This window comes from Peromyscus maniculatus, chromosome 11, assembly GCF_049852395.1.
Source record: "Peromyscus maniculatus bairdii isolate BWxNUB_F1_BW_parent chromosome 11, HU_Pman_BW_mat_3.1, whole genome shotgun sequence".
NCBI lineage: Eukaryota > Metazoa > Chordata > Mammalia > Rodentia > Cricetidae > Peromyscus > Peromyscus maniculatus.
The window spans coordinates 97,915,815-97,987,903 of NC_134862.1; the positions used below are offsets into that span (position 1 = coordinate 97,915,815).

General features: G+C 43.1%; 1 long non-coding RNA gene and 1 pseudogene across 2 annotated transcripts; both read right to left on the reverse strand.

Annotated features, from left to right (window-relative positions):
* Nucleotides 1-28,913: 28,913 nt before the first annotated feature.
* On the reverse strand, nt 28,914-51,054 carry LOC143267737 (uncharacterized). Of its 2 annotated transcripts, none has more exons than XR_013043168.1 (2): nt 50,959-51,054; nt 28,914-29,202 (listed from the first exon to the last, which is right to left on the reverse strand). It is a non-coding gene; the product is annotated as an uncharacterized LOC143267737 (long non-coding RNA). The 2 variants fall into 2 exon arrangements; XR_013043169.1 differs by lacking the exon at nt 28,914-29,202 and adding an exon at nt 36,577-37,120 and having other exon boundaries at nt 50,959-51,046.
* On the reverse strand, nt 49,764-50,476 carry LOC102912828 (N-acylneuraminate-9-phosphatase pseudogene; annotated as a pseudogene).
* Nucleotides 51,055-72,089: the final 21,035 nt, after the last annotated feature.

The following is a 72,089-nucleotide window of genomic DNA, read 5'->3' on the forward strand; positions in this document are numbered from 1 at the left end:
GTCTTTCTGTAAAATAGATACATAGCTTACTTTTTCCAAATGCTACATAGTAGAATATTTCAATATTTTAAAGTATTATCTCTCCTCTCCCTTTTCTTTCTTCCTTTCTTGGGGTAGTTTTACTATATAAACCAGGTCGCCTCCAACTTGTACTCTCCCTGCCTCTTCCTACCAAGTGCCGGGATTCTGGGCACACAGACCCCGTCAGCAGCGTCAGCAGCACTTCACATTCAGGGCTGATGATGTAGCTCAGGGGGAGAAATGTGCTCAGAATTCTCAAGACCCTGGGTCTTGCTTTACTCACTGCACTTTTTTTTTTTAAATTATGAAATGAATTCACTCTCAGAGGACATCTAAACAGCATTAAAATACACTTCTTATGCCCCAAGTAATTTAACCATTCCATTATTGATGGACAGTTAAGAATACTTCCATATTTCTGCCAATACAAAAGATTCCCGTAGCAGACATCTTTGTATGCATAGTTTAGAATACCTGAGAGGCTTGTGTTAATGTTCTAATAGAGTCAGACTATATCTTGAATATTTTCTGCTCGTTTGTCCCTCAGATGTTTTGGTTCCATTATACATCTTATTGTCTATGAATCTGTCTACAGCAGCAAGGCATACATAACTTTTTCTCTGTCTTCCATCGTTGATCACAAGATGAGATTTAGAATCAATCATGGTAAGCATATTTTTAGCTCCTACTACCCAGAGACGGACACTGGCATGCAAAACAGCTCCTCTCCTCCAACCTGGAGGACTGGAGAAAACAAATGCACAGGAAAGCGCCCCAGGAGCCCTGAGATAAGCAGGGTGGAGCCCTTCCCTGTGAGAACCACGGGATTGCTCTCCCAGAGCTAAGGAAGGCTCCCCCACTTCTCCTCTCCCTGCTTCCAGCCCTGTCTCTGTCCTTTTGTTCCTTATACATCAGCTGTGTCAGACTACGTAAGCTCCACTGTCAGGTGCTCCAGGTCCAGCACAAGACCACACTCACAAACGCTGCCTTCACCACGGTCTCTCTGGGATGCAGGACACTGATTTGTGACCCAGTCAACACTGCTTAAATGTTTCTTCCGATAATCTTCGGTCTCTGTTCCTCTCACCATCGGATGGATCTTGAGGATGGATCTCATTCTATATTCTTCTTCAGATCCTTGCTGCCTGTCAATCTTGGGTCTGTTTTTCTTCCCGATTTGTTTTCTGTATACCATTGTCTCATTTTCCAAAGAAATAAATTAACTTCTTTTTCTAGTGAAAATCCTTATATTTGCTTCTCCAGCCCCCACAGTGACACAAACTTATCAGATTATCTCAATCTGACCAACATAAGATTATTCTATCTAAGTCTAGTAACAGATTTATAAGGTAGAAACTCCCATTACTCTCAATTATTGTAAAGAGAATTGAAGGCACAGAGATGTTAAGTGACTTGTCTCTGATCACAGAGTAAATGAGTTCTAAATTTAGACAATCTATGATTAGCCTGTTGTTGGAGTTGGTGGATATGTGGGAAATGCTACTGCTCACCAGGCCTGACTCTGTCTTCTGTCTTTGTTAGACTTGACGTCTCCTCAGCTCTCTTTCAGTCAAAAGTAACAGAAGAAAATCAAATCAAACTGGATAAGAACAAGAAATTCAAGGACTCAGGAGCCCAAAGACTGGCCTAGGACAGGGCAGATGTCAATCACAGCTTAATTTCAGGTTCCAAGAGTTCCACCAGAACCCCAACTTACTCAAAAAGCCATCTATGAGGCATAGACTTCCTTCTCAGACTATGCAGGATGGCCCAAAGACTACAGTGGCTCAAGTCTGGTTGCAAAAAAGAGGGTATAGTTTCAGAGAGCTCTTATCAGAGTTTTCTTAGTCACTTTTTTTTTTTTTGCTATCAACTTTTGGCAGAGTGACAGAGCAATCAATTGCAAAGGAAATTCAGCGTTGCTATGGAAGAAGAAGAAGATCTGTGGTGGCTCCTATCACTGCTCTCACCAGCGTTTCCACCATGCAAAAGCCCTGGTGTGGTGCTTACACCCTCACACTTCCCAACGGCTCACTTTCATTCCCCAACAATGTAAGACTTTGACAAGGGACTCTGTTTTTCTCCCACATTTCTGCTGCTTTGATGGTTTACATAGGTGATTGTGCCGTCTAGTTTTATGCCAACTTGACACAAGCTAGGATCACCAGAGAGGAGGGAGCCTCCGCTGAGAAAATGCCTCCAAAAGACTGGGCTGTAGGCAAGCCTCCAGGGCCTTTGCATCAGCTCCTGCCTCCAGGTCCTGCCCTGCTTGAATCCCTGCCCTCACTGCTTTTGATGATGAACTGTTATATGGAACAGTGAGTGAAATAAACCCTTTCCTCCCCAAGTTGCCTTTGGTCATGGTGTTCCACCATAGCAATAGTAACCCTGACTAAGACAGTGAGCACTTAACAGCATGGTTTTATAGCCCCTTGACCTCTTGGATGCCAATGATCCTTCATTGGTGAAGGTAGCTTCACCAAATGCAGACTGTTAAGGATGTGAACACAAGCCTTTCCTACCAGATCAGGGCCTTCTTGAGATAGGGATTAGATATGTCCCTCCTCACATAGTATTGACTGCAAAGCAGCTTCAAAATAAATACACACTTGTTGGAAAACATGCTGACTCCGTAGACCTTTCAGCACAACCTGTCACCCTCGGATTGCAACAGAGAAAAAAAAAAACAGTTGAGTGGAAACTGACACAGTAAACTAGTTCTCCTGATCCAGGAGGGTCTCAACTGAAAGTGGTGGGATCCGTTTGTTAGTGAGATTCAAGCGAAGGGAGGGTAGGGAAGACAGACTGAAGAAACGGCAGTCACGAAATCGGAGTTGTGGTGAACTTGAATGTGAGACTTATTCAGGGTAACAGGTGCAAGGAAAGAAGACGGCTGATAGAAATGTCACAGTTTAATGTCCAAAGAGAATGTCAGAGCAGACAGCGGTGAAGTTCACAGCCACAGTGGCCGGTAACAAGGAAGCAAATTCAAATGGATGGTGAAGGTCACGAGGTGGAATAGAGTTTAGTCGGCAAAGACCCAGCTTTGGAAGTCAGATAGACTTGGGTTCTCATTGAGCTTCCTTAGTAAACAGGTTTGTAAACAGCAAACTGAAAAAAAAATCAATTTATCACTTAAAATAAATTTTAAGTGGGGATAATATTTATTGGCAAGGTTCTTTAAAGGCTGACACTGGGCTATGAGTCCAGTAAAAGGCAATTCATTATCACTATTACTGTAAATTAAAGGGCTAGGAGACCAGAGTCCTCAAGGTACAGTGACGTCTCCTTAGAGGATGATGGATGAAGCCAGGCTAGAGAGAAAAACTGAGCTAGAAGCCAAAGTCCTCACTAATCACAGAGACGTGACCTAGAACAGAGGGACAGGGAACCAACCCACCTCCAGGCAGAGTCTCGAGGTTGAGAAAACTTGTAAATCCCTTTTCTTTGATGGACAGTCCACAAACCCATTTGTCGGTATTAAGTAGACTTCTGCACAGGAAACCCCTTTTCATATTTAAATATTTCTTTACCCTCTGCACAAGTAAGCACACTACTCATTTTCCTATGAAATTACAGATTTTAGTCAGATTTTGCTATCAAAACCACTAATACCGAATGGGTGAGCGGCACAGTGACAGCCAACAGGCACAGTGACAGTCACCTGGCACTCGGCGCTCTCTTGGTCTTAAAATTGAGGAAAGTGACTCCAAGAGGTTAGACAATCCATCTTGGTGAGACAACCAGGGAGATGTAGATTCAGAATCCCAAACCGTGCCTGTCTTTGTCTTCTCTCTCTCTCTCTCTCTCTCTCTCTCTCTCTCTCTCTCTCTCTCTCTCTCTCTCTCTCTCTCTCTCTTATTAGCACCATGTTTCTTGCAACTGACATATTAATGATTTTTTGGAAACAAAAGCATATTGCTGTATTAAAAATTGCAGTGTCAAGAACATATACGTTTCACAACCATATTGCTAGACTAGAAAGAGTAATGGTAAGGTGTTTATACCAGGTGACAATCTTCTCACTATGATGAAATAATTCAGGAAAATGTGCTAGGATCTATTTCCAATCACTTTCTTTCCAAGCTGGTATAGAGTGAGAGAGATAAGTCAGAGAATCTATAACAGGATTTAACAATTAGAATCCAATCAAACCCCATCGAGGAGACAGAAAACTATGGCTTCAGGGCTTCCAGGTACTTCTGTGCATCCTTAAGGAACAGAGTTAGATTAACATGGATCTTTTTTTTTTTTTTAGTAAATTTATTTTACAACATCATTAACATCATTTAGTTCAACATAATAGCCACAGATTCCCCTGTTCTCCCACTCTCGCCCCCCTCCCCCTCCCCACCTCACCCCCCATTCCCACCTCCTCCAGATCAAGGTCTCCCCCGAGGACTGGGATTGACCTGGTAGACTCAGTCCAGCCAGGTCCAGTCCCCCTCTCCCAGACCAAGCCAAGCGTCCCTGCATAGGTCCCAGGATTCAAACAGCCAACTCATGCAACGAGCCCAGGACCCGGCACCAACACACAGCTGCCTCCCAAACATATCAAGCCAAATGACTGTCTCACCCGTTCAGGGGGCCTGATGCAGTTGGGGGCCCCTCAGTCTTTGGTTCATAGATCCTGTGCTTCCATTCATTTGGTTATTTGTCCCTGTGCTTTATCCAACCTTGGCTTCAACAATTCTCGCTCATATAAACCCTCTTCTTTCTCACTAATTAGATTCCCAGTGCTCCACCAGGGGCCCAGTTGTGGATGTCTGCATCCAGATTCCTCAGAGCTTCCATGGATGGGGTTTATGGCACAACTAACAGGGTGTCTGGCCATCTCATCACCAGAGTAGGTCAGTTCCTGCCGTCTCTCGACCATTGCCAGCAGTCTTTTGTGGGGGTATCTTTGTGGATCTCCGTGGGCCTCCCTAGCTCTCTGCTTCCTCCCCTTCTCATGTGGTCTTCATTTACCATGGTCTCCTATTCCTTGTTCTCCCTCTCTTTTCTTGATCCAGCTAGGATCTCCCACTCTCTTTCCCTCGACCGTCGCCCTTCATTGTTCTCACTCATGACCAGGCTGTTCATGTAGATCTCATCCATTTCTCCGTGTCTTTTTTGGGGTCTCGTTTTCCAGGTAGCCTCACTGGTGATGTGAGTAGCAGTCCAGTCATCCTTGTTCCACATCTAGCATCTTCCTATGAGTGAGTACATACCATATTTGCCTTTCTGAGTCTGGGTCACCTCACTCAGGATGATTTTTTCTAGATCGATCTATTTGTCTGCAAACCGTATGATGTCATTGTTTTTCTCTGCTGAGTAGTATTCCATTGTGTATATGTGCCACAATTTATTTATCCATTCTTCAGTTGAAGGGCATCTAGGTTGTTTCCAGGTTTTGGCTATTACAAACAATGCTGATATGAACATAGCTGAGCAAGTGCTCTTGTGGTATGATTGAGCATTTCTTGGGTATATGCAAAAAAGAAAGCATCTTCAACAAATGGTGCTGGCATAACTGGATATCAACATGTAGAAGGCTGCAAATAGATCCATATCTGTCACCGTGCACAAAACTTAAGTCCAAGTGGATCAAAGACCTCAACATAAATCCAGCTACTCTGAACCTGCTAGAAGAGAAAGTAGGAAGTAGTCTTGAACGCATTGGCATAGGAGATCACTTCCTAAATATAACACCAGTAGCGCAGACACTGAGACAAACAATCAATCAATGGGACCTCTTGAAACTGAGAAGCTTTTGTAGAGCAAAGGATACGGTCAACAAGGCAAAGCGACAGCCTACAGAATGGGAAAAGATCTTCACCAACCATACAGGTGACAGAGGACTGATATCCAGAATATATAAGGAACTCAAGAAATTAAACATCAAAACGACCAACAGTCCAATTGAGAAATGGGCTTTAGAACTAAACAGAGAATTCTCAACAGAGGAAACCCAAATGGCTGAAAGACATTTAAGGAATTGCTCAACATCCCTAATCATCAGGGAAATGCAAATCAAAACAACTCTGAGATACCACCTTACGCCTGTCAGAGTGGCTAAGATCAAAAACACTGAAGACACTTTATGCTGGAGAGGTTGTGGAACTAGGGGAACTCTCCTCCACTGCTGGTGGGAATGCAAGCTTGTACAACCACTTTGGAAATCAACATGGATCTTTTAAAACCAGGCGCCGGGCGGTGGTGGCCCATGCCTTTAATCCCAGCACTCGGGAGGCAGAGCCAGGCAGATCTCTGTGAGTTCAAGGCCAGCCTGGACTACCAAGTGAGTCCCAGGAAAGGCGCAAAGCTACACAGAGAAACCCTGTCTCGAAAAACCAAAAAAACAAAACAAAACAAAAAAAAAACCAAATAAAAAAAAAAAACAAACAAACAAACAAAAAAAAAACCAGGCACTTCATACACGTCTTCCCACCCAGCCCCACAGTACTGGGGGTCATGATTTCTAACCTACCTTCTTGTCCTACAGCAGTGGTTCTTAGTCTTCCTAATGCTGTGACCTTTAACACAGTTCCTCATGCTGTGGTGACCCCCAACCACAAAATTGTTCTCATTGCTACTTCACAAAGGTAATTTTGCTATTGTTATGCATCGTAATGTAAATAAATGTCTGTGTTTCTGATGATCTTAGGTAACTAACCCCTGTGGAAAAAGATCCAAAGGGGTCATGACCCACAGGTTGAGAACCTCTGTCCTATAGCTTCCTCTGACCCAGACACCAGTATGCGATATGCACTTTGTCTCAGTCAGGGCTTTTATGGCTGTGAAGAGACACCAGGACCATGGCGACTCTTATAATTTAATTGAGGGTGGTTTGCTTACAGTTTCAGAGGCCAGTCCATTATGATGATGAAGGGGAGCATGGCGGCGTGTAGGCAGATGTGGTGCTGGTAGTTAAGAGAGCTACATCTTGCAGGCAACAGGAAGTCAGCTGACTGTCACACTGAGGAAAGCTAAATGAAAAAAAAAAACAAACCTCAAAGCCCTCCCCCACAGTGACACACTTCCTCCAACAAGGCCGAACCTAATAGTGTCACTCCCTTTGGGGGCCGTTTTCTTTCAAACCCCCACACACTTCAACCTGCCTTGCTGCGGCAGTGTGGTCACCAATACCGCCAGGGCCCTTCCCAGCATGCAGCACTCTGGAGCTTTGAACGTGACTTTGAATGTGGAATTTGGAATGGAGTGTCTGCACAAAATACCCCAGGGATCACAATTTTAGGTTTGCTTATTCCCAAGAAGTCAAATCCTAGTGGTTTTAAGTATAGTTAAAGTTAAGATTCATTATGGAGAAATGGACCAATTCTAGTCAATCAAAAATGCTACTTTCTACACTCAAATTAATAGTGACACAAATTCTTTTGAGACCTATAATTCATTGTCAGAATTGAAGTTCATATAAAGGACTTCAAAGTTAGTTCTAATACTAATACATTATCAGTGTTATTTTTATGGTTGTTCCTGAGGTCAGTTGTACCCACTGAAGGGCTCTCTGTCATCTACTGTGTCATCTTGAAGGTGCAGTGATATGAATTCGTTGAATCTCTTAGGTTTTCTCTCACTCCTGGCTTTGGATGCATCATGAATCCAGGGGATTGGCCACACAGGGGGATGATAATGGCTTTTACATTGATAATTTCTTTGGTGTAAAGATAGAAGTTGTCATAAAGTACTGAAAAATGATGTGAACTTGAAACCTGTTTTTGTCTAACATTTAATCCCTTTAGCGATTAAAGGGAAGTAAGATATTTTCTAGTCATTATTTTGTCACCACAGCAATACTTGCACTTTCACTACCTGGGAATTGAGTAAAACATTTTCTGGCTTGAATTTGCTGCTTTGGGTTATACAGCAGACTCAGGAGGTGTCAGGAATGGACAGCAGGGAAAGGAGATGAAAAGTGAGGCTGACATTTCGGAGACAAGGGCAGGCGTTTAGAGGCAACAGATTGAAGGCTGGGGTGGAGAGAAAATCACTGAGAACGCAGCCAGCCAGTACTCTACTCTAGTTTTAGATGTTAGTTTGAACCAATGCAATTATGTGAATCTTTTTAAAGATCTTTATTGTTTAAATAATTTTTAAAAATCCAGTCTAATCTCACCTATTTAGAAAGAATGACAAAGTTACAAGTAACATTTGAAATATTCTTGGTTTTCTTCTGCATCTCCTGGACATCCTTTGCACACAGTATGTTTTCCAGAGATGTCATGAAAATCTTTCTCAACTCCTCCCAAGCTTATATTACATGAGTTTTCATTTCCTGTTAGGAGGCAGCATCTATGCCCTATCCTTTTGAAACTGCCATCACCCAGTATAAACACAGCTCTAGGTGACAGCCAAGAACAGAGACAGTTTTCTCTTGCCTCTTTCTTAGGACACTTGCTCTTGATACCCAGACTTTGCTTCATGAGAAAGCCCAGGTTGCATTCACAGACCTTCCATGCATGGTATTGGTTGGCAGGCCATTGAGGTCCTGACTAACATGAAGAGTTAGCTGTCAGATATATGGGGGAAGGACACTCATGAGATGATACCAATAGCTAAAGCCATCTCGCTGGAACTTCATGGCCATTCAAAGACCGAGACCTGCTTAGCCATGCCAAGTCAATGCCCAAGAATTGGAGAGAAAACAAATGGTTGTTGCAGTTTGATGCTGCCGTGTTTGGAGTGACTTATGCAAAATTTTACAAGTAGACCCAGTCATGTGAAGACTATGAAAATAAAAGTGAGTACTTCCGTTGTAGAAAAGGCATCCATTATTGATATTAAATGGAATAATACTACACATTATGTCAAAATAAGAAACACTTAAAAATGAAGGCTGTGGCCTTCATTTTTCCATTAGCTTTTTAAAAAAAGATTTAAAAGTTCTTTGATTATTTTGTGTATGCCGCTGCAGCCCCTGCATACAGTGCCCTTGGAGGCCAGACGTGTCATATCCCCCTGGGACTAGAGTTACAGATGGCTGTGTGCCACCCTGTGGGTGCTGGGGATGAACCTAGGTCTTCCACATGAGCACCAAGTGCTGTGCTCTTTCTTAGCCATCACCCTCCAGCTCCCCACTCCCATTAGCTCCTTTTATGTAAATAAATGGGACTGGGGAACCATCTGTTTCCACCATCACGGCCCCACTGGAGGACTTTCCTGTGTATTTTTTCCCTGGAGCTGGGTTCAAAAAGGACAGCATACTCCCTGGGTTCTCTGTGATAGTCTGTCCATGTCTGCGTGTTGCTGGAGCTGACACTAATGAAGCTTCCTTACTTCATACTCCAGAGGATCACAGTTTGGACAGTGTATTGCATAGTCATTATGGTCCAAGGTAACTGACCAAGCACATAGTCACATGGCTCATTATTCCTGAATATCCTCATTGAAACAGCAGTAAAGAATTGCCTCTTGATGATGAGTCTAGTGAGATCCTACACAAGTCATGTCTCTAAGGAGAGGCGTGGTGATTAATGTTGACCATCAGCTTGACTGGATCGAGACTCATATAGGAGGCAACCTCTGGACATGTCTGTGAGGGAATTTCTAGATGAGGTTAACTGAGGTAGGGAGACCCCCCCCCCCAATGTGGTGGCGCCACCCACAGGCTGTAGTCCAGGAATGAACAGAGAGATCTGGTAGTTGAGCACAATCGTTGCTTTCTTTCTGCTTCCTGACGACAGACGAAATGCTGCCTCCAGTTCCCACCACTGTGCCTTCCCACCACGATGAACTGTACATGTCCTCAGAGTTGGAACAGTCATAAGCCCTTCCCTTCTTAAGTGGCTCTGTTGGGTATTTTTGTCACGGCACTGAGAAAAGTAATATACTAGGCTTCAACACATCCTGGTCAGGGAGCCCGAGAGCTTTCAGGTTCCACAACTGACCATCACCATGAATGAGTAAGTTTATAGAGATTTCGAATCCATCCTGGAGTTATAGTCTAAAGAAGCACGAGTGGACACTAATCAAAGTGAGCCACCAACGGGGAGGAGATTCTTCTGTTCTGGAAACAGGATGCAACACAGTTTCCTTCAGTGAGACATTGTAACTCATCCCAGGCGAGGCTGCAAGGAAATAAGGAGAAAATGTCTGCATCACTAAACCCAGATTGGGTTTTGCTTGCTTCAGAAATGGGAAATAAAAAGTCCAAATGCATGACAGCTTGTGGGGTGCCAGGATCAGTCCTGTGAGCTTAGACAGTTGTGTGCCACAGCGAAATGAGCAGGCATCTCAGAAGTGTGCAGACGAATGCCCTGTGCTCCGGAAGGGGTCCAGATGGCTCTTTGTGCTACTTTAAAAAGCATCCAGGGAAAGAATTTTACTTTTGTCTTCCTCTTGGTGATGTGTTCCAAGCTCTTCAAAATTTTACAACCAGGAAAGTTCTGTTTAGACACACATCATTCTTCTTTTTCTTCTTCTTCTTTTTTTTTTTAAGAAGCAATTTCATATACATTGTCTCTAACATTGGGAAGATAAAGAGAGCTGAAATTTTTAGTCAGAGTACACATTGGAAATGTATAATAACTCCAGCTACTTTTAGATTTCATGAGACTGCAATCTCCCACTTTCATAACCTCTTTTTTGCATTTTGGAAAAAATTTCATTCTGACACTTTCTGCTTCCTTTTGGCAAAATACCCAGAGGACTTTGCCTAGGCATTTACCATTTTTATTTATTTCTTGTGTATGAGTATTTTTGCCTGTATATATGTCTGTATACCACATGTGTGCAGGGCATGCAGAAATTAGAAGAGGAACTGGAGTTTCAGACAGTTGTGAGCCATCGTGGAGGTGCTGGGAATAGAACCCAGGTCCTCTGGAAAAGCAATCAAACTACTGATGCATCTCTCCAGGCCCTGCTTAGGCTTTCAGCAAGCATTTTAACTCATTATTCGGGTTCTTGTTTAGTTATTTGTTGTGTGTAAGCGTATGCATGTGACAGGGCATGCATGCGCTATGGCACATGTGTGGAAGTCAGAGGACAGCCTGAAGAAGTTGGTTCTCTTCCTATACCATGGGGCTCCAGAGGGGGAATTAGGTTGTCAGGAAGGCCTGGCAACCAAGTGCTCTTCCCCACGGAGTCCTCTCGCCAGCCCCCACTATTTGAATTGAATACAACTGCCCACTGTAACAGGTACTCGAATTCATCTCAGATTTTTCTTACGTTTCATGTGAACATATTCACCAACAAAGTATTATGGTCAGGGAAGAGCTCACATTCACGAGCGATCACATAAAATAAGACCTACTGAAATATCCTCATCTTTTTTCACTGCTTCCAAAACTATGTCCTTTGGTTCAAATACACATTTTGATGGTTTTTACAAAATGATTTTGCATCCTCATTTTTCTATAAATGTGCTAAAAGTCCTAAACTATGCTTCAAAGCTATCTAAACCCTAGGCACACACAGCTCAACCGTGCACATATCTGAGGAGTTGGTTTGTGCACAAGGAACACAAAATGAGAGATGCCAGGTATTACAGAAAGAAAGGGGAACGCAGCACGTTCCCTCTATCTGTCTTTTTCTGAGAATAGAACATTAGGGCCTAGAGAGATGACTCAGTGGTTAAGAGAGCTCCCTGATCTTACAGAGGACCCCGGTTCTGTTTCCAGCCGCTACACAACAGGCCAACGACCTCCTGAAACTCCACTTCCAGGGGATCTGGTCTCCATGAGTTTCCACACTCCAGTGATGCACCTTAGCTCATGCAAGCAAATACACAACATAAATAAAATAAAAAAATGAACAAATGTTTTAAAAATTAACAAAGCCAATTAGTATAGAATCTTCACTAGTAAATGCTGGTCCACATTTTCCAGGATCTATAAACATCAAATACAGAATCAGAAGGATTTTAGTCAAAAGTGATCTTAGAGGATCAATTTCTTACCTTTAGCTCCTTGCTCATTTTCTCTAATTCCAGAATCAAATACATTGTACTTTTTCTAACGTAGTTCGTAGGCTAATGTTACACTAATCTGCTCATAGTTTTTTGTGTTAGTGGAGAGTAATAAATGCTACAGCAACGGATTCATGGAGCAGGAACAGTCTACAGCCCACTGCTGACAGCTACGGCGATTTATTTCTTATTGTTAAACATTACTGTGGAAATCTGTCAACCAGCTTGAAGGTCAACTTTAAAAGTGTTAATAAATATGAAACCCAGACCTCATGCTGGAGAATAGTTGAGAATCATAAAAAAACATTCATTTCCTTAGCTGAGATAATGAGACACTTAGGGAGGCCTAATCATCTCACCTGGTTTTCCTTTCCGCCTTCAAGTTCAAGACTTCTTTCTCTCTGTGGGAATCATAAAGCTTTATAAGGACTTTAGCTTCAGACTACATAATAGGATTAAACAGGTATGAAATGTGTTTGGTTGAACAGTGTGCACTGAGCCTGTACCGTGAATAGGGGCCTTCTGTATGCACCTGGAAGCATTTGCTTAGGTGAGAAGAGGAAGAAAGGGGAGAACTATCCAGAAAACAGGAGACCAGAGCTTGTCCCAAGGCACAGATTGAAGTTCAACAGAGCCAAGGAGCAGGGGAAATTCTTCCCGTTCTAACGAGTCATCTCCAGGGCCCAGGTCTTCCTTTTGCCTTGCTTTTTGTTCTGGCTTGTTTCAATTCCGCCTGACTTCAAAGGCGTCTCCATTTCCTGCCTGCCTGCCATCACTCCCTCTTTCTCAGCCTTTGTAGAAGACCAGACTCCCGACCAGACACACAGAGATAACATGAAGCTACAATAAAAACACTCATCAAACACAATACACGCGGGACCTAACAGGGTGATTCAATGTGGTTTCAGTTTCAGAGTTTTGTAAGGCATTTCACATTAAAAAAAAAAAAAAATCAGATGAGGATTATTGCTTTCTAGGCTTTGTCTCCCAAATCTTGGGTTTTGAAACATATCAGCATAGATCCATCTTTCTTTTAAGAAAAAGAATTTAAGATTTATTTGTCTTTATTTTATAAGTGTGACTGTTTGGCTTACATGTAGGTATGTGAACTACATGTGTGAAGTGTCTGCAGAGGCCACTAGAGGGCATCAGATTCCCCTGGAACTAGAGTTACAGATGGCTGTGAGCTGCCAAGTAGGTGCAGGGAACCTAAGCTGGGTTCTCTGCCAGAGCAGCCAGTGCTCTTACTCACTGAGCCATCTCTCCATCATCCACCTTGTAAAGGAAGGCGACCTGCCCGTTATACAACTATAATTGATTGATTTTTTTATATGAACATGAAATGTTTTATACAATCACACCTCGGGAAAGTGCTTCTAAGTGCCAACCACCAGTGACTCCATCAGTCTATATAATGTGGTTGAGCACAGGATAGCGTGGACTACAGGTGGTTATGGCCCATTTCATCTTCTTATCTTCACCGTGGAACGTCCCAGCACGTGGACTGCTGTGGGGGCTGTTCTGGTGGCCTGGCCTTGCAAGAACAGGAGGAGGAAGGAGGGCTTTCTATATTAGAATAGGGTTCGCAGTTGTGGAGAGCTCACAGACTTCCTTTTGGCTCCTGCTAGTTCAGTACAAATCTACACTTTTACAGAAAAGAATGTCCCTTCAATGTCATGGTGGGAAGTGAGGCTTCAGGGACAATTGTGCTGTGAAGTTTGAATTGCGGTTGACACGAAAGACGGAGTTTTGAGATCAAATGTTAGAGTTGAGAAGTTCATGGAGGCCATCTAGTCCTGCTTACTAACTCCCTTGGGCCTTCTAGCTGAGGGTCAGGGCTCATCTCACAGCTCATTCCAAGATCTTACAGAAAGTGTGGGCCCGTGCTGCCAACATGTGCACACACAGCAGGAAACTTACATTCAAACAGTGTATCTGAACCCACACTGTTGTCATCAATACATCATTCATTCATTGACTCAGCAAACATTTACTGAGTGTCTGTTTTGTGTATTAGGTAGTGGCTAGGTTTCTGGAAGACATTTTAGACCCCTGGCTTTATAGGATTTATATTCTATTCATATTGCTAGATTTCCCTCTGGTACAAATTTAATGTTTTGAAAATAATTAACTGTTTAAACATGTCGCTCTTGCCAACTGTGAACCATAAACATAAGAGCGATGTCATCCATCGTTCTGTACTGGCTCCTGAATGAAGCCGAAGAACCATCTGCTCCCTCTAATGTGCCTTGTCACACTTGTTAGTCACCGTCCTGTGGGAGTCAAGCATGCCAAGACTGGTGTGGTGATGACTGGTGACACAGACATGGGGTCACTGTGAGGAATAAACAGAGGGGACTGAGAGCTCAGTTGGTACAATGTGTGCCTGGCAAGCTCCAGGACCTGAGTTCAAAACCAGAACCCATGTTTTGTTTTTTGTTTTTTCTTTTCTTTTTCTTTTCTTTTTTTTAATGCCAGGTATGGTGGTATGTGGTTGTAATCCTGGCCCTGAGGAGGTGGATGATCCCCAGGACCTGGCTGGTCAGTCTGGTTGAATCAGTGAGACCTTGCCTCAGAAAAGAAGGTTCATAGCACCTGAGAAACCACAGCTAAAATTGTCTTCTGCCTCAACATGCATGTATACACATACTCACCTTTTCTCTTGTGCACGTGTACACACACACACACACACACACACACACACACACACACACAGTAAGATGCTCTTAATCTTTGGCCAACTAAATTAGTGTGTCCCCAACCCTATTGGGTTGTGAAATCCCTTTCAATATTAACTGGCATATTTGAAATTAAATACAATTCAAGATAATGGATTGAATCAACTATGTTTTAAAAAATCCATGCTTTCTCCTTTGATAGAAGAAAGCTACTTAAAAAATGTTTCCTCACCTTCTGTATTAATTCTACTCCAATTCTGTAGGCTTTACCCATACCAAACATGCTTTAACAATTTTTTTTAACTATCCAGAGAACCCCCATGAAGGACATAAAAACCACCTTGGAATTGATTGACCTGACATGCCTTAATAGTCAATTAACTCCTCAGGTGCAGTTAATTGATTCTCAAACATGCCCCTGCCTGTTGGCTTGAGAGCTCAGGTTCTCTAAGTCTGAAGAGAAATTTGGGTGTTTTAGGAACACGAGTGTATCTGTGGAGCCCGCATCCCTTCCAGCTGATGAAGCAAAATGCCCTCTGCCCCATCTTCCTACCATTTCTCCCCGCTTTTCAGGCTTTACTGTATTAGAATGATGATATGTCAGTGATTTCTCTGATGGCTATACTCAATGTCACCAAGTCCCCAACAAGGAACAGTGTAAGGTTTATTGCAGCCGTTCAAAGGGCTCATCCCATCTTGGCTGGGAAGCAAGGCATGGAGGCAGGAAAGAGCGGCTGATTACATATTGACGGTCAGAGTGAGCAGGAACTGTGGCGGGGCTAGAGAGCTCAAGGTTGCCTCCGTGTGACCCACTTCCTCTAGCAAAGTTGCCCCCTAAAAGTTGCACATTTCCAGATAGCTCCACCAACTGGGGAGCAACCGTTCACACACCTAAGCCTGTGGGAACACCCCATTAAAACCACAGCCAATGACCTGTTGGAACAAGGTCATCGCAATCACGACGTTTAACTAAATTGCATTTGCTGAAGGGCATCTCATTGATAGTTTTTCTTCCTCATTTATTATAATCAAGCTGTGAGATCTGATATTAGAATACAATTCTAAATAATTAATTACCTGCCACTGAGTAACAAAAGGGACTGGGGTCCACATTCTGATAACCTTTTCTTCACCCATGATTTGGTATAAAGTCTCTTTTCCCCTTTTAACCTGCAATATGGCTTTGATTTTATAATATGATATTTTATACTTATAATTATCATATTATATTATATAGCATATTGAAGAGCTTAAATCAATGTAATAGTAGATGAACACCTTCATTCAGCTTCATTTTTATTAACCTGTGAAGGGTCTTGGTTAGATGAACACCTTTATTCAGCTTCATTTTTATTAATCTGTGAAGGGTCTTGGTTAGATGAACACCTTTATTCAACTTTATTTTTATTAACCTGTGAAGGGTCTTGGTTAGCTGACGCTGTTTTTTATATTTAACATAAAACTTGTAGAGTATAAATTGCCTCCCAAACTAGAAACCCACAGCAAACACAAACACCTGACTTTGCTTCTGTTTTGAAGAACATCCCAAGAAGCCTATGGTTCAAAAGTCTAGTTCTGAATAGGAAGAAACCCAAACATTAGTCCAGGGAGAAGGGAAACCATGTAACCAGGTATTCGAACCCTCTAATATGGACACATACAGAGCTCAAAATCATGCCATTTAAGTTTTGCGTTTGAAGACCGATTGGCAGGCGTCATGTCGGCAGCCAGCCCCACTACTGTGAAGTCCAGCCCACAGCATCTCCAGCTCTAAGCCTAAGGCTAAACTCACACAGAGGCTTTCTCACATCAAGGCTGATTGATGGAGGATATAAAGTTGGGTTTTGATATCTGTGACAGGTTTCACTGTCTTAATTTTCTTTCTTCTTGCTATGATATGGTGACAAATGTGTTAACAGAACCTGGATTCACCAGGGAGACTAAGCTCCAGGAGTATCTATGACGGGTGCTAGGTTGGGTTGAGGTGGCCATGGTAGTTGTGGGTGTCACACAGTCTTGTGGCTGGAGTTGTGACTAGAAAGGCAAAGCCAGGCTGAGCACCACCACTGGCAGCTTCCTCCTTCCGGATTGCAGATGTCATGCAACCAGACGCCCTGTGACCTCATGACTTGTCCTCCCCTCCTGTGAGCCAAGACTCCTTCATCCTTCTTTAAGTTGCTTTTCTCATCATGCTTTTTGTTTGTTTGTTTTAATCACAGCAACAGGGAAAGAAACCAAGGCATCCGTGCAGCCTGCTTTTTGATCAATGACTACACTTACCTGGTGTGGTTAATTAGGACTTTTCTTTTTTACTTGGCCTCAAGATTTGAAACAATGCAGCCATCAAGTCTCCTGTCGTCACAGCAGCCTCCTCTTTATCCACACGCTCTGCTAAAGCATGGCTCCTGCCTCCAGCTGGGATGATTTCTCTTTCATCTACAGTCACATAGCTCAGTGGACACTGTCCTGTAAGTGAACCCTTTACGCTCCGTGGAAGAAATAAAGTGGTAAGGGCGGTGTGTACATTTAGACAATATGTGATGAGGTGAATATCCACAGAGGGCTAAAAATCTCTAACACTGGACCCTGAGGAGCTGTTAGCTATGAGGGCTGATATTGGATATATGGGGAACCCTGAGTAAGCAGTGATGTGATCCATTATAAAATCATTTCCAGAAAAAACGACACCTTTGTGTGGTTCTATATAAATATACCATTCGAACTGGAAGAGACACCCGTGTGTGTGCCTGCTTCTGCCTATGTGCCAGTTTGTCTTCACCTACAGAGAATGCAGCATGTCACATCTGCCTACGACTCCTCAACATTCCTCTAATGGCCCAGCTTCCCTCAACCCATCATTCCTCAGCTCCTGAGCTCAGACCACACCCCATTGCACACAGATTTACCATGAAGTATCAGACGCTAACACCTACCTAAGAGTTCACACGTGGTGATTTTTGTCTGCCACCGCAGCAGGAAGTTAAAACTTAGCATTTAAAGCCATATATATAAATTCAGAAATGTGTTCTACATTTTCTGGAAAGTTTGTATCCTTCACTGAGTGGCCACCTTTAACTTATGAAACACATGCTCATAGCAAATCCAAGGATTCTGGCTGATACAGCACGAATTGTTAGAAGGTCTTATTAATAAAAACAAACCTGAAGCCAGGTATTGGGATGAATGCTGAAAGATCAGAGAAGCAGAACAAGCCATAGCTAACCTCACCTGGCCAACTTCTCAGCTGATCCTGTTTCCTCAGACTGAAAGCCTCTGTGTTCTCCCTCATCCAGAATGAGTCTCCACTGAACTGCTGCTAAAAGCCTAAAAGCTTAACCAGGCTCTATCTAGTTCCTGGTCCTCACGCCTTATATACCTTTCTGCTCCCTGCCATCACTTCCTAGGATTAAAGGCGTGAGTCATCATGCCTGGCTGTTTCCAGTGTGGCTTTGAACTCACAGAGATCCAGACGGATCTCTGCCTTCGGAAGGCTAGGGTTAAGGATGTGTGTGCTACCATTTTCTGGCCTCTATATCTAGTGGCTGTTCTGTTCTCTGACCCCAGATAAGTTTATTAGGGTGCACAATATTTCGAGGAACACAATATCACCACAGGGTGAGGACACTCTATCCTTAGGTGCATACACAGAACCTCCCATGGGGTCATTAATCCTCTTTTCAGAAAGGCTTCTCCCAACTCCTTCATTCCTACTACACACTTGGCATGCCATGCAAACCCCGCTTTGCATCGTTTCTGACAGTGGGATATATTAAAGTCGGACATATAGTTACTGTTCTCTTGTTATAGCCTGTTGTTTTGTTGTTGTTGTTGTTACAGCCTAGCTTTATTGCTTTCAAGTGTTTATTGGCTGGTTTTTTTCTCTCTTTTTCTCCCTCTCTCCCTTCCAAATCTCACATAACTCTTAGTCTGGACTTGAATTTAAATGTATCTGAGGATGACTTTGAACTTAGGGTTATCTTACTCCTGCTCCCAAATGCTGAGATTACAGATGCCCAATGCCACTTCTAGTTTATGCAGCGCTGTGGAGTGAACCCAGCGTGTTGGGTACTCTGCCAGCTGAGCTCTATCTCCCGTCGGTCCCTCTTTATTCCCATGTAACAAATACCGTTTGGATGTCCGTACCAACAGCTAAGTAGCTGACACTGCACGCATTCAAACTAGGGCTGGAGAAAACTAAGCAAGAAGCTGAGTGAATCAACTGAGCTCATGGATTATCTCTAAAAGTGTGGGGTTCATACTAAGTGTTGTAATGCAGTGAAAGGTTGGTACTCACCAGCCACAGTGGGAAGAGGTTTATCTCTCGAGTAACACTGGGGCCAGTCCAATAAAGGAATGCACGTGTGAATTTTCACTCATCTAACAGCTGAGGAGCCAAGACTTAAATAATGCTTTGCAGCCTGCCCACAGTCAACAGGTAGGACTCTGAGGAACTGGATTCAACACCCGCTGCGGCTGGCTCCAGGTGGCTCCAGCTGGCTCCAGCTGGCTCCAGCTGGCTCCAGCTGGCTCCAGCATCTACTCTGGATTAACACACACTGTGGCTCCAGCATCTATTGCTGACCTATATGCAGCTCTGCTGATGCTGAAAACATTAAGAGAAAAACCCTACACGTTCCAGGGGACTTTAACAAAGAGGCTCAAGAAAGTGATTGGTTCAGACATTCTCCCTCGAAGTTTGTACCTCAGCCCATCTCCACGCTCTACGCCAGGGTCCTCACAGTGTATCTGCTCCCCTGGGCTTTGTGCAATTTCTTCCTGAGCAATGACTCTCAGAAAAGCACTTTCCCCAAGAACCTTAAGACTTGCAGACAAAGGATGATGTTAACAAAAGTGGAAAGGAAAGTCGTTTGTATTACATTTCACGATAATTGCCTGATTGGCTCCATCCAATAGCTTGCCTAAAACCTCTTCTCTCCCCATCTCATTTCTCTCATAAAGATGATATTCCTCCCACTAGACTGTCAAAGTATTCTATAAAAAGTAATGTTTTGGAAACTCTTACATTGGGAGGTAGCACTGAATAGAATAAATGAAAGATACACTCTGAACCCAGTCGATTAGTGACCGTTAGGGGCTCTTATCCAGGAACAAAATTTGGATAGGGTCACTGGCTTTTAAAGTACTTTTTGAAAATGGAAAATAAATCAGGAGACACTAATATGGAAAAAATACCCTCAGGGAAAATGTAAGTGGCAAAATGGGTACATCTGTGTGGTTATAGCCAAAGCTAGAACTAAATGGGAATTTGAAGGTCCTTTTCATTAATATGTTTGAAATGTTTTATATTTATTTGCATGTTCGTGTGTATACATATACACAGGTGTGCACGTGCAGGTAAGAGGTCGACCTTCAGGAGCCAGTTCTCTCCACCTACCATGTGGGTGCCAGGGACTGAACTCAAGTTATCAGGCTGGGTGGCAGATGTCCTCACCTGCAGAGCCCTGTCTCTGGCCCTCATTAAGGTATTTTAAAAACCGATTTTACTTTTTCTGATCTTAGTGGATAATATAAAATCAGTGTCCTACAACAGTTGTAAAGGTATTTATTTTCTTGCTTGCCATATTATACATTCTGTGAGTGTCCTGCATGTCTGTGACTTGTGTGGAGGGTTAAAATGCTGCTTATGAATGAGACCAGGGGGAAAGTCAGAAATACTCAGTCTAATTTTCAGTGGAAATTAAGATATAATAAAATATAGAAGCTGGAAAATTATATATATATATATATATATAATATTTGTGCTGTATGCATGTACATATATGTATTTAGGAATGAAAGAGCACTCCCTCATAAACAATACTACAAAGTATCCCCACGACTTGACCAGCAGTGAGATAACATCACCAGAAACTACCTTGAGGAACAACAGCATAATAAACAATTACTCTTCAGGAAAATATTTACCGGTGCCAATAAATTGAATTTACTCCTTTACTTGATATTTTGATGTGCTATGTCTATATAGGAAACTTTCATTAAACATACCTTGAGATTAACATCCTTGTGTGTGAGATGGAATAGAAGCTATTCGATAATCCAGGTAGGGGCTGGAGAAATGACTTGGGGCTAATAGTTCTTGAAGCTCTTGCAGAGGACCAGAATTCAGTCCCAAACACCCACATCTAGGAGTTCAAAACTGACTGTAATTTCAACTGCAGGGGATCTGGTGCCCCCTTCTGGCCTCCATAGGTACTGCACTCATACAGTATATATAAACACACGCAGGCACACATACACATTCATTTTTAAAAATATCTCAAAAATATATCTAAATAAGCTGGGTGGTGGTGGCTCACACTTTTAATCCCAGCACTTGGAAGGCAGAGGAAGGCAGATCTCTGTGTGTTCAAGGCTAGCCTGGTGTATAGAGCAAGTTCCAGTATAGCTCAAAAGCTACACAGAGAAACCTTGTCTTGAAAAAAAACCTATCTATCTATCTATCTATCTATCTATCTATCTATCTATCTGTCTGTCTGTCTGTCTGTCTGTCTGTCTGTCTGTCTGTCTATCCATCCATCCATCCATCCATCTACCTATCTATCTATCTTAATAATAACAATAACAATAATATACTAGACCTTTTATGTTCAAATAAATTTTTCATATAATATTCTGGTTCATAGAATGAATCCACTATGCTGATCTAATTGCCATCCTGTGTTGATAGATGTGTTTCTGTTTGCATTTTTAAACCAAGTGGCTCTCATACTGTGGTGTTACTCCTCCTTATAGACTCATTTGCTGCTCTTTGAGGGAATATCTACAGGACTGGAAGTGTTGAAATCTAGGATCCACACACTTCAGAAATTTAAAAAAATGCCACAGAATTCCTCTCCAAAGCAGCTGCAACATTTATTACCAGCGATTTGGGATAGGTCTTCCGCTATCTCAGGGCAGTGGTATAACCCTTTCCTAATTAGTTTGCTTATGAAAGTGGTATCCTGTTTTCAATTCCATTTCCTCCATGACAAGTGAGGTTGGCTGCCTTCTCCTGTCTCAAGAAAATGTTGAGTGAGTGTGTGTGTGTGTGTGTGTGTGTGTGTGTGTGTCTATGCATGCATATCCATGCATGATAGCACATGCATACAGATGTCAGAGGACAGTCTGACAGTTAGTTGTCTCCTATTTTTTCAAATTTTCAGTTTTCTAATTGAAATGTTGCCCTTTGCTCATCCATTTTGCTCTACACGGCTTTCCCTCTACACAGCTGGCTTCTCTCCAGGTCTGGGATGTAGTCCTTTCTTCATTCACCTGGTTATTCTCATCTCTGTTGAGGTCGTTGTTAATTTTTCCATGTGAACTTTTAAGTCTTTAACTATTTTTAACTTATCTTTGTTTTATGTGCAGGAGGGTTTGGCCTGCATGTCTGCATGTGCACCACGTGCATGCATGGCGCCCTCAGAGGCCAGAGGTGTTGGAACCCCTAGAAGAAGAGTTGCAGGTGGTTGTGAGTGGCTGCATGGGTGCTGGAAACTAAACCCAGGTCCTCTGCAAGAGCAGCATGTGCTCTTCACCACTGAGCCCTCTCTCCAGCCACTGAATTTTTGAATTCTTATCATTCATTGTTACCTATTTGAGTAAGAGAGGTTAAGGAGTTGTGATCCTCTGTTTTGTTTTGTTTTTGTTTTTCGAGACAGGGTTTCTCTGTGTAGTTCTGATGCTTGTCCTAGATCTCTGTAAACCAGGCTGGCCTTGAACTCACAGAGATCTGCCTGGAGGAGTCACTTTTGTTGCCTTTGTTTGTCACACTCTCTGTGACTCTGCTGTGGCCTGCATACCTGTCAGTTTGCCTCTCTCTTACAGTTTTACAGGGAGCAGCCTACTCCTTTTATTTATTTTTAATTAAGCGCAGAAAGAGACAGTTTCATTATGTCATTTTCACACACATTTGCTCTCCTGCTTTGTTCTTGCCCCTCTCCCATGCTCCTAGCTCACTATGGCTGGTATGGTGGCCTTATTCAGCCAAAATAGTTCTTCCTTCTGCTTTCCTCTCTTGTTCATTCTACCACACTTTCTTTCAACCCACACTCATACTTAATATCTCTTCTTGCCTTCTCAAAATCCCTTTCTACCTGTATGACGTGTGGGGACGGACACACACACACACACACACACACACACACACACACACACATCTGGATCTCTCATAGGAAGGGAAACATGGTATTTGCCTTTCAGAGTCTGATTTATTTTAACTAACACGATGGTCTCCTTGTTTATCAATTTTCCAGGCAGTGTCTTCTTGAGGCATCAATCCCTGCCTAGTATCGCACAGGAAGAAGAGAATAAAGTGCTGTAACCGCACTGAGCAGAACAAGATGTAAAAATGCCTTCAAACCAGCTAAAGCCCACGGATACACCACCCCAGCCACAAGGCAGAAAATGGCAGAAACAATGTAGAGTGCATTACGATTGAAAAATGTTTAAAGTATATGTAATATACATATGCATATATGAGAACACATGCATGTACAATATAGAAACACTGAAGAACGTAAGAGGAAGGAAGGGGCCGGGGCAAAGGGAAAATAGAAGAAAAGCAGGGCTAAGTAAGAGGAACAAGAGTGGAGAAGAACATTATGAAGGTCAATAAAAAAAGAAACATACGTTAAAGAAAGAGATTGCCCAATTTAAAAACACATAAGCAATAATATGAATATAAGAAATCAAAACAAAACCTAACAGCTCTACTAAAAGTAGAGTAAAAAGATCTGAGGGGCCTGGGGTGAAGCTCAGTGTGTCAAGTGTTTGCCATGCTTCCGTACCTGAGGGCCACAATTCCGATGTCCAGAGCTGTGTAAACGCCAGGCACTTGTAGTGGCCTGTTTGCAACTCCACCACTTAGAAGGCAGGGACATGCGTTCTGTGGAGCAATCTGGCTAGCAAGACTATCCCAACCAGTGAGCTCTGGGTTTGACTGAGAGACCCTGCCTCAGTGAATAAGGTAAAGAGTAATGGAGGAAGACACTTGTTGTCAACCTTAGGTCTCCACACTCAGACCTACACACCTGTGAAAGGCTAGAAGGCCAGAGGGGCCATATGAAGGCTTAGACAACATGGTGATGGTGTGGACATCTGGAATGACCTGAAGCCTGCAGCTACCAGACATACGGAGACCATGAGTCAGCTAAAGATGCCGGGACCGCAGACACCCAGGGAATCATGACTAAGCAGAAAATACAGCTACGATCTAATCTGCTATGTGACCCTTTTTGGCAAAATGACACTTTTGTATGTTTTTCTATAAATATACCCTCCAGCCAGGGGTCAATGCCTTCACCTGGGATGCCTTTCCTCTGTGCTGTGTTTCTGTGAAATCCTGTATTTAACGTTGTTTCACTGTCAATGGTCTCTTGAGTGTGTCATTATGAAGGTCTTATCTCTCACACAAGTATGAGATAGACCCAGTTAAGACCTGTATCGGCAGTGGACACATGCTGCATGCAGTACTGGAACTGTGAGCAGCCCCAGAAAATTCGTTTTAAAGAGAAGCCTGTACTCTGCAGGTGAGATTTTGGCTGGACAGGAGGATCTTGGGTTGCTCTTAGACTAAGGCATCGTCACCTTGTTCTCAAAAATTGGGAGAGAATGGTGTGTTGCCCAGCCAGTGAAGCAGACATAGGGGATGGTACCAGCCAGCTCTCTCACCCGTTTTCTCCTGTCTCCTCCCTTTTTGGTCCAGCAGCGTTGCCAGGGTAATTGACCCAGAGGAGACCTTATCATAGGGTGGGGCAACTTTTGCTACAGCTAGATTGTAAGATAAATGAAGACTAGAAAGTCTTTACTGTGGAAAGGCTGCCTTGGGTAACTGAAGAAGCCAGGGAGACAGCAGTGAAGACAGAAGTAAAACATCTGTGGTCAGAGGTTGATGATGCCTGAAGCTGGGCTGCCTATCTCAAAGCTGCCTGCCTGCCTGCCTTCCTTCCTTTCTTCCTTCCTTCCTTCCTTCCTTCCTTCCTTCCTTCCTTCCTTCCTTCCTTCCTTCCTTCCTTCCTTCCCCCCTCCCTCCCTCCCTTCCTCCTTTCCTCCCTCCCTCCCTTCCTCCTTTCCTTCCTTCCTTCCTTCCTTCCTTCCTTCCTTCCTTCCTTCCTTCCTTCCTTCCTTCCCCCCTCCCTCCCTCCCTCCCTCCCTTCCTCCTTTCCTTCCTTCCTTCCTTCCTTCCTTCCTTCCTTCCTTCCTTCCCTCCCTCCCTTTTTCCCTCCCTGCCTACTTGCCCGTCTCTCTTCTTTCTCTTCCTTCTTTCCTTCCTATACCACCCATTTTTCTGAAAATCGTATTATGTCATTTTTTATGACTGAATAAAATTCCATTGTGTATCTATGTACTACATTTTCTTTAACTGTTCATCTGTCAGTGGACATCTCGACTGATTCTACTTCCTGCCATTTTGACTAGAGCAGCAATAGGCAAATCCATTGTAATCTGGGCTTTGATGGGACGTGCAGAGCCATACCACAGCACTGTAGGAGATCTCATCCAAACTGATGTGTTGGGCTTGGGTCCTAAGGAGAAAGTCCTGGATCAGTGATTTGATCCAGCAGAGGAGAGGATAAGGACGGAGAGGGCATCAAAAAGGTTGCTGTGAGGAAGCTCACAAGCGGATACCTGAGAGGCAGCCTCCTGTGGTTGGCACAGGATGAGGAGACAAGCTTAACTTGAACACTATTCAAGATCAGAGGTTCTAGCCACCTGCTCAGCCCTCATGTCTGGCACCACCATCTGTTCAGAGCCAAACTCACAGTGGGACATGGGGTTGGGACAGTACTGTGTGTGTACCTGTCTGTTTATGTGACCACAGAGAAATTAGAGGCAGAAGGCAAGATCTTGAATACTAGTCACCACACAAAGCAAACTTCTGCCAAAAGCTCTGGACAGAGCGAAATCTTGAGAGGGATGGAGGATGATGGCTCCAGTCACCCCTCAGGAGGAGGCTGGGTCCTCACATCAGATGGGCACTGAAGAGCAGCACTGGAGCCACAGATCCCCACACAGCAGGCAGGACTGACCCCCCTACACAGGGAGGCTCAGCCTTCCCTCAGAGGCTGTGTGCAGGGAGGAGTCCAGAGATTCAGCAGGGAAGTGGACTGAAGGCGAGGTTTGGAATTTCTGGAGTTTGAGGCTCAAGCCACTGTACAATCACTTAGAGATTTGATGGTTCTTATTATGCCTACATGCATTCAATTGGTGTGTTCTATCTGGGATTTTTGCATATTCCAGTCCTTCTATACTAAGTATGTTTTCATTATGGAAATGAACAATAAACCATGCATGGTGGTGTACAGAGGCAGGAGGATCTGTGAGTTCAAGGTCAGCCTGGGCTATATTGCAAGTTCTAGTCCAGTGAGAGCCACACAGTGAGACCCAATTTCAAAGCAAAAGAAGGAATAAATAAATACATACATACAATAAACAATGTCCACCCAAGTAACTCACACTAAATGGCAGTTGTAAAGGATGGGGGGGGGACACAACAAACTAAGAGGACCTAAATTAGAAAAAAAACCCAAATCAAATAATTGTTATCTTTTGAGCTTTAGAGAAAGGCCAAAGGTCTCATCCTCTTTCCACATCTAAGCCCTTACCCTGTCCATATCACATGCCTTACCCTGTCCACATCACATGTCTTACCCTGTCCACATCACATGCCTTACCCTGTCCACATCACATGCCTTACCCTGTCCACATCACATGTCTTACCCTGTCCACATCACATGCCTTACCCTGTCCACATCACATGCCTTACCCTGTCCACATCACATGCCTTACCCTGTCCACATCACATGCCTTACCCTGTCCACATCACATGCCTTACCCTGTCCACATCACATGCCTTACCCTGTCCACATCACATGCCTTACCCTGTCCACATCACATACCTTACCCTGTCCACATCACAAGCCTTACCCTGTCCACATCACATGCCTTACCCTGTCCACATCACATGCCTTACCCTGTCCACATCACATGCCTTACCCTGTCCATATCACATGCCTTACCCTGTCCACATCACATGCCTTACCCTGTCCACATCATATACCTTACCCTGTCCACATCACATGCCTTACCCTGTCCACATCACATGCCTTACCATGTCCACATCACATGCCTTACCCTGTCCACATCACATGCCTTACCCTGTCCACATCACATGCCTTACCATGTCCACATCACATGCCTTACCCTGTCCACATCACATGCCTTACCCTGTCCACATCACATACCTTACCCTGTCCACATCACATGCCTTACCCTGTCCACATCACATGCCTTACCCTGTCCACATCATATACCTTACCCTGTCCACATCACATGCCTTACCCTGTCCACATCATATACCTTACCCTGTCCACATCACATGCCTTACCCTGTCCACATCACATGCCTTACCCTGTCCACATCACATGCCTTACCCTGTCCACCTTTTTTGCTCCAAATCAGTGTGTCACGAGAGTGGCTAGCAACATCAGATGGGGGAGGACAGTTTGGGTTTCTCACATTAAGTTGCAATGAGAGATTTGTGTTTGGACTTCTTCACACAGTTTTACCACCTTCTCTTATGCTGCAAACTTGAGTCACATCAAAACCTGATTATCTTTTAGAACTGGGCAAGGAGCTGGACTCACTGGAAGCCTGGACGAAACCACTGCAGGAGGATGGAGGCTTCCTGCTGTTGAAGCCTAGTGTGCATATGGATGCTGCATGTGTATTAGTCCCTCCTGAGTCTGAAAAGGCTGCCTTCACTGTTTGTGTATTGTAAATGCTTGTTCATTTTCTGGTGACTTGAAGCAACAAAAGACGTTGATAGAGACATGTTTTTATTTTTGTTTTTTTTTTAAAATACATTTACAAAACCTAATCTCTGGAAAATTAAACTGGATACTCCCTTTTGTGTCTTTTTTGTTGCATATTACACATGCATATTTCTTATTTGAAATGAAAAGAGAAAGATTTTCTACAATATCCAAAGTACTAGGTTTTAATGGTTGATTTGATTGAATTTCCTTTAGGAAAGCAACGTTGTCCTTGCTGGAAATTAACAAATAGATGAATCCATTAAAAAAATCTTGCATTAAGTGGGGGGAAATCATTTCTCTATTGTAAAGCAGCAGACAGAAGTCACTGTGCCCTCAGCCATGTTTGCCAACAGCAGAGAGAATTCAACACATTCTCCCTGCTGTTCGAGTTATTGTCAGTCAGAGCTTGTAATCTTCCATATCTGTTGAGACACTACCATCCCCCTGCGGAGGAATAACTCTGTCTATAGGAGTCTGAGAGATCCGGAGTGGAAGGATGAAAACTTGGGGAGTTTTATAGAGATGATGCCTGCACAGATGCATTCTGAGGGAAAACTCATTTGATTCTTCAGAAATACATCCTGTTCCTTCTTGACTGTTTTGCGCCAGTGGGTGACTCGTAGCAGAAGACAAACTAGTAGGTGGATAAGAAAAGCCAGAGCAGGACAAATCCATGCATTAATGTATCACTTTGATCTGGCTTTTCAAATGTTTTACCATTCCATCGGCTCATTCCTCTAGATAATTGGAAAACGCGCTTCCACTGGCTTCCAGCCCGGGGCCTGTTCCCTTTCAAGGAAGCTGTCTCAGGAACACACCTGTGCTCTAGCAAGTTGTGTTCTTCCCTGGAACAAAGGGGAGGCAGAAAGACATTCTGAAACATGCCAATCTGCTTGGAACACCGTCTATCGGCAGAACTCCTCATGTTAGATCGTTTTACTCACAGTACCTGCTGATGCCTTCTGGCCTTTAGAGAACAGGACTCTCTGAAACGTTAGTGGGGGAAATAATGGTGGTAGCAGCTTCTGACTCCATCTCAAAAATATAGAACTGTCATCAATATGTTTTGTCATCATCTTAGTTAAGGTTTCTCTTGCTGTGAAGAGACACCATGACCATGGCAACTCTTGGAAAGAAAACATTTAATTGAGGGTGGCTCACTTACAGTTTCAGAGATTCATTCATTATCATCATGATGGGAAGCATGGTGGTGTTCAGGCAGATGTGGTGCTGGAGCTGAGAGTGCTACATTTTAACCAGAAGGCAACAGACTGTCACACTGAAGGAAGCTTGAGCAAAAGAGACCTCAAAGCCCGCCCACACAGTGACACACTTCCTCCAACAAGGCCACACCTCCTAGTAGTGCCACTCCCTTTGGGAGCTGTCTTCTTCCACACCACCACATCATCAAGGACAAGCAGATCTTCAGGGAGAAGGGTAAATACAGGAAACTGCTTTCATACTTATCTGAGAAACAGGACCAAAACAACCAGAGATTTGCAAAACATTTTTTTATGGAGGGCTGAACTTTTAGGTTTGGGTATGAAGAGCACATGAAGTAAAGTCAGTGCCAAGAAACAAGACAAGCGATCTAGTACAGGGATGGTGAAGACGTGAGGGTCCTGAGGATTCCCTCTGTTTACAGCTGACGTCATGGGTGCTGATAAAGGACAAGCGTGCTGGGCCAGAGTGAAGGCCAATCTGTGTTAGCAACAGCAGGAGCCACTGTTTGGACTTGGTCTGTAGGTTTCTCACAGTGAGGCCAAGAAAGTCAAAATAACACCTGCGTGGGAGGAGAGGAATTTGTGAGCGCTGGTCCAGGAATCTTTCAGAAAGAGTGGCAAGGATGCTTTGATTGGCTCTTGAGTGAGAAATAATCTTTACTGTGCCCAATAAAAGACTAGCTTGCTCTTGGTTGTTGAGCAGTCTGTCTATTTTCTAAAGATGTGTGTGTAAACAACCATGGAGGGATACACTATGCCTACCTTCCATGGTGGCTTCTTGTGTGAACAAACTCAAAACAATAGTTTAAAACAGAAATAGTGAGTGGCTTAGAGAAAAATAGAAGTGTTAACATCCATAGAGAATATCTCCTAGCAGAAGCGTTCATTTGGGAGGTTCTAGTCTTAGCCAGTGAGACCTGACTTTAACTACAATAGATAATCAACTATTCAATTATTCACTCAATCAGTGAATAAGTACTCAGGCATTTAGTCAATGAATCCAACAGTAATTTAAACATTTGCAGAATGCCTGCCCCATTACTCTGTGTTAAGGAACCGCAGAGACATGATGAATAAAGATGAGCATTTGCACACATGCATGCATGTATGTCTTAAGAGTTTCCAAACTAGAAAAATAAATAGTAATTAGAAGGATAATACAAGTCATAATGTCCAGCAGAAACAATACTGCACACTCCTCATAATTCTGTCTTCCTGGAATAAACACATCACAGCTATGATTTCCACCTTCTTTGGTCTTTGTGGCCATGCCACCCCAGGTATGGGCAGAAACAATGGAAGCCCCTGTCACAGAACCTCATTCTCCATTGTCCCCTGCTATGGATTCCATGGGAGACAACCAGAGCTCCATGAGGCTTTCATAAGCTAGAAGCAGATCTTCTTTCTCTCTCCTATATGAGAGAAGGAGCTGACTCACTCTGTAACACGCTAAACACAGGGAGAGAGATTTCCCATGAGCCTGAATAACATCCAGGTATGAATTCCAGCTTCTTCAGCTTCTGTGTATGGTTTTGTTTCTGTCAGGTCTGGGATTAGAGCCTAGAGGCAGGGTCATGTTGGCCTTTCTGGTCACTAAAGAGTATTAGATGCAATGGAGGACTCTAGACCAAGGAGGAGCCTTTTACTATTTGTTTAGTTTTGTGAAGTGAGAAATACTTAAATATAATCCAAATAAAGGAAATAAATAATGGAGAAGCAGAGAATAGAGTTACAGGAAGACAGGTCATAGCAGAGCAGAGAGAAAGTCTAAAGGACCTCACAAGCAGGTGGGGACAGGAAGCCTCAAAAACCAACTGCAAGAATAATGTCCCCAGCAAAGGCTGAAGCCCTGGGGCCAGAGGAAGAGCAGAAACTCCCCACAAAGAGACTTCCTACAGTTTTATCTCACAAACTGACGGATGCATATGATCTGCCTGTTGGTCCATCATTTCTGTTTCCAGTGCTAGGGACTGTAGCATGAATCTTCAAAGTTCTTATTAATAAAATCAAACCTGAGGCGAGTTATTGGGGTCCATGCTGGTAGATCAGAGAGACAGAACAAGCCACAGATATCTCACCTCGCCGGATCCTCAGCTGGTCTTGTCTCTTCAGACTGGAGGCCTCTGAGTCCTCATCCAGAATGGGTCTCAGCTGAATTACTGCTCAAAAGCCTGAATGCTTAACCAGCCAAAATCTTCTTGTTTCTGGTCCTCACGCCTTATATATCTTTTTGCTTTCTACCACCACTCTCTGAGATTAAAGGCTGGCTTTCTGGGATTAAAGGCGTGTGTCACCATGCTTGGCTATTTCCAATGTGGCCTTGAACTCACAGAGATCCAGAGGGATTTCTGTCTTTGGAATGCTAGGATTAAAGGTGTGAGTGCCACCATTTTCTAGCCTTTGTATCTAGTGGCTGTCTGTTCTCTGACCCCAGATAAATTTATTAGAGTACACAATATTTTGGGGAACACAATACCACATTTCCTCTCTTTTTGTCTAAAATTAAAAAAGCTTATAACTAATACAAGAAAAACTATCTTCAATAAGTATATGCAATATACAGTCAAGATTACATTAACAATGTCTAGTCCATTAACATTTGACAGATCCAGACAAAAAACTCCATTATATATATTAACAATGTCCAGTCAAGTAACATCGGATAAACTCAGACCAAAAAATCTTATTTAAAACAAGTAGTTCCTTTTTAAAAATAGATTCCATAATCTCCCTTTTTATCTTATCATATCCATATTCTCTTTTTTCTTTTCATAATACATTCAGTAGTCTACCTTTTGTCATTTTTATATCTTCCCCTTTTTCTTCAGTGTAGATTCAATGATCTACCTACTTTTCCTATTATTTCTTTACCTTTTTTCTCAGAGTAGATTCAATGATCTATCTCATATCTTACTCTCTTTTTCTTTTTGCTTTCTAGGGGTGAAGATATCTTTAGGGAATCTTGAAAAGAAAATTTTTGGGTTAATTGTCAAGTCCTGTATCATTTGTCCAGTCTCTGCATAAAAGGAAAGTTCAGGGCTTGTTTCAAGTCCTTGTTCAAGTAGTCTGTCAGGCTGGATCATCTCAGCTAGCCATCTCAAAATTGTCCTAAGCAGTTTGTAGTCCAAAGCAGATCTTTCAGCTTAATGGCTTTACCATAGTCCTTTTGAAGATTTCAAAGTTACTGTTAGGTGTGGTCATGGTTCCATGCAGACTTTTTTTTTTTTTTTTTTTTTTTTTTGGTGCCTCCTCTGTGGTTTGGAGCAATCACAGTCTGATAAATGTCTGTCTCTCGGAACCATGAACATTCTTCCCTAGAACAGAAAATCTTCACAACAATTTCACCCCACCAAAATTTGTCTTGCCAAAATTTTCCAAACTGACCTTTGCCAATGCTTTCTTGTAACACGATGGTCCTGGCAATTCTTCTCTGAACCGGCAGCAGTAAACCCTTTGTCCCTGGTAGCAGCATCTCCGCAGTCACCAACACGATGAGAAGGAGCTGGCAACGTGGAGCAGTAGCCACTGCTTCCATGGTCCCACCACTGTTTGTGGTTCAGTCCGGGCTAAAGCTTCTCCCAAGCCTCCTAGGCCGGCTCAAACTCGGGATCTTCCTGCCTCTGTCTCCTTCAGCAAATCCTACTGGTGTGCGCCACCACAACCGGCTGAGTGTAACTTGGGCCTAAGCTGGGGCTCACAAAGCCACAAGGCAAACAGCTTTTTCATGAATTCGTAACACGAACGTTGGGCGCCAGATGTAGCAGGAATCTTTTTTTTTTTTTTTTTTTTTTTGGTTTTTCGAGACAGGGTTTCTCCGTGTAGCTTTGCGCCTTTCCTGGAGCTCACTTGGTAGCCCAGGCTGGCCTCGAACTCACAGAGATCCGCCTGGCTCTGCCTCCCGAGTGCTGGGATTAAAGGCGTGCGCCACCAACGCCCGGCTTGTAGCAGGAATCTTAAAAGTACTTATTAATAAAATCAAACCCGAGGCCAGTTATCGGGGTCAATGCTGGTAGATCAAAGAGACAGAACAAGCCACAGCTATCTCACCTTGCCAATTCCTCAAGGGACCAAACCCAAGGCCTACAGTTGCTGGGCAAGTGCCCTAACTCTACAACAGAAAATAGGAATGGAAACAATTCTTTGACTCCCTGGTTTGGGCAAACTGAAAATAAATATGTCTTTCTGATCAAATTTTATTTCCTAATTTCTTAGAAATCCAGAGGGACTAGGTAGGGTAAAGGGTTTCTGAACCTATACGTTGTAACACCCTTACATGACCCATGGGAACTAGAAAAAACAAAAATGGGGGATGGCATTGGGATGAGGGGTGTGTGTGTGTGTGTGTGTGTGTGTGTGTGTGTGTGTGTGTAAGGCAAGGAGAGTAGAGAGCCCTAGGCTCTAATCCCAGACCTGACAGAAACAAAACAAAACCTTATTCTCTGCTGATTGTGCACTGAGTTCTTTTTGGAGCATTGCAGATACTTAGTTGACCCCACCTTGACTTCTAAAAGTAGCTACCTACAGCACGCTTTCTTTTGAATAGATGGAGGTGGATCTACCAGTGCTGTATGGGGAATAGCATTCATGCTTTCGGACCTGGCCCGTCCAGGCCCTTGCTGATACTGTATTAGGGTAACATGACTTCAGAGACAGAGGGAACTGATTCTGTCATCACAGTGGGGGAATTTAACTTGCTTCCTGGCAATGGTTCTCACATTACATTTGCCAATGGATGCCACTTAATGCCTCAACATGGACCCCAAAGGGGTTTTAATAGCATTTGGAAAATGGAGCAATTATCCAACCACCTACTGGTAGTTACACAGAAGGCGACCCACCACATTAGGTCATGACACTAAGTGACTGAGGGACAGTTTAAGCAACACTCCAGTATAACTTCACCAGCAGGAAAGCCAATCTCAGGCACCCTTCAATATCTCAGTCACTTGCCTTATTATCCCTTCCTATGTGGCCTGAGTCCATGGAGGATGTGAGTATACACTGCACGGGCACCAGAGATAAAAGGTCACAGGATGAGGCTGAGCCATAGTTTTAGAGAACAGGCATCATCTGGATTTATTAAAAACCACTCGCAGGATATGGATTTTTAAGGTCTAATGTATTTGGTCATACATATGATACCCCCACACACCTAAGAAATGCATGCACTCACAGTCGATGGCAGAAGTAAGCTAAAGGAAGCTTTTGGAACCCAATGGATGGATGTTGGTGGTGGCATCAGCACACATGCTGGGAGGCTGGAAGGGGGCAAGTGTCAGTTTGCTGTAAAGTTCTTGGAAGGCAGTCGGTGCAAGGTTGAGTGACAGAGGGGCCTTAGCTCAGAGGCAAAGTCGGTGCCCAGGATCTGGAGGAACATTCTTATTTCCTGGCTTGTTCATTTTCCTGGTATGTTGTTGACCTTGGTAAAATTCAGACTAATGTGACCCAGGTCTGGCATTACACCCTCGCACAGCTGCTCCAGGAAGAGACCACTTCCTTTGTCATTTTCTTAGAGCTCTTGCCCCAGGATGACTGAAAAAAAACTCTTCTCTACTTTGTGCTTTTGAGCCAGGATCCAGATGTCAGGTGCCAATCCTGGACTGAGAGCTGCCCAAGTTTTCTCTGAACTCTAAACAAGAACTTGAAAGGCCTGGCTGGTGGAGGGTGGGGACTGTGCAGCTCACTCCAGAGAGGCAGTCGGAGAGGCCTGCTTGAGACGACATCCGGTTCCCTGGGAAGTGCAAGTACACAGAGCTGTTCTTCAGTCCGGCCTCTGCATTGCTCCCAGAAGGACTTGGTTCCATCCTTGCTGGGTAACTTCCAGTTTGTTGGTTGGTCAGTTGGTTAGTTGTTTGGTTATTTGGTTAGTTGGGTGGTTAGTTGATTGTTTAGTTAGTTGGTTGGTTGGTCAGTTGGTTAGTTGTTTGGTTAGTTGGTTATTTGGTTAGTTGGGTGGTTAGTTGATTGTTTAGTTAGTTGGTTGGTTGGTTAGTTGGTTGGTTGGTTGGTTGGTTAGTTAGTTGATTAGCATTTTTGCTTGTTTGTTTGTTTACGGTGCTGGTGACTGAACCTGGGCCTCATTAGACAAGTGCTTAATCACTGAGCTAAACTCCCAGCCTCCTTTGGCTGGTTGGTGTAATGTTCTAGAATGTGCTTCAGGCCACAGCACTGCTGAGTCTGGCTCTGGGCCTTCAGGGTATAATCTTGTCCCATCTCCAATCTCTGGCACGCAGGAAAAATCTCTGATAATTCAACACAACTATGTCTGGAAAGTTGCTAGATCTCTGTTCACCATCACAAGGCATCCAAACTACCAGAGTACAATCTGGAGGACATCTCATCACTCAAGTTACAATGTGAAATTATACAAACCTGCCTTGACAACACATGTGCGATGACATCTACTGTCCCCAGCCCCGCTGTAGGGCCTTTGAAGACCCACAAGTGGCAGCTCGACGCTGCTGTTGAGCGTGGCAGTGTGGCAGTATAGACTTGGAGAGGTCTAGCCTCACCTATGGCCACTCGGCAGCTATATTCCTATTTTCTACCCCTAATGATCTTTCCACTGCTCAGGCAGGTTTCACTTTCCCAGCCCTTGGTTTTATTCCATCACGTTAGAGGTCTCTTTTTCTGGAAGAACTTTCCCGATCATTTCTCCTCTTCCAGCTCACAGCTTCATGTTGGCCCTTTGTTCTGGGCCCCACGCTCCCCACATCATAGGTTCTATCACTGCACATCATGGTTATTTTATTTGTTCTCTGGACTTTTCAGGGCACACAAGATTCATGGCAGCTTGATTGTCACCAAAGGCCCATGTGTTAAAGGCTCTTTTCCAGGGTGGGCACTGATGGGAGGTAGTGTGCCCCGTAGGAGGTGTGGTCTAAAGGAGACTCTGTAGGAAATAAGAGGGATGTCCCTGAAGGGACTGTGGAATCCCAGCCTCTTCCTTTACCACATGCACGGGCTCAAAGCAACAGAGCTAGTAAATCCTAGACTGTAACTGCAAATGTGAGAACCAGAGTAAACCTCTCTGTGTGAGATGACGACGGTCTCAGGTTCTCGGTTATCGTGGCAGAGACTATATTAGTTATTTTCTCATTGCTTTGACAAAATGCCTGATAAAAGCAACTTCAGGAAGGAAGGAAAGGAAGGGAGGAAGGAAAGGAGGGAGGGAGGAAGGAAGGAAGGAAGGGAGGGGGAAGGAAGAAAGGAAGGGAGGAAAAGGAAGGAGGGAAGGGAGAAAGGAAGAAAGGAAGGAAGGAAGGAAGGAAGGAAGGAAGGAAGGAAGGAAGGAAGGAAAGGAAAGGAAGAAGAGAGGGAGGGAGGAAGGAAGATTTATTTTGGCTCAGAGTTTACGGGTACACCATCCATCATGCCTAGAGGTTTTGCTTCTCAGTGATCCTGTCAGGCTGACAACTGATACCACCATCATGGGGACTATTTCAGTTTTATTCTCTACATTATTGTTCCCACCGCAGTTAGTGCCCGCCAAAGAGAAAGTGTCATTAAATACTGAGAGACGAAGTGAATGCCTGAGAAGAATGGTATTTGAACCCAAATCCCATAGGCTGCTACTTATCCTAATAATAGCCTCGCTGCTGCTGAGGACGGGCCCCTTGCTCAGAGGAGACAACGGAGGCCAACGTGATCCACAGCTGTGCAGATGTCATCGCTAAGTGTCTCAGCCATGTGTGTGCCACCTGCCATCTCTTCATTCTGCTACATCCCAGGTGTTCTTACCGTGTGCTTGATTTTCTTTCATTTGTGGATTTTTTTTGGGGGGGGGGTGTTTTCGAGACAGGCTTTCTCTGCGTAGTTTTTCGCCTTTCCTGGAGCTCACTTGGTAGCCCAGGCTGGCCTCGAACTCACAGTGATCCGCCTGGCTCTGCCTCCCGAGTGCTGGGATTAAAGGCGTGCGCCACCACCGCCCGGCACATTTGTGGATTTTTTAATCATGAAAATTTAAGTGTTTTTCCTCTTGCAATATTCCCTCACTTTCTGTTATCCAAGAAAGGTGACAGAAAGTTTAGGGCAAAGGCTTCGTCATCTACTGACTGGTTTAGTTTCATGATTTCCACACCACGCAGTCATCCAAACTGCGCTGTTATTCCCTTGTGTCTGCGTGTCTGCATGTACGTGTACATGCAAGTATGTGTATGTACATATGTGATACACATGAATGTGAGTTTGTGTGTGGAGACCAGAAATTAACCTCCCAAGCCACCCTAGCATTGTCCACCTTTCTTACTCAGAGTCTCTCATTGTCTTGAAACTTGTCACTTGGGCCAGGCAAACTGCTGAGACTCAGCTGTCTGTCCCCTGCCACCCTCCCAGTGCTGGGGTTGTAAACAAGTGACACCACAGTTGCCTCCTTCCTGTGGGTTCTGGGGTTGACTCAAATCCTCACGCGCCAGCCCTAAAGGCAAGCACTCCACTGATGACCCATCTCTCCAGCTTCATCTTACACTGAGAATTCCTCTTTAGAAACACAGTTAATACCAAAAGAAATGGAAAATTATAACTTACATTTAGACAAAAATCAAAATATCTCTCATGACAGAATCCTTGATAATTTATCTCTATTATATAATTTCTCTATTATATGATAATTTATCTCTATTATTTAATAATTTATCTCTATTATATGACACAATAAAAACACAGAGATTAATAGATATTGGCAACAATATGATTTTCATGCATATTAATAAAATGTCTTTTAAAAGCAGAATTAGAATATATTTTACTTCTTTTAAAAAATGTTTAAAACTTTAAAAAATTTCTCTGTGTGTGTGTATGTGTGTATGTGTTTATGTGCATCATGTGGGTCTAGGTGCCTGCAGAGGCCAGAGGATATCAGAACACTTAGAACGGGAGTCATAGGCAGCTTTGAGCCACTGATGTGAACACTAGGAACCAGCCCAGGTCCTATGCAACAACAGGAAGTGCTTCTAAGCACCGAGTCACCTCTCCAGCCTCTGAAAATTAAGTCCATAAAAAATATCCACATGCACATGTCCAGAGAAACACTAAGATGTGGTGGTAATCTAATTGTATTGAAATATTATTTTGATTTGTACTGAAATATTAATTTGATTGTATGTTAATAAATAAAGTTGTCTGGGGGTCAGAGCTATTAGAGCCATAGCAAGAGTGTGGCGGTGGTGGCACACGCCTTTAATCCCATAGATATCTGTGTGTTCAGGGTCAGAGCTATTAGAGCCATAGCAAGAGTGTGGCGGTGGTGGCACACGCCTTTAATCCCATAAGATCTCTGTGTGTTCAGGGATACAGCCAGCATTGGAGACATATGCCTTTAAGACCTAGGGGGCTGTACATTCAGACAGTGACGAGGCAGTCATGTGTTTGGGTTTACAACCAATGAGAAGGCAGAACAACATACTTTAAAAATACGAACCGAGAGGAAGTAGGTCTCTTTTCGCGAAGCTGGGACAGCAGGAGGAAGGGTGAGATTTTAGCTCTGAGCTCTGACCTCTCGGCTTTCTCTTTTACATTGTTTCTGTGTTTCTTATTTAATAAGACGGTTGGTTACATCTACATCTGGCGCCCAACGTGACAAGAATCCATTAAAAACTGCTTGGCTTGGCGGCAGGTCCGCTTTCCCGCAAGGGCGGCAGGCGGCCCGCGGCGGCGGCGGCGGCGGCGGCGGCGGCGGCAGCGGCGGCACACGGTGGCCGGCGGCGATCGGCTTCTTAGTCCGAGCTGCTGGCGTCCTAGTCCGGGTAGCAACTTCTAGCCCGGGCCTAGGTCTGTGAGCAGCTTGCCTAAAGCCGGTGCTACAAACAACTCAGACCTGCCCTGCCGAACAGGGCCCTGCCTGTAAAGCCAACGCACGTGGTCGGAGCTTAAGGAAGCCAGACCCAAGCCTTGACTCGGCACAAGAGGGAACACGTGGCTGCATTTAAGCTTTAGCCGGCTACGCTTTCTTGTGCGTTCTCTCTTTCCTCTCTCTCTCTCTCTCTCTCTCTCTCTCTCTCTCTCTCTCTCTCTCTCTGGATTTACACCTGGGACACTAGGTGGCTGCTTTGAAAATCCCCTCGGATTTCTACTGTTCTACGCAGATTTGGTAAGTCATAATATATCAGATATTTTAAAGGAAACTATCTAAAAGAGAATTTTTTTCCACATTAAAAAACAAATGGGTTTTATGTGTACATTGGAAGAAAATTGGTTTTTGTTCGAAATTTTAGGCAGTCTGGCAATGGAACAACTATATAATATTAGTATTGGTGGAATTATGCACCTCATCACTATAATAATCCACATTTTAATATTTAAAAAGATAGTCAATTTAAGTGCCAGGATAACAGCGTTAGAAGAACTTGTTAAACCTGTAAAAATTCAGACAGAAGAAATTAACAGTGAAGTTGTTTCAAGTCGGGATCATAAGGTTGCAGAAAGAAAGCCTGTTTTCACACAGTCACCCTTAATTTATCCTGTAACAGTACAGCAGATGCCTGATCAAATGGCTACACAAAATACTTGGGCTCCAATTGAAATGTTGGATTTAAAAAGGTTTAAGGAGGCAATAGTATCTTATGGCATGCATTCCCCATATGTAAAGCAAATGTTAAACACTTGGTCAACATATAATAGGATAGTACCACAGGACTGGCGGGACCTCGCACAAGGTGTTCTGGAACCCAGCCAGAGACTTCAATTTCTGACTTGGTTTAAGGAGGAGGCTAAAAACATAGAAAAACAATGGAGGGATAAAGGAGTACAAGTTTGCCAGGATCAGCTTATGGGCGAAGGCCAATATGCTTCAGCACAAGCACAATGTTTATATGATGTCCAAACCCTAATTTTATGTCGAACGGCAGCCTTGAATGCATGGGACAAAGTTGAGGAACCAGGAAAAAAATCTGAGTCATTTACAAAGGTGAAGCAAGGCCCAAAAGAGTCTTTTACAGATTTTTTACAAAGACTGGCTTCAGCAGTAAAGAGAACGGTCTCGGATTCAGAAGCTGGTAAGGCAATAATTGAATCTTTGGCCTTTGAGAATGCGAATGCAGCATGCAAAAGAATAATCAGGCCATTAAGGGCAAGATCTGCACCTATGGAAGATTGGATTAGAGAAACAATTAATGTTGAAGCTGATGAGCATGATGATACATGGGTAGGAGAAGTAATTTCAAAAGGTTTGAGGAGTGTTAGATGTTTTAGATGTGGAAAGCAAGGACATTTGAAAAGGGACTGTAGACAGGTCATTTCCAGAAACAATGTTTCTTCAAGGAACAATGGCAACAGAATGCCCCTTCCTTCTGGAGTATGCAGAAGGTGTGGTAAGGGAAAACACTGGACCAACGAATGTAGATCAACAAAGGACAGACAGGGTAATCCTTTGCCTCAGTCTTCGGGAAACTCCCAGAGGGGCCTCAGGCAGGCCCCCAGTGCAAATCCAGTTCAAACCTTTCCGGCAGCCATAGAGGAAATGCCTGCTCTGGAGAGCGATTAAATAACCAAATGCCTATTGGAATAAATCATGCTGGTCAGAATGATGAAACAGAGAGAATAGAAAATTCAGGAGAAAACATAAAGAAAATTTTTTGGCAAACTTCTATTAATGAACAAAGACCAAAATTAACGATAAAAATAAATGGTGTTTTGTTGTCTGGTCTGGTAGACACAGGTGCGGACGTTACCATAATTGCACCAGAATTTTGGCATCCAACTTGGCCTCTTCAGGAGGTAAACGTTCAACTGTTAGGAATTGGGACATTATCTCAGGTGAAACAGAGTGCAAGATGGCTCGAATGTATAGGTCCAGAAGGACAGAGAGGAAAATTAAAACCATATGTGGCTAACATAACTATGAACCTGTGGGGTCGAGACTTGTTGCAACAATGGAATACTCAGATTAACATCCCTCCAATCTCAGAAACAAATCATAAACTAGCACATGTTACTGAGAGAAATATTAGAAGATATTGTTCTAATGAGTGGTCACCAGCCATCCATATTATACAAGAACAGGGCACAATAACTGATGATCTTCCAAAGACACCAACAGCTCTACCTTTAAAATGGTTAACAGACAAGCCTGTATGGGTCCAGCAATGGCCTTTAACAACAGAGAAACTCCAGGCTTTAGAAGAGCTGGTAGAAGAACAGTTAAATGCTCAGCATATTGAAGAATCAACCAGCCCTTGGAATTCTCCTGTATTTGTTATTAAAAAGAAATCTGGTAAATGGAGAATGGTAACAGACCTTAGGGCAATTAACAAAGTAATTCAGCCAATGGGTTCTCTACAATCTGGGATGCCTTTGCCTACTCTGTTACCAAAAGGATGGCCTCTCATAGTTATTGATTTAAAAGACTGTTTCTTTTCAATACCCTTACAAGAAAAAGACAGAGAAAGATTTGCTTTTACAGTGCCTACTTATAATAATTCTCAACCGGTTAAAAGATTTCAATGGAGGGTCCTCCCACAGGGAATGTTGAATAGCCCAACTCTGTGCCAATATTTTGTACAACAGCCATTGGAAGTGATACGTAAAAAATTTCCTAAATCTATAATTTATCATTATATGGACGATATTTTACTAGCTGACTCAAATGCAGATACTTTAGAAATAATATTTGAAGAAGTAAAGAAAATTTTGCCTCGCTGGGGATTACAAATTGCTCCTGAAAAGATACAAAGAGGAGATTCTATTAATTATTTAGGATATAAAATAGAGCTACAAAAAATTAGACCCCAAAAGGTGCAAATTCGGAGAGATAGACTACAGACTCTTAATGACTTTCAAAGATTATTTGGAGATATTTCTCATCTACGAACTATTGTTGGGGTAAAAAATGATGAACTGACTAATTTGTTCAAAACCTTAGAAGGTGACAAGGACTTAAATAGTCCAAGAGAATTATCACCTGAAGCTGAGAAAGAATTAGCATTGGTAGAAAAGAAAGTGCATGAAGGACACGTGAATCGTATTGATCCAAAGCTGGATTGCATTTTGGTTATCTTACCTTCTAGGCGTTCTCCTACTGGAATATTAATGCAGAGGGAAGATATTATATTGGAATGGATATTTTTACCAAATAAACCAAATAAAAAATTAAAAACTTATGTGGAAAAAATCTCTGACTTGATTTACAAAGGAAAATTGAGACTTCGTCAATTAGCAGGCATAGACCCAGCAGAAATTGTCGTACCATTAACTAAGGAGGACATTGAAAAATTATGGACAGAAAGTGAACCTTGGCAAAGAGCTTGCAGTAATTTTTTGGGAGAAATTAACAGCAAATATCCCAAAAGCAATAGAATTGATCTTATAAAGAGAGCTGAATGGATCTTGCCTCGAATTGTACGGCAAAAACCCATATCTGGAGTTCGTACATTTTATACAGATGCCAACAAAGAAGGAAAGGCAGGTTACAAATCAGAAAATTTAAGTAAAGTGGTTCAAAGTCCGTATAATTCAGTGCAAAAATCAGAATTGTATGCTATTCTGTTGGTATTAATGGATTTTTCAGAACCTCTCAACATAGTAACTGACTCTCAGTATGCTGAAAGAGTGGTGTTACATATTGAGACTGCAGAATTTATCCCTGATGCTTCAGAATTAACTTCACTATTTATTCAATTACAAGATACAATCAGGAAAAGGAATCATCCTTTATATATAACTCACATTCGATCCCATACTGGTCTGCCAGGCCCTCTAGCACAAGGCAATGAAGAGATTGATAAATTATTGATAGGAAATGTGCTGGAGGCCTCAGAATTTCATAAAAAACATCACGTTAATAGTAAAGGTTTAAAAAAGGATTTTTCCATAACCTGGCAACAAGCCAAAGAAATAATAAAGAAATGTCCTACTTGTTCCTTCTACAATCAGACGCCATTACCAGCAGGATGTAACCCAAAGGGTACTCAGAGAAATGAAATCTGGCAGATGGACGTGTTTCACTTTGCAGAATTTGGAAAATTGAAATATGTACACCACACTATCGATACTTATTCAGGATTTCAATGGGCAACTGCTTTGAGTTCTGAAAAAGCTGATTCTGTAATCACTCATTTGCTAGAAGTTATGGCCATCATGGGTATACCTGCACAAATCAAAACTGACAATGCTCCATCATATGTCTCTGTTAAAATGAAACAGTTTTTTGCTTATTACAATATAAAGCATATTACAAGCATACCACATAATCCTACAGGTCAAGCAGTTATAGAAAGATCAAACAGAACTCTAAAGGATATGCTAAATAAACAGAAATGGGTAACAAAAACCCCCAGAAATAGACTGCATAATGCTCTTCTAACTTTGAATTTTCTGAATGCCAATGAGAAAGGAACAACAGCTGCAGAGAGACATTGGATAATAGAAAAAACTACAGAATTAAATCAGCCTATATACTTTAAGGATGTGCTGACCTCAGAATGGAAACCAGGGTATGTATTACATTGGGGACGTGGTTTTGCTTTTGTTTCTACAGGAGAAGATAAGCTGTGGGTACCATCAAAATTGATAAAGGTTCGATTTGAATAAGAGAGACCTCTTAATTAGAGGAGGTGATAGTTCATCAACCAGCATGAACATCCAATTTAAACTAACTTGTATCAATAAAACATGCCTTTTCATTTCATCAGATAATAACTTGCCAAAAAGGAACATCCCCAAAATTAGTCTTGGGGAAAAGTTTTTGTTTTTGTCTTTTAGGAGAATGAAGGTTAAGGAATCTGAAGAACACTGGACAAATGAGACAACTGAAGAAAAGGGACAAATCATCTATCCCAAGAAACAGAGTGAAACGGTGTATGGGTATATATTATCTAAAAAAAAAAAAAAAAAAATTTTATGTCTTCCTAAATGTTTGTTTCTGCTTTTCTCTAAAGATTTAACACTATTGGTCTTCTAACAGTCCCAGTTCAATTAAAATTTAAAGCTGACTTTGGAGTTGGAGAATGGCTCTCTCCTTCTTTAAAATCAAGCATGTTGTTAAAAGGAAAATGCAGACTCCCTGTATCATGCCAGAATAAGAGCCATCTTCTGCTATGGTACAGGACAAAAGCAAAATTAATTAAGGGACTATTCTATTACTAATCTCAACTCTTTGATTCTATTCTGATTCTTTAAACTTTTCTCAAAGTATAAATTTTATATCAAAATTTACAAGATTAATATATATATATATACATTTTAAACTTTGTTAAGATATGAATGGTCACATAGAGTACTAACTAATTCTAGAAAAAAGGCTAGCTGCATATATATGTTTTTGTGTTCGAGTCTCTTATCAGTTTTCTGCAGGAAATCACGGCCAGGCCTAATATCAACTGAAGTCTCCAGAAAGAAGATGGGGCCCCACAACAACAACAATTCCACGTGGACAATAATAATATCATTAAGCTGACAAACATCATCCACAGATCAGCTTTGAACTACAAGGTGCTCAGAGCAATTTTGAGATGACTAGCTGAGATGATCCAGTCTCAAAGACTACTTGAATAAGGACTTGAGATAAACCCTGAACTTTGGCATTATACACAGACTGGATAGTGAAGGATATAGTTACCTCTCTTAGAATTTGACAATTAACCTAAAATTTTTCTTTCAGGATAAAGAAAACTTCGCCCATACCCAGCAGGAAGCAATTTTAAGAATACGACGCCCACATTCCCAAAGAGGTGGTGTGGGGCAGGTGGTTTTTTGGTCTTTTTAATGGGTTCTGGGTCTGGGATAATTTTCAGTATTTAGGGGGGTTGGTTACAAGTTATTGTCAAGGGTTAGGAAAAAGGCTAAGCAAAGGAGATTAGATTTAAGGTTCTTGTTTAAAAAAAAAAAAGAAAGAAAGAAAGAAAGAAAGAAGGAAAGAAAGAAAGAAAGAAAAAAAAAAGAAAGAAAAGAGAAAGACAATTACTAGTTTTAAATACTTTACATTGGATTGAATTGTTTTATATTGTACACAAATTTGAAACTGATATTGTTAGAAAATGCTATATGTATATTTCTAATTGTATTTATTCCATCCATTTAACAATGTAATGCAAATTTCTGATCCTTGAATGTTATTATTATCAACTATTAGGATATAAAGAAATGAAAGCTAGTAGTTAGACATTATCATAGAACTTGTAGTCATATTGGATATGTTTTAAAAATTGAGCAGAGATGTTTTAGACAGGTCATCTTCAAACCCTTCAGAGATCTACAGAATATGGCATTTAAAATGTTTTAATAACTTAGAAAATTTTTCTTTTTTGAGACATGTCGGCTCCTGGCAGTACCAATCTACTTTAGAGAAAATATGGGCATTGAAGAAACTGCATATGGAGTCAACTTTCATTCTGGCAAAAGTTAGCCACTGGACAACAAAGTATCCTCGAATCAACAGGACAAAATGGACAGACAGATCACGAAACGAGGGACTACTGATTCTTGCCAAAACAAGTGTGGTTATGGCTTTATCAAAAGGCATCTTCTGAGGCCAGGACAATATGGCCCCATCCCTGAAGTGGCCTTCGCATCCGGAAAAGGTACGGTGCCCTTTTCTTCGAAGGCAGCTTAACAGGCAGAGGGCCGATGGATTCTGTTGTACAATGGAACAGCAGCTGAAAGCTCATGCCTCTCAAAAGTAGACTGGCATTTAATAGAGGGATGTGGAGAAGAAGGGGATGCTGAGATGAAGCCATATATACACAGCCAAGAAGAATGGACAGCTGAATTAAAAAACTGTCAACAATTTCCAGAATTTAAAATCCTGAATCATGACAGGACACTAGTGGAATTCAGGTGTTTCTGGTACGTGGACTGCTCTCACCCAATGTGAGGTTGAACTGTTGACCTTGTGTACATCCTACTTCACAAATGAGTCTGTCAGATACACTAAGCCTATAGGCTGAAGATGATGCCCCAACACTGCGGAGAAACCTCAGGTGACTGCCCAGGCAGCTGGCTGTTTCTGTCAACTCACAAAATTTTTTTGGAAGTTGCTTGCATGCACTTCCTGTTTTTATTTTTGTTAGCTAATATTATTCCCTTCTTGGGTCTCTGAGGGAGTTGAAGATTAGTTAGTTATGGTTGAAGATTAGTTAATTATAGTTGAAAATTAATTAGGATAGAAAGTACATTAGATACATCTTGGAATTATCAAAATAGGATAGATAATGGAATTATTTTCTCTGATTCGTCAAATACCTGTTTAGGTATTTATTACTTGTATATATTGTATATAGTTATTGTACTTTTGTATATAGTTTTTCTTTTGTTAGTCATAACCTTTTGCTTTTTTTTCTTTTTATTAAAATAGAAAAGGGGAAATGTGGTGGTAATCTAATTGTATTGAAATATTATTTTGATTTGTACTGAAATATTAATTTGATTGTATGTTAATAAATAAAGTTGTCTGGGGGTCAGAGCTATTAGAGCCATAGCAAGAGTGTGGCGGTGGTGGCACACGCCTTTAATCCCATAGATATCTGTGTGTTCAGGGTCAGAGCTATTAGAGCCATAGCAAGAGTGTGGCGGTGGTGGCACACGCCTTTAATCCCATAAGATCTCTGTGTGTTCAGGGATACAGCCAGCATTGGAGACATATGCCTTTAAGACCTAGGGGGCTGTACATTCAGACAGTGACGAGGCAGTCATGTGTTTGGGTTTACAACCAATGAGAAGGCAGAACAACATACTTTAAAAATACGAACCGAGAGGAAGTAGGTCTCTTTTCGCGAAGCTGGGACAGCAGGAGGAAGGGTGAGATTTTAGCTCTGAGCTCTGACCTCTCGGCTTTCTCTTTTACATTGTTTCTGTGTTTCTTATTTAATAAGACGGTTGGTTACATCTACACTAAGAGACAAGACAAGTGGGCTTGGGTATAATATACATAATCTGATATAAACAGAATCCCACAAACACTGGAAGGAAAAAGCATCACAGTTGATGAGAAACTGGCTGAAAATATTCTAAATCTGATTATAAATGTCAAGAATGTTCAAGAAACTCTACAACTCCCATACAGAATAAAAGACAAGAGAAACACACCAGGCACATTGTAGCACTGATATTTTATATAATTAACAAAGGAACTTGTAAAGAGCAACCCAAAGAAAAGCAAAGATTCATTGTTGAAGGGATAAAATGGGGATGAAGAATGCAGCCTCAGCTTTGGAAGCTGCAAGACAAAGGAAACATGGTTTTAAAGTCTTAAACAAATGGCTGGCGCCCAGGATTACACTCCTACAAAGCTACAGATAAGCTCCAAGAACCTTGACAGGGCATGCCAGGGCATGCCATCTGTGCCATCTACCATCACCAGCTCAATGAACCGAAGCTAGGACACATCAGGATGGGCCATCCACCTTCACCAACTCAAAGAAGTTTAGCACATTCTTCATAGACTAGCTCAGACAGTGAGGGAGGGAAAGGGGAATGGGTGATCAAATGTGAGCATGTGGGTGGAGGTGCACAGACAGGGACCTTTAAGGCAAATAGCTTTCTAGACAATGTAGATGTAACAGTCTTATTAAATAAGAAACACAGAGCCAAATGCAGAGTTAAAAGCCCAAGAGGTCAGAGTAGTAGCTAAGAGCTGATACTAAAAAACCTTTCTTACCCTTCGCTGCTGTTGCCATCCTTCCCCTCAGAAAGAGACTTACTTCCTGTTTACCTGTCTTTTTATTGACTTTCTGTTCTGCCTTCTCATTGGTTATAAACCCAACCACATGACCTCCTCGTCACTGCCTGTCTATACAGACCTCCAGGTCTTCTATGGTTGGTATTGAGATTAAAGGCATGCTGGCTGTATCCTTGAACACACAGAGATCTATCTGTCATGTGATCAGGATTAAAGATGTGCGCCACCACCACCCGGCTTCTGCTATGGCTTGCTAATAGCTCTGACCCCCTCTCCAGCCTCTGAAAATTAAGTCCATAAAAAATATCCACATGCACATGTCCAGAGAAACACTAAGAGACAAGACAAGTGGGCTTGGGTACAAATAAAATCACATTTCAGTACAAATAAAATATCACCATAAGACACCACAACTGGCCGGGCGGTGGTGGCGCACGCCTTTAATCCCAGCACCCGGGAGGCAGAGGCAGGCGGATCTTTGTGAGTTCAAGGCCAGCCTGGGCTACCAAGTGAGTTCCAGGAAAGGCGCAAAGCTACACAGAGAAACCCTGTCTTGAAAAAACAAAAAAAAAACCAAAAAAACAAAAAAACAAACAAACAAACAAAAAAAGACACCACAACTGAACCTGGCCATTCACCAGCCTCTTTCTTGGCTCATCATCAGCTGTGAACTTTAAGGTGTTTCCTTCACACCATAGGACTTCAAAACAAACAAGCAAACTAAGCCTTTTGGGATTTTAGCCCCCCAAGGCACTCTTGTTCATCTTCTGACCTCTTTCTTACCATGCAATAGCTTAGGCCTGAACAAGTCCCTTGAAGGGAGACTTTTGTGAAGACCTCCCTCCTCCATCTCTTCAGGTCCTGGTTGCTCTGGTCATTATGAAGTCTAGTGTTCACCTTTCCAGATCAACTAGTTTGCTACCACCTCTGGCTTTCACTTCCTGCCCCTCCTATCCTCTGCATGCCTCCTGTGAATCAGTGGGTTATCTGGAGAGAGGCAAGAGCTATGGGTCTGCACTGCGCACTTCAAAGCCCATTCTTTCTCTTCTACACCTTGACCGCATGCCCTCTGTACTTACTAATTTATAATAAATCTGAGTATCAGGGGCTTTACAATTCTTTTCTTTCTGGAATTTTATTGAACTTGTATAGCCACTTGTAATAGAGGTCTGATTCAACATGCCCTCGACAGCCCAAACCTTGAGTCCATTCAATATACTCTCTCTTCTAAAGCACCATTAATAGTGAGAGATAAATATTTTATTAAGAAATAAGTTCAAGGAGAGATGGTTTGGTGGTTAAGAGCACTCACTGCTCTTCCAGAGGAACCAGGTTCAGTTCCCAGCACTGCCGTCAGGAGGTTCACAACCTGTAACTTGTAACTTCAGTTCCAGGGGATCCAGGACTTTCTTTTGCTCTCTACAGGTACCCATGCACATGTAAACACATACATAAACACACACACACACACACACACACACACACACACACATACACACAAAGAAAACAAAATCTTTTTGAAAGATTTTATTTAGCCATACTAAATGAAAGATATTAAGAAAACGAGAATTACTAAAGACACAGAAAGGTATCTTACATGGGAAGAGTCAACTTATCAGACAGAGCACACTGAGACTAGCATCTGGACCATCCTACCCCACCTTCCTCTCTGTATAAAGGAAATACACAACTACAGAAATCTACTGGAAAAAGTATATACAGCACCACATGCTAATTTTTAGGAATTATGACAATCTGCCATGTACACACCAGAGAAAATTCATCCCTTCAAAAAATTACAGAGTAATTTGATAACTGAAAGTAATATACAAATCAACAGTAGGTAAGATATTTGTAACAAAAACATATGATGTGGATTATACTCATTGTTATTAACAAAGCTGATTGGCTGATAGCTGGGCAGGAAGAGATTGAGTGTGAGAGCCAGACTAGGAGAATTCTGGGAAGTGGAAGGGCAGAGTCGGGGAAGATGCCAGCCAGCCACTGAGAAAGCAAGACATGTAAAATGAGGTAGCAATCCACAAATCATGTGGCAAAGCATAGATAAGAAATATGGATTAATCTAAATGTAAGAGCTAACTAGTAATAAGCCTGAGCCATTGGCCAAACATTTATAATTAATAAAAGCCTCTGAGTGATCATTTGGAAATGGCTGGGGGATGGGGCAGGACAGAGCAAAGCCTCCATTTATTCATTAAATGTATTCACTAAAATATACAAAATTTCACCATCAAAAATCTTGCATTGTATGATTTAGTACTAATTTCATATCAACCAGATTCAATTGCTTTGAACTCTATTTCAGAATATCTATTTTTTAAACTAATATCTATTTTTAAGCTATAAATGTACATATGTAAGCTATCCTTCTTCTCTTCAAGTTTTCTGGACTCCACAACTGAAACCTAGATTTCAGATACAGACACAAGCCCACGGTTATCCTCAGCAGCAGGGGTGGGGAGACCTTCACAGCATGGCTCTGAAACCCTCACTCACATTGTTTTTAGAACTGAAGCAATCATGCAGAATTCCTTCACTTCCCTTGGTTATCACCCTGTAAACTGGCTCTGAATTCATCGCTGTAGCCTTCTATGTGTTCTGCACTGACATTCTGACTGTGCAATCTACACTTTGCAAGAGAACAGGGAATTCCAGCACAGAGGAAATCATAGAGTGAGGCATGGGGTGACATCAGGAGCACCTTTCCACTCCTATTTACCCAGACTGTGGCTGTCAGTCCTGCATTGAGGTCTCCTAGTACATCAGTTTCTAATGTGTCAGCAACAATCACAGGGTTCCCTGGCTGCACTCTAATGAGACTTAACAGCGTAAGATGTGGAAGGTGCCAGCTTCTCCTCCCTCTGCCCTCCCCCTACAACAACACCATCAAAGACGGACAGGGAAAGCATCTATCTTCTCCTGTGTCTGTCTGTTACCACTTGTCAACAACAGCAGGCAGACCTCTTTGTTTAGTGCAGTGAGCATGGCTTTGACATCTTCTACTAGGGTCATATGCAGTAAACTGTAGATTTCCACAGGAAACAACATTCCCCAGCCAATTTCCTACTGTCTCTACTGCCTTTGGTTTCCTGGATCACACTGCCAGTGTGAAGTCCTCACGTACTGTACGGATGAAAGCATCCCTCGCTGAGTTTGACTTGAGCTTGGTCACAGATGACTTCAGCCCCTTCCTAGTAGTGGAATTTCAATTGTTAGAGCCTTGTTACCTGATGAAGTATGAAGCTCGGGACCGTTAGAGTTGGACGGATTGACTTTTAAAGTGGGTTTTCCACCTTTAAATGTCTCCTTAAAGGTGAAGGCCAAGGAAGGAGAGCATAGAGGGATGGAGACTGGAGAGTGTAAGGAAGGTGTGTGACAGCGGTCTGTAGTTACCAGAAGCAGGATGCGAGTCACCAACATCTCACAGAAGGAATGTTTTCTCAGCATTTATGTCCCAGGGGGCTCAACACAAGGGGTCAAAGGCGTCTCTCCAACATGTTTCTCCCACTTGCTCTGGCTAGCGATGAGCCTGTTGCCCAGGTCCAAGAAGACCAAAGGACCCAGCTCAGGCCCACAGATTCAGTTTTCCAAGTCACAAGCAAGCTCACTATTAAATATATTTAATCAGCATATTCATCAGAGGGAAAAAAAACACCAATATTTAATGTAACACAAAAACTTTGCCAACCTTAAAGGGAGCCATCTGGTTGCTCTTTCTTAGTACACAAATTGCTTACTTTTCAGATTCCTGTCATACGTAGCATTCACTTCCTTTTGCACACCTACAGGAAGACACAGCAATTACAACTCAACCTGAAGATGTGTTTTGTCCACTGTAGTTTACCGGTTGGCCATCAGTTTGGGCTGGTGTCACGGCACGTTCTCGTCTCTGGGCTGTGTCACAGTGACCCAGAGGACCAGATGGCCTCCTTCTCGTGCAAGCTCTGCTCCCCAGCGCAGCACCTGCTACTGTTCAGATGGGCATCTACCTAACTCATTCTGAGGTGGGGATTTGTGAGTGTTCTGTGGAGCTAAATGGGAAGGGGATGGGGCGGGGGTTGAGTGAGTTTAGGAGAGAAGTGACTACAGAACGCCATAGTTGGATTAGGAATAAAAAAAAAAAATCTGCTGCCATTATCCTCCTAACTGTCTCTGGACACGCTGAGTCCTTCAGGCCAAAGTCCCAATCCCATTAAACTTGAACGGGTTTCTAGCAGCCTTACCTGCTCACAGCTGTCTTCAGGGTCTAGCCTGCCTTTCTCCCAGCCGCTCTACTCCAGTGACTTAAAGGCATTAAGACCCAATGCCTCCAATGAAAAGCAGGCTACAGAAATGAAATCTCCAACCTCCTCACATGCTGTGCTGTGAAACCCTGGAGCAGCCGGACCTAATCTCCAGATTTATGCTTGCCTACTTTTTCAGCGTGACTCCTAAAATCTAAGCCGTAGCACAGAGCGTGTCAAATTACCGCACAGATCAAATGTCAACTTAGCAGCCACTTCGGAGAATGCATTGGCACCAAGACTTCTTAATACTATGCTGTCCTAATGTTCTTTCCATAAATAAATAAAGGAATAAATCAAGCTTTTTGTTGTAGTGTACATATAGATTTCTACACGTATGTTAAAATAATGCATACTAGTGATATTGCAAAGCAGACATCCAGGTAGAATACTGTGAATACATAGAACCCCGTCGTGAGTACCTTCCCCTTCCCCCATCCCCCAGGAAGAAACACAGCCAGTTACAGGGTTGTGGCGGTTTAAACGGGAAATGGTGCATACTGCTGAACACTCCATCCCCAGCAAGGTGGCGCTGTTTTGGAAGGCGCTGGAAACCTTAGGAGCAGGAATGAGCCGGCAGAAGTTAGCAGCGCACACTTCTAAAGATGACCCCTTCCTCTCTCTCCGCTTCCTGCCTGCTGTAGGGCCTTGAAGTGAACAGCTTCCTCCCCACCCCCCCACCCCCATACACTATCCCCACCGTACTGGTGACAAGTCTGAGCCTGGACCCAAAGTGATCGAACCAGCCCACCACAGACTGAAACCTTGAAGCCCCACAGCAAACTCCGGCCCCTTCCAAGTTCTTTCACAGGTATTTCACAGGTCACATGGAGGGAAGAGTAATAAAAATGGAAAATTGTTTTCCCAGATCGATTGCTGTAGCCAGATAACCCCCACAAGCTTCACCTTCATCAAGAAAATCGTAACTGAAGTGGAGGGTGAAAGTTTCTCTCTAATTCTAAGGCTCCTGTTCAGCCGGAGAGCCTCGAGGTCCGCTCAGCTCCCTCCTGCTCTCTTAAAGGCAATGCAGCACACACAATGAAGGTTTAAGTCAAGCTTGCAGCACCACAGGCCTCTTCCCTGCCGCTAACGTCAGCGTCACGTGTTGTGGACTGGGAACGCGGTCTCAAACGAGTGAAGGTCTGTTGCAGGAACATGAAACAGCAGGTGAGGTGGAGCCAGACTGCACAGCCAGGGAGAACCCGTGTAAACACAGGGCATCCACACACAGAGTTCATGCTACCATAGCATGAAGATGCTGTGCACTGGGAAACAGGAGCATCAAGAGAACCTGAACACACACACACACACACACACACACACACGGAGCACTGAAAGTCACCTAGTTTGGCAGGCTCTGCATGCTAGGATTCAGCCAAGCAAGCTCAGATCAAAATGGTCAGCAGACTGTGTCTTAAATGAGCAGGGGCGATTGGTATCCTGGAGGATGTTCAGAGATCACACTAATCTGTGTTATTGGAGGGTCCACAGCACCCACAGATTGGGTGTCACTGTGTGTGTAGCGGGGTACGGAACCAGTCCTTCAGGGACACTGAGGGTGGACTACATCTGGAACAGGAAGAAGTTAGAGATGCTGGAGATTTAGGGAAAGCAGTGGAGAATTAATGGAAGGAAGTTCTCTCAGGAGGCAGGAGGTGAAAACTACCGGCAGATGAGAAGCAAGGATTCTGTTACCTCTGCAACGGGAAAGAAAAGGAGAAGGAAGGAGTGGGGGTGAGGAGGAGGAAGGGAGGGAAGGAGGAGGAAGGAGGAAGGGGTGAAGCCAGTGCTAGGCATGGTAAGAATGGAGAGCAGAAGGGTTCTTCTGGGAGTCCATCCCTCTTCTACTAAGGAAGAAGGCTCTTTGGGACAAGAAGGGGAAGGAGCGGCACCCAGCGAGAGGAAGAACGGAGACTCGGGTGTGCAGGGTCTCTGTGTGGTGTGCATTGGAGACCTGCATTTTTGTGGGTATTGGATGTTGTTGAGGCTGGTGAGGTGGCTCAGCTCATCGGAGCTTGAGGACCTGTTTAGATCACGGTACACTCGATCACCCACAGTCAACTTGTAAGCAAAGAATCTGAACTTTTGGGTGAAGCTCAAAATATTTTACACAAAATACTTGGCATCATGTATGTGTGTATGTGTGTGTGTATACATACACACACATACACACATACATACATATGTACATACAATCAATTTTTTGCCTTTAAGCGTACACTAAAAATAACTGAAATAGGGACTAGAGAGATGGCTCAGAGGTTCAGAGCAAGTACTGTTCTTCCAGAAGATCTAAGTTTAGTTCCCAGGACCCACATCAGGAGGCTCACAACTGCCTGAACCCCCAGTTCCTGAACGCCTGGTACCCCCTTCTAGACTGTGTGGGTTCTTGCACTGACATGTCTACACACATGTAGAACTCACATTCTACACACAAAATTTAAAAATAAAATATTTTTTTTTCAAGATAGGACCTCACTGTAAAGCTCTGGCTGTCCTGGAACTCACTGTGTAGACCAGGCTACCCTCAAACTCACTGAGATCCACCTGCCTCTGCCTCCCAAGTGCTAGGATTAAAGGCATGTGTCCACTATGCCTGGCTGAAAATAAACCTAAAAAAACTCAAATCTTAAAAAATAACTGAGATAACACTTTATCTTAAAATATCCACTATTATCACATCAAAGTGTGTATTTAGCTTGTTATTTTAAAATAATACATCATTTTGCTTTATTTACATATACATAAATTTGCAACTTTGTGTGAGAGGTTATTTTTTACAGTTTTAGTTTCATTGGCTTTTAAAATGTTGTGAGTTGTGAGTACAATGAGATGCTGTTGATCTGGTCCATCGTTATAACGGATAAATACTAAGACACTAGTTTGATATATCTCTGCAGTAATTGAGGATTACTTGGATGGATCAACATCAAAATGAGTGACTGAGTTTCCAACTCTCCTTATTGTTAGTTAGAGCCAAAAGTGGCTCATAAACCAGGGTGGAGGGCAGAGCCATGAACAGGAGCCTGTTTAAAATAGGCTATGAACCTCCCAGTCAATGCCTCAGCCAAGGGCTGGTTGGAGAAATAAAAATTGAAAGAGAGAGGGAGGAATGGAGAGAGAGAGAGAGAGAGAGAGAGAGAGAGAGAGAGAGAGAGAGAGAGAGAGAGAAGGGAGGAAGGAAGGAAGGAAGGAAGGAAGGAAGGAAGGAAGGAAGGAAGGAAGGAAGGAAGGAAGGAAGGAAGACACATTGCAAATTCAGAAAACATGCTCATTACTCTGTGGCTCCACAGAAAGTTCCTAGAATAAAATGGTTGAACTGATTGTGTGTACAGCAACTCCTGTCACTGCCATCAGGAGATGGGGACTTTGAAGGACCCCAAGAATTACTGGGTTTTGGAGTGACCTGTTGCAGCTTTAATGGCATCTTCTTATTGCCTGCCCCTCCTTAACAAACCAGAAGGTGAGTTTAAAAGAAAGCCAGGTTAGGTGAAAACCCTGACAGCCACCAAGAAGATAGATAGAGAACGATTCCTGCATGTTAAGTCAGGCACAGAATAGAAACAGTGAGTTTAGGAAGAAAGGACTTGGCTGGGAGATGCAGAGCAGCAGCAGCTGCACTCCTGGAGGACCCCAGGTCTGTTCCCAGCACCCATGGCAGCTCATGACAGCTTGTGATTCCCCTCCAGAGGATCTGACAACCTCTTCTGGCCTCTGCAGGACTCATATGCACATGTACATAGACATACACACACAGAAAGACATAATGCACAAGATACAACTAAAAAGCTTTTTAATATTTAAAAGAATGGAAAAGGCACCCCCAAGAGTGGAAGTGGGCTAGTGAGCTGACAAAGGGCCCAGAGCCTCTCCACACCTCTTGACAGCAACGCCTTTGGCAGCTGAATGCTAGAAGGCTGATGCCACTAGTGACCAATGCTAGTCAGACCACAACCACAGAGCTACCAAGGGGACATCAGCATGTCCGTAGAGGAAGGCTTCCCTGATGCAACCTGCCAGAGCACTGGAGACACAGCCTGTGTCATTCCTGTTGTGGAGACAACTCTCATGACTGGATCAAACCAGCACAATCAAAACCACAAGCCACATGGCACTTGTAAGTGTAGGACATCAATGTCACAATAGCAAAAACCACAATCAGGAGATCAGGCTCTGATAGCCACCTCAGCTGGAGCCCCAAAGGCACAGCACAAGTCCCTAATACCGACTGTTAAGACCCAAAGTCACGGAGAGAGTTATGTCTACTTTATGTGGGAAACCACAAGCTCGCTCATAGAAACGGGAAGTTGGACTGTGGCTGCCAGGGCTTGGGTGGGTGAGGCAATGAAGAACATGGAGCTTTCACACCCTCTGAGAAAGTTCTAGTGATGTAGTATGGCAATGAGAAGGCAGTTAACGAGACCATAATTCACACATGGAATCTGTCTGAAAGGGTGCATTTAACTTGTGTTTCTTTCATAACAATAAAAAATAGTAAAAACAGAGCAGAACTCCACAAAGCTGAGGACTCTACCGCTGCCCGCCCCCAGCACAAGGAGGCCATAATAATGACTCACTGAAACAGGTTTGAAAAGGGGTTTGTCAGTATTCTCACTTTACACACACACACACACACACACACACACACACACACACACACACACACACAATGTTTGGGGACTAGCTTGTAGTCAGTTTTTTTCATGAGTGTAAGTCTAAAATAAACTTAGAGCAGGTGTGTTGGTTTTCTTTCTGTTGCAATCACAATTTTTTAAGATAATTTATAAAAAGCAGAATGTTATCTTGGTTCATACCTCTGCAGGATTCTATTCTTGACACATGAACTTGTTGCTTTCCAGCTTGCGGATAGGTAGCCCACTGTGGTGGGGTCACACTGTGAAGCCAACTGCTCACTTTAAGGCCAGAGGGGAAAAGACAGAAGAGGCTGCAGCCCACCATCTCTGCCATGGGCACACCCCTCCCTCAATGATCTCAAGCCCTCCTGGTCAGCCCAAAGACCCACCCCTCCCAGTGGGGTCCTGCTGGGAACTGAGCCTGTAACACATATCCTGGGGAACATTTACAGCCCGCATCACAGTAGAAGGATCTACCTACAAAAAGCAAGAAAATATTGATTATTTTACAGTAATGGCTGCTCTGAAGTTAGAGAGGACATCCATCTGAGAAGCTCTGCTTGCAAACACATCCCTTGTGTTGATCTCAGACATTTAATACACAAGTCTGTCTACAGAGAACTTAGAATCTCTCAGAAGATATTTTCCAATCGGCACCCTGATGGAACAATAGAACTCAACACCTCCAGGACGTTCACAAGCTCACCGACCTATCATGAACCTCCTTGTCTCAGTCACACTTCCTCTCACACTTGCCTTTGCTCAGTCCCAAATTCATAACCATCCTGCCTCCGTCTCCTGAATTTTGAGATTATAGGCATTGTACCAAGATGCCTGGCTCCTTTCTCTGCAGTTGATGTTCAAAAAACTCATCTAAAAATTTAAGTTGCACAGAGAACAAGAATGGTTCCCACAGAAAAACTGAATGCAATCTTTTGACTAAAATATCCGTATTTATGGGCAAAGCACAGAGCACCCTAACATTAAAATTTGAAACCTTTGGAGATTAATCAGACACAACTCCTGCATCCTCAGTACCAGGGAGACCACAATGGCAGACATTTCTTTTGTGCTTTAGATCAAGAATTTGCTTCAATATTTCCTGAGCTCCATGTCTGCATGTGGGTGCACTGATTTTTGGAGGGAGAATAGGCATAAAAATTTTTGGCTACATTATTTCTCTGACACCTAACAAGTTCTAAAGGATTAAATTGATCTGATGGTCATAAATCCTGGATCAGAAAGCCCATATACACATCTTTGGATTATCGGTTTTAAGTTTATGAATATCTAATTTGCAATGTCTAGATCCCATGCTGTCTGAAATATAATTTCCATTCTCAGAGATGGATGTGGCATCGTTGGAAAAGTCCAATGGACGTGACCCATGGTCTATATTCAGAGTGGATATTTCCCCTGGTTATCCAAGAACGTGGCATTCTACTGTGCTTCATTCCATCCACATTTCTCCTTTTCCCAAAGCATGTGGCTAATGGCCGTGTGAGAGGAAACGTCTCCTACCTCTTGAATGCAAGCATATTACAAAGGAAATCATGACTTCACCCCTCCCAGAGTGTATTTCTAAACAAAAGGTATCTCAAGACACAGATGGGTCTGTGCACATGTTTCTTATCTCAACCTGACTTCAAGTTCAGCTCAGAGTGAACTTTTGACCCACCCTGGATCCCTTCACCTTCCTGTCTGTTTTAGTCTTCTTTATAGATAAAATGATGGTTCCCAGAGCTTGTCCCAACAACACAAAGACTGTTTGAATCATAGGCAAACTCTCAGGTGGAAAATGCAGTCCATTATTTGGCCTCCAGATGTCTGGATGCTTGATATGAGGAGATTAACACATCTGGATGGTGCTGTGTTTGCCAGAATTGTGGGTGGTAGCAGGGGTCCAGAGAGAGAGAAGGACCAGGGCTAACAGGAGGGGAGCCCAGAAAGAGCAAACTGTGGAAGGACTAACAGACCACACGCAGGAAGTTCACAGAGTATCCAGAGGTAGTGTGGGAGGTATGGAGGGCCACAGCAAGAGCCTTAGGGCTCCACAGCCTTAGGGCTAGGCCTGCTGTGGAGAAGACTAGACACCTCCAATGCCATCAGGCACACAAGATCTTCAAGCTTCTTTAACCAGCGAAAACCAGCAAAGGTAATTTCATCAGCTCTGTCCTGGGACAGTCAAGATCCTCCACACATCCCTGACCTTCAACTCAAAGCATTTTGTCCAATTGTTTTTGCAAATGGATGAGGGGATCCAAAGTTACAAAAGTGCCACAGAGAAGGGGTGTCACACTACTGTAGACTTACTCTAAGTGTCCCAATTAAAATCTCCGTGGGGAGAGTGCCAAGTCAAGTCACTAACAGGACTCATAGTAAGGGCAAGTCCAGCACCACTGAATGACCTTAGGAGCGCTGTCTTTGCCCCTATTTTCTGAAGCAGGTTGTAGAGAGGTGCCCTGTCTCTTCTTCACATGTTCAGGGAGATTGATCTGAGCAAGAGGCAGAGTTGCTGTTTTCTGCTTAGGAAGAATATTGACAACTGACTCAATTTCTCTTTCTTCCTTTTTCTTTTTCTTTTTTTTTCTTCCCCTGCTATATAGCCCCGACTGTCCTTGAACTCACTCTGTAGACCAGGCTGGCTGCAAACACACAGAGATCCGCCTGCCTCGGTCTCTTCAGTGCTGGGATTAAGGGGGTGAGCCACCAGGCCTGGTGAATCAGTTTCTTTAATTGGTATATATGAAGCAGTGCTCCGTGAGGTTCATTTGGATTTTGTTTATTTCAAGAAGTCGGTTCACTTCATGGAAATTGGCATTTTTGGCTTTTTTTAATGGCCAGCCCAGGGATGAAGAATGCTGACCTCTCTTTTGGAGACAGTGGGTGTATTGATCACTGTCCTCATTCCTGTGATAACTTAAAGAAGGAAGGGCTCATTCGGGCTCACAGTTGAGGGTACCCTCCAGCATGACAGCCGAGGCCTGGCAATGACAGCGGCTCTATCCATGGTGGCAGGGGCACAAGGCAGCTGGTCACAGGGTGTCTGCAGTCAGGGAGCAGATGCGGGTGAATTTGGATGGTCAGACCACTTTCTCTTTTCCTCCTTTTTATTCAGACTGTGGCTCCACTGTGTAGGAAGGTCTTCCTTCACTGGTCAAACCTCTCTGGAAAGGCCCTCACAGACCCCCCAGAGTGTGGATCTAGATGATTCTAAGTTCAGTCAAGATGGCAGCGAGGGTTAGCCATCACACACATCGCCTCTCTTTTTTTTCCTGGTTACTCTGCTTTGAGGTTTGCTGTTTGCAATGAGTTTTCACAGAACCTCATCCGGTTCCCCTGGCTCTTCCTCCCGCTGCCCTTCTCCCCTGCCCTCCCCCGACCCTTCCCCCTGGCCCTTCTCCCTCATTCTTCCCCCTGGTTCTTTCCTCTCTCACTAGTTTTAGCTCCAGGTTTTCTCTTCTCCTGTTGCTCTCAGATGACACAAATCCTCCCCGGTACAGTTTCCAGGGTATACACTTGGTTTGGTTTTAGAATGCTCTTTTCTGACACTGGTGTCTGCTGCTGTGAAACTCCCCCTCTCCAATGTGTTCCTCATGTCTTCAAGCTTGGATGCTACACTGTCACTTCCAGTCGGCTAAAATATTAATAAAATATTTCTCTTCTGATTTCCTCTGTGAACTACTTAAACCAGTTAAAATTGTGAAGTGGGATATCTAACAGTCCTAAACGGTTTCCCTTGCTGAACCCCACCCATTTCTTGTAACTTTCAAGTATAGCATGGAACGGTTCAATTTCCTTACCACGAATCATGTGTTCCCTGTTCCCTCCCATCCCAGCCCCAACATAAATGCTCAAGGACACAGTATGAGAAAACGTGTCAGTTCTGTTTAATAACACAGCACAAATGTTTATAACGGTGCCAGTTACAAGTAGCACTTAATATTTGTGATGAAGAAGGGGGCATTTACAAAATGTAACACAAATGGGGACAGGGAGAGGAACCTCTGGACTAAGACTTGGCAGCTTTACATGTTTCCTTTTGTTTTTTCAATGTTGTGTATCAAATTTGATCTTTCTATCTTTCTTTCTTTCCCTTTTTTGGGGGTGAATTCTGTTCCACATGATGTCATAGTGAAGAGCATGTGTCTATTTGATGTTGTCTGATCAGAAAAGAACATGCTTCTAATACAGACTGGACATACTTTTACATCCCCAAAGTCTAACTAAGCACAGATTTTGCCAATTCTGAATCAGAAACCTATGATTTCTATTCAAACCATAGAATTACTTATATTGTGAACTGTGGCACATTAAGTCATATTTTATGCCTAATAAGGAAAGAATTTTATATTGTGTGATCAATGAAGGTTTTATATATCTCCAGGCATAAAAACATGACATAGTTTTTCTCAGACACTGTGGATAGCCAAATTAATTAGGAGATGTGAAATCCCACCTAAATTTTATGTGTTAAACCAACCAAACTTACACTTTATTTGAGGAACTGGACATATTCACCCTGATTTGAACTTTAGGTAATGTGTATATGTACTGAAATGCCACTTGGCACTCCATAAATATGCACTTCTTCATGTATCAATTACATTAAAAATGTTATTAGGGGCTAGAGAGATGGCTCAGTGGTAACAGCGCTTGCTGCTCTTGCAGAGAGAGGACTTGAGTTTGGTTCCCAGCACCCAGATGGCAGCTCACAACTGACTCCAATTCCAGGTGATCTAGCACCCTCTTGTGGTCTCTATGGGCGCTGCATGCACACAGTGCATGTACAGACAAAACACTCATATATAAAATAAAAATAAATAAAACTTAAAATAGTGTAGGAGTGTTCCCCTTGCTCCACATCCTCTCCAGCATAAGCAGTCCTCAGTGTTTTTGATCTTAGCCATTCTGATGGGTGTAAGATGATATCTCAGAGTCATTTTGATTTGCATTTCCCTGATGATTAAAGATGTTGAGTAATTCCCTATATGTCTTTCAGCCATTTGAGCTTCTGTTGAGAATTCTCTGTTTAGCTCTATAGCCCTTTTTTTAAATTGGACTGTTGGTTATTTTGATGTCTAATTTCTTGAGTTCTTTATATATTCTGGATATCAGGCCTCTGTCAGATGTGTGGTTGGTGAAGATCTTTTCCCATTCTGTCATTTTGTCTTGTTGACCGTGTCCTTTGCCCTACAAAAGCTTCTCAGTTTCAAGAGGTCCCATTGATTAATTGTTTCTCTCAGTGTCTGTGCTACTGGTGTTATATTTAGGAAGTGATCTCCGGTGCCAATGTGTTCAAGACTACTTCCTACTTTCTCTTCTATCAGGTTCAGAGTAACTGGATTTATGTTGAGGTCTTTGATCCACTTGGACTTAAGTTTTGTGCATTGTAACAGATATGAATCTATTTGCAGACATTATGAGGTTTGCAGGCAAATGGATAGAACTAGAAAATATCATCCTGAGTGAGGTAACCCAGACTCAGAAAGACAAACATGATATGTACTCACTCATAAGTGGATACTAGATGTAAAGCAAAGGATAACCAGACTGCAACTCACAACTCCAGGGAGGCTACCTAGTAAAGAGGACCCTAAGAAAGACACAGGAATTACCCAACGACAGAGAAATGGATGAGATCTATCTACATGAGCAAACTGGATGGGGGGGGGGAGATAGTGGAGGGCAAGGGTTGGGGGAAAGAGAGCTTAGGGGAGTGGGTGGTCTCAGCTGGATCAGGAACAGGGTGGGAGAACAAGGAAAGAGATTCCATGATAAATGAAGACCCCATGAGAATAGGAAGAAGCAAAGTGCTAGAGAGGTCCCCAGAAATTCACAAAGATACCCCCACAATAGACTACTGGAAATGGTCGAGAGAAAGCCTGAGCTGATCTACTCTGGTGATCAGATGGCCAAACACCCTAACTGTCTCATCCAGTGATTGATGGAAGCAGATGCAGAGATCCACAGCCAAGCCCCAGGGGAGCTGCAGGAGTCTAATCGGCGAGAGAGAGGAGGGATTATATGAGCAAGAAATATTGAGACCATGATTGGGAAAAGCACAGGGACAAATAGCCAAACTAGTGGAAACACATGAACTATGAACCAATAGCTGAGGAACCCCCATGGAACTGGATCAGGTCCTCTGGATAAGTAAGACAGTTGATTAGCTTGAATTATTTAGGAGGCCCCTAGGCAGTGAGACTGGGACCTGTCCTTAGTGTATGAGCTGGCTGTTTGGAACCTAGGGCCTATGCTGGGACATTTTATAGGGAGGAGGAGGGGACTGGACCTGCCTCAACTGAAGCTACCAGGCTGAGCTGAATCCCCAAGGAATACCTTGCCTTGGAGGAGGTGGGGATGGGGGGTGGGTTGGGGGGGAAGGCTGGGGGGTGGGAGGAGGGAGGACAGGGGAATCCATGGCTGATATGTAAAATTAATTATAAAATAAAATAATAATAATTAAAAAACAAACTTAAAATATACTATGATCTTTTCTGAGTTGCAAAGGATTACCAAGCTATATAAAATTTGTATACTGATCACATTAGTTATTCCCAAATAAATTAAAAAGATGTTAGCTGATAGTTTTCATTTGTTTCAATTATTTGTTGGAAAACTCCACAAGAGTATGCTTCAATATCTCAAGAAATACTCACCCCAAAGATGCCCAGCTAAGGGTGTGCCCTGCGAAGGCCGTGCCCTGCTAAGGCCGTACCCAATGAAACTGACAAGGCGTACCTTCATTACTCATGTATAAGATGCCTTTAAAGTTCCATCGCTTGAAAACACCCAGGGATTTTGCTTCCACACAGCTCAGTCAACTCTGTTCTTCCTGTGACGTCGCTCCCACCTTTGCCCAGGTGAAGGAAGTTATCAGAGCTGAAGGAAGGCACTTCTACAGTGTGCCAATCATGACCTGATGTGGAGGAGAGCTGAGCCAGCGTACATAAACACAGTTGTTCCTCTTTGGTGGCCTCTGTCTGCTGCTGAACCTCCCCACTTCCAAGTGCAAACTGCCCGTGAGTCAGGGAATGCAGTGGATTCCAGCTAACTATCGGGCTATATTTCCAAGATTCTGCTGCAAGGTGGCTTCCACTGTGCTGTGGGATGTTAATGTATGTCCTGTGGGAGCCCTTCTTGGGTTCCTTGTGGCGTTACCCAGCAGGTTTGCGTAGAGGATGATTAGGACCATGGGCCTGAGTGCAGGTGTCTGAGATGGTCTGCACTTGGCTGTGCTGGGGGATGGTCTGTATGTCAAGTTGTTCTGATTGATCAATAAATAAAACCTGATCGGCTGTGGCTAGGCAGGAAGGATAGGCGGGACTAACAGAGAGGAGAAATAAAAGAACAGGAGAAGACAGAAGGAGTCACTGCCAGATGCCGCCATGACCAGCAGCATGTGAAGACGCCGGTAAGCCACCAGCCACGTGGCAAGGTATAGATTTATGGAAATGGACTAATTTAAGCAATAAGCACAGTTAGCAAGAAGCCTGCCACGGCCATACAGTTTGTAAGCAATATAAGTCTCTGTGTTTACTTGGTTGGGTCTGAGCGGCTGTGGGACTGGCGGGTGACAGAGATTTGTCCTGACTGTGGGCAAGGCAGGAAAACTCTAGCTACACCACTGGATCTTACAAAAGGTTTGTGGGTATTAAGGTTTGAACAGGAATGTTCCCACAGGCTCAAGTGTTTGTACACTTGGTCCCCAACTGGTGGCGCTGCTTGGGAGGTCGTTGAACTTTGAGACAGTGGAGCCTTGCTGGAGGGGGTGGGTCACTGAGGCCAGGCCTTGAAGTTTTAAGACCAGTCCTGGCTTCTAGTCTACAACCTAGTCCCCATGGTGAACACAATGTGACCAGTCATCTCCCTCTCCTACTGCCATGGCGAACCCACTGTGACTGACTAAATTGCCCTGAATGTGAGCAAAAATACATACTTACTGCCTTAAGTTGCTTTTTGTCAGGTGTGTGCATGTGTGTGTGTGCGTGTGTGTGTGTGTGTGTGTGTGTGTGTGCGCGCGCGCGCGCATCTGTGAAAAACAATAGGAAAAGTAACTATCGGATTAAGTGGGAAAGAGGATAGTGGAAAGAAGGGGGATGTTTTTCTTATTTGTGCTGGTACTTAGCTGGCAGTTGTGAGCCCTGAGCATGGCTGCCTAGCGGAGGTGCAGGCCCCTGAGTGTCCCTCCAGCTGTGGCCTTACATATTCAACACTAGTGCATCAACACTTCTGCAGATCATGGCAGACTCTGGTCAGAGTCCACAGCCGCCTCCCAGAATTCAAGCTCCTCCCTTACCACTTGGCTCTCTCAGCTCCTAAACCTCCCTTCTAACCACCTCCAGACGCTCAGTCTTTCCTGTCCCATAAATCTAAAGCGAACTCTCTCTGCTCGCTAGTCTAGAGCTAACAGCTGACCCCAAACAGAACCCTGGACAACAGACTGGAGTGTTTGTAGTCTGAGGTTTGTCTAGACCAGACTGCACTTGAACAAGAGGAGGCCCCAGTCATGGAAAAGCAAGACATGAGAAATCCAGGCTTGTGGCCTGGGGATAAATCGTCTCTCATATGTGAGAGTTCAGGGAGGGGGAACTATCCATTGTAACCAGGTTGAAAGTGATTATTGTGAAGACTCTTAGCAATGCTGCTGCTGCTTGCCTGTCTGGAGAGTTAAAGAGAGAAAATAAGAAGTTAATGGAATGTTAGGCTCTGCGGCTGTGCCTAGGCAACCAGAGAGCCACGCTGTATTTGCTGGAAAGTAGCTTCCTTCCAGCTACTTTGTGTGTCATAGGACTGCAGTGTAACCAAAGTGTTTTATTAGGTACTGTAGGTACAACTCAGGGTCATTGGTGGGTCTCAAGGGAGAACCTGGGAACTGAAATGACACTGGAGACATTTGAACAGATTCAAATGAGTGCACAAAAGTCCCTATAATCTCCTCAAGGTCCTTTGTTTACAGAAGTTCCTCCCTCTTGTCTAAAGATTCTGGCCTACCCTGCTTCAGTTATCACAGAATCCATGTGTCTCTAGATCATTCTTTCCCTGAGTAACCCACTGTCTTTGCCTCTAGGCCCATCGCTAGAATCTAGCCTACTCTAAGAGTAACATTTTGCCTGATCATTTTAGGGAAAACAAAACAAAAAACAAATAATAACCACAACAACAAACTAGAGAACTGTGGGAACAGCTTCTATATGGGTATCCCACAAAGACCAAACACAGTGAGGAGTCCTGCTAATTTGGGTGATGGGACCCAGTGGCTGGAGCAGAGGTCAGCAGAATACCTTACTTAGTACTAGGAACATTTGGGAATGGGGATAGAATGGCAGTCAATTTCAGTGATGGAGATTTTGAGACCTAATTTTTTTTTTTTTTACCAAGTTCTTACATATAAAATATATTGGCAGCTTACTATATAACAGTAAATGTTTAGAGCTGGGGAGAAAACACTGACATGTATTCATGTTCTCTTAATTTTTAGTATGAGGTACACAGCATACAGACCAAGGCCCTTTGGAACAAAGGCAAAGATGGATAGCCTTGCAGGTCTCTCGGATACAGCTCAGAGTGGATTCTGCAAACCCTCCCGCAAGGACCTGAATTCATCTAGCAGAATGGCTGGAGGAGAGAGGACATCTGCAGGTGTTACTTAGAGGTTGTGACTCCTTGGCTTTGAACAGCTGATAATCTCAGATGCCATCCTGATCCAGCTAAGTGCTCACAGAATGTCTTAGTCACTACTCTATTGCTGTGAAGAGACACTTGACCTAGACAAATAAAACATTTAATTAGGGGCTGGCTTACAGTTTCAGAGATTTAGCCCATGATTAGCATGGCAGGGGGTGTGGCGGCAGGTGTGGTGCTGGAGAAGTTGAGAGCTATATTTTGATTTGCAGGCAGAGTTAGAATGGGTCTGGTCTCTGCTTTTGAAATCTCAAAGCCCACCCTCAGTGACAAACTTCAATAAGGCCACACCTTCTAATCATAATCCCTTCAAACAGTTTCATTTCCTGGTAACTAAACATTCAAATATATGAGGCTTTGGGGGCCAATCTCACCCAAATCACCACAGAATGCTGATGGGATTACATCACCCTGGCAGGTGGCTCCATCAGGGTGAGGCTGTCTAGGGGTGCAGGAAAAGATTCATTTTCTCTGCAGATCGAAAGAATAATAATGCAAGCAAAGTAAGGCCCCCGACTCTCAGGTAAATTTCACTGAAAGAAATACACACAGTGAGATCAGAGATTGAGTAATCCAAAGAAAGGGATGCTGATTGGGTCCCATCACAGAACACCCCTCTCTCTCAGCCAAATAGTTTCCTCCAGTGGGAAGAAAAACTCACAAAGGGAGAGGAAGCAGAAGGAAGTCACCATTTTAAGTGCTTATATAAGTACATGAATGTACCTAGAACCTCTCTTTCCTGGATCTGGATGACCCCTGGTCTCTCACAGGGTCCCAGTGTAACCAGATGTTTCCTGTCCTGACTGCCCAGTCCCAAATAACCAACTCAGGGACTGAATATGAATTATAAATGCTCGGCTGATAGCTCAGGCTTATTACTAACCAGCACTTACATTTTAAGTTAACCCATATCCCTTATTTATGCTATGCCATGTGTGGCAGTACCTTTATTAGCATGGCACGTTTGTTTCCTGTTCCCTCTGCCTCTGGCTGGTGACTCCTGACTCTGCCCTTCTCCTTCCCAGCATTCTCAGTTTGGATTTCTCACCTAACTTCCTGCTCAGCTATCAGCCTGTCAGCTTTTTTATTAACCAATGAGAGTAATACATATTCACAGTGTACAGTCGGATCATCCTGCAGGGTCCCAGGCTACTGTTGTATTTATAGCTCTCTGACACATAGTTGAAATGAACTTGCTGGCAATAGGCAAAATTCTGACATGGGTACTATGGGTCTGGGGTCTCTACTATACATAAGACTAAGTGGTCGCTCTTAGGAATTCGCTAGATGGAAATGTGAGCTAACATCTCATCTGAGCACCCACTGTCTTATGCTTGGCACTTTGATCTGCAAATCAGAGATTAATTTCATTGCCAAGATCTAGAGAGATGCAGGCATCTGATGCTCACCACTATCTAGTTGCTGTCATACCTGTGAGGAAAGGATGACGAGGAGGAGGTGAGTTTAGTAAATGTAATCAGGTGAAAATTCCTGTTACAAACACAATTCAGGATGAGGTCAACCCACCAGTGCACTCTGATGACAGCATCAACACTGCTGTCCCAGCAGCAGAGTTTTTTGTCCCCTCAGTGTCTGTAAGTACCAGGTATATCTAACCTGTGGCCTATGGGTCACATGTGGCTAAGGACAGCTATGAATGAGACCCAACACAAAATCTTAACTTAGCCTAAACATTATAACATTATAGCATTGTGTGTGTGTGTGTGTGTGTGTGTGTGTGTGTGTGTGTGTGTGTGGTGTGTACATGTACATGTGTGTTTGTGATTTACTTTTTGTAACCTGATCCCATTGCATGGTTTCTGAACTTCACAGATGGTTACATCATTTCACAATGTCAACAGGTTAGGCATGCCTCATAAAACATTCATTTACAAAGTATGGTCCCTAGACAAATGACATTGATATCTGGGAACACTTGAGGCCCGTTCCACAGATGGAAGCTCAATACCTGGTTCTGTAAACCTGGCCAAGGCCCCTGAGTCAGTAGAGAATAGGCCATGTTCCACTAAATGGTCATGTTGTCAAACTTCCTTTAAAGTCCTCCTGTTTACAGTAGACCAGTGCTGTATTCGGCCTTCAGCAGGACTGCTTCAGATTGACAGGTAGCTACTAATGCAGAAATCTGGAACAAGCCCAAGTGCCAAGCATAAGACGGTGGGTGCTCAGCCCTGAACTGGGCAGCTGTGTCCATCTTTAAGCCCCAGGGAAGATTGTACAAGAGGACCCAGAGAGAATGTAAGAGTTGAAGATAGGGAGATGTACAATTAAAAATGTCACCCGAACATGATATGACCAACGTGCTTGTGAACCCAGTGCAGCAGCAGTTGTCTGCAAAGACCTGCACAAAAATCCATGCAGTCTAGGGGAGTCTCCTGTGAGGCCCTGGCACTCTGTGAGGGCTACTGGCAGCTGGGTGAATGGTTGCTGAGGGAAGAAGGGTCACTTTCTCCAATGGTCTAGTTACCATTTGTTGCCTCCTCACCCAGACAAGAACCAGACTCTTTAAAAACAGGGGTCCACACACAAAAAGATGGCATGGAAGTAGGAGGCAGATGACATATTGAGAACAAGGACTCCATAGGGAGAGGGAGGGGACAGGGCAGGGATGGGGGTGAAAATGACTTAAGTCCATTAGATAAATGTATGGAACTGTCAAACAAGTTTTAAATCCCCCAGCCTCAGCTACATACATGTAAAACCTACTGAACTAGAAACTTGGTAGAGCTCAACCTTCCTTTTTACACAATATCATGGAAGTTTGACAAGTCTACAGAAGTTTGAGAAACATTCTTAGGAAGCCATGTGTATGAGATCACAAAAATTCAAGGGTGTGGGTTGTTGACAGTCCTAGGGTCTGATGGTTGGGGGTATCTTGTCCCGAGTAAGCCAGTTGTTGCAACCTGCTTTATGCTCCCCCCGGGGATTTTGAGGTGAACACCGCCCCAATTTCAGCACGCTGTACTTATCAAGTCACTAAATAACCTATAAAATCACCAAGTGGAGTGACACACAGTGGAGTTTTATGACAGTGATCCAAGTGTCTATCACAGATTGGGCTGCTCTGTAGAATTTCTGACATGCTGGAATAGGAAAATTCTAGAAGAAACCCTGAGTCATCCTGGAGGGGAGTGGCAACATCTACTAATACCCACAGTATCTTTAGAAATGGTTCCCAGTTTGTTTTGAGTTTGGGTTGATACTAATGCTGGACCATCAATGCCTGAATAGTCAGTCTATAGGGCTGTCAAACACACCAACCCCTAGAGTCTGACACACTAGTTTATCCTTCATGGAAAGCAAAGTGTAAAAGATCCAGCATTGCAGGTTACGACATAATGCCATCCTCTAAAAAGTTCACATTCAAGAACCACACAATCAAATCACAAGAATACAAACTCTCAATGCTTTAAGTCAGTTTATGATTTTGTACTGGATCCCATTCACAGGATGAAGCTGGACAGTCCTATATGACTCAATAAAATCAAATTGGATGCATGAAAGCCTCCATGTTTAAAATATCTGCAGGGTTTTATGCTTCTGTGAGTAGACACAAACTGATGTGTCTGCTTCTGTACCTTCAACAAATTCTTGTGATGAGAAGGAGGGGGACATCGTTATCTCCATTTTCTCCACTTTACAATGAGGTAAGTGACTCAGAAATGTTAACTTGCTTGCTCAGAATTATATAACCTAGTGTGAGAATCTGGACCATATCTGGATGTCTTACAGTTTGATATCAAATATGAAAACATACCTTGGTATGTTCTTTGTGGCATGAACATGGAGCATAAGAAGGGTTGCTGGTGAAATCAATGGCTTTCTAACCAAGCTGGTCTCAGTAAGCACCTCGATTAAGCCTGAGTTAGCATCCCTTTATAGAATAACACACAGGTAGCATGAATAAACTTGAAACAGATATGCCCTAGAGCTGGCCACATGAGGTATCAGCCCAAGATTTTCTACATTCAGACTTACATGGAAGACCAGCCTCCCTCCAATTCAGATTGCATTCCCTTATGTGTGTGGCTCCACATTTCTTATGGATGGGGATCAGAGGTTTCCTTCAACTCCCAAAATGTATAATCCAGATGTAAACAAAGAAAAAAATGGACACAGAACTGTGAGTCAGATAGTAAGTAAGAGTCTTATCTTTCCTTTTCTTTCACCTTATAAACAATACCAGTGAAGTTTGTGGTAGCTATGGTTACAGGACAGTCTATTGGCTTATAGTTAGCTGGTCAGCTCTGGAAGATTTCTAACATTTTTAATGAGTTTCTCTTATCCCTCCTCCCCTAGGTATCTCTCTCTCTCTCTCTCTCTCTCTCTCTCTCTCTCTCTCTCTCTCTCTCTCTCTCTCTCTGAGAAATTGGGTTCCACACAAGTCACATGGTATGTTGCTTGCTGTACAGAGCAGCCCTCTGAAGCTCAGGAATTGAAGAGGAGCCATGGAGTAGGAGGACTAATCACTCAACTGGCTCTTCTATCTGAGGGAGTAAAACTTAATTCTCGGGGGCTGTTGAAAAAGGGAAACACACACACACACACACACACACACACACACAAACACACACACATACACACACACATACACACACACCACACACACACACACACACACACACCTCCAACAAGTCAGGATCTCACCTAGAGTGCTGATAAATGGCAAGCCTTCAACAGGTCAGAGAAACTGGAGAGGAGATACAGAGTAGGCAAACTGCTGGACAGACAAACAGACACACTTGGACTTTTTTGAGGGCCAAGGCTTAGTTTTTCATTTTATTCTTCTTCCTGTTGTTTGTTCTACTCTGTTCCTTTTCCATTCTGTTCTTCTTTCTACCTGGATGTTTCCCTTCTGTTGTTTCCTGAAGACTTCCTTCTCCTTTCCTTCTACATCATTCCTGCTGTTTTCCTTCTGTGTGCCTTTATTTTCTCCCTTACAGCTTATACACCCCAGAAAAATCTTTTAAGCAACATAAAAATTACAATGTGGTTACATCCTATCTTTTAAGTGAATAATTACAATGAATACAAGTAAAAAAATCACATTTTCCATATCCCTTGCATGATTAAATATTTTACACATTACAGGTAAAAATCAAATTATCCCCAAGGACCCACATATAGTTAAACATTTCTCCTTTAGATTTCTCATAGATCAGAATCCTTTCAGCCATAACCATTTACATAGGCAGTAGTTTTTATAACTGCAAGAAAAAAGTTACTAGTTTCACTTTTCATATTTTAGAGTCCTGTCCAGTTATCTTAACTAACCATCCAATTCTTTGTTTTCTAGTTACATGAAGTCAATTTTTTGAAGCTTTGTTTTAGCTATGATGTACACTGAAAACTATGAACACATTTCACAATATCAAAAAGAACTTGAGCTAACTCCTGGGACTCGATCGTTTTCCTTAATCATTAGCCTAAGCCACAGTCTATATGGCTTCTCACATAAGACTCATATGTTCTAACTGTGTGACACTTCCTGGGTCCTATTTTCTACCCTCTGCAGCCCCTGCTTCATCAGGGGTGGAGGCAACACTATATCCTGACTTTACCTATATTAATTTTCCCACTAACATCTATCATAATCTTATTACATTTGTTAGAAATCCTTAATCATCAAAATTCTATTTAAACTAACACTATTATTGTATAAAATTATTACTTAAATAACAGTATTCGGAGGAAATCATCTTCATAATAATCCACAGGTAAAAATGCCCACTAGAATGGGATATTTTCATGAGATAATCACACTACATTAAAGGCAATGGGGATTCCCCAACACTCATTCACACCATGCCAAATACCAGAGAAAAAAATGGCAGCAGCAAACATTTAAAGGCACAGCAGTAGCAAGAGGCATTCTGGAGCTGAAGCCCTCAGGGCTTTGCCTTTCTGAGAGTCACCCATCAGTGCTTTGCATTCTGGTGGACCAAACTCCTGAAGTCAATTACCACCTGCTGCTCCTCTGACTTGGCTGCAGGCAGGCAGGTATGGTTATGCTTGCCTGTAATCCCAGTAGTCCATAGGCACAGGCAGGAGGATTATGAGTTCAAAGCCAACCTGAGATACATAGCGAGATCTTGTCTTGATAAATAAATAAATAAATAAATAAATTAATTAATTAATTAAATAAATAAAGATAAGTAAAAAGAAATTAAGAAACTGTTTCACCTATATAGGGAATG